General features: G+C 44.1%; 6 protein-coding genes across 9 annotated transcripts in view; 3 read left to right on the plus strand and 3 right to left on the minus strand.

Annotated features, from left to right (window-relative positions):
• The window catches only part of LOC141003983 (Fc receptor-like protein 5), a 5,426-nt gene extending 3,679 nt beyond the window's left edge, over positions 1 to 1,747 (plus strand). Inside the window, exons 4-6 of the mRNA XM_073475486.1 lie at positions 783 to 1,022; positions 1,284 to 1,442; positions 1,638 to 1,747. Of these exons, the coding sequence (XP_073331587.1) occupies positions 783 to 1,022; positions 1,284 to 1,442; positions 1,638 to 1,747 (509 nt within the window). The remainder of the gene's footprint in view (positions 1 to 782; positions 1,023 to 1,283; positions 1,443 to 1,637) is intronic.
• Positions 1,748 to 4,976: 3,229 nt separating this feature from the next.
• On the minus strand, positions 4,977 to 8,040 carry LOC141003516 (uncharacterized). Its single transcript, XM_073474880.1, has 6 exons — positions 6,894 to 8,040; positions 6,654 to 6,689; positions 6,219 to 6,482; positions 5,902 to 6,141; positions 5,632 to 5,826; positions 4,977 to 5,543 (listed from the first exon to the last, which is right to left on the minus strand). The coding sequence occupies exons 1-6, from the start codon at positions 6,922 to 6,924 to the stop codon at positions 5,431 to 5,433; spliced, it is 879 nt and encodes a 292-aa protein (XP_073330981.1). The 5' UTR covers positions 6,925 to 8,040; the 3' UTR covers positions 4,977 to 5,430.
• Positions 8,041 to 21,591: 13,551 nt separating this feature from the next.
• Positions 21,592 to 30,593, minus strand: LOC141003503 (uncharacterized). Of its 3 annotated transcripts, XM_073474862.1 has the most exons (11): positions 30,205 to 30,593; positions 29,568 to 30,024; positions 28,845 to 28,880; positions 28,129 to 28,392; positions 27,812 to 28,051; positions 27,267 to 27,440; positions 26,569 to 26,670; positions 24,431 to 24,529; positions 23,326 to 23,421; positions 22,708 to 22,806; positions 21,592 to 22,061 (listed from the first exon to the last, which is right to left on the minus strand). In XM_073474862.1, exons 2-11 carry the CDS (start codon positions 29,596 to 29,598, stop codon positions 22,018 to 22,020), a joined length of 1,185 nt encoding a protein of 394 aa, XP_073330963.1. In that variant the 5' UTR covers positions 29,599 to 30,024; positions 30,205 to 30,593; the 3' UTR covers positions 21,592 to 22,017. The 3 variants fall into 3 exon arrangements, with proteins under 3 accessions (XP_073330963.1, XP_073330964.1, XP_073330965.1); XM_073474863.1 differs by lacking the exon at positions 30,205 to 30,593 and having other exon boundaries at positions 29,568 to 30,063; XM_073474864.1 differs by lacking the exons at positions 29,568 to 30,024; positions 30,205 to 30,593 and adding an exon at positions 28,978 to 29,005.
• A 443-nt stretch (positions 30,594 to 31,036) lies between these two features.
• Positions 31,037 to 34,652, plus strand: LOC141003523 (programmed cell death 1 ligand 1-like). The gene is made up of 3 exons (XM_073474887.1): positions 31,037 to 31,408; positions 32,103 to 32,459; positions 32,595 to 34,652. The coding sequence occupies exons 1-3, from the start codon at positions 31,360 to 31,362 to the stop codon at positions 32,831 to 32,833; spliced, it is 645 nt and encodes a 214-aa protein (XP_073330988.1). The 5' UTR covers positions 31,037 to 31,359; the 3' UTR covers positions 32,834 to 34,652.
• A 7,379-nt stretch (positions 34,653 to 42,031) lies between these two features.
• Positions 42,032 to 47,719, minus strand: LOC141003510 (low affinity immunoglobulin gamma Fc region receptor II-like). Its single transcript, XM_073474874.1, has 8 exons — positions 47,272 to 47,719; positions 46,783 to 46,818; positions 46,230 to 46,490; positions 45,913 to 46,152; positions 45,082 to 45,267; positions 43,547 to 43,621; positions 43,272 to 43,361; positions 42,032 to 43,107 (listed from the first exon to the last, which is right to left on the minus strand). The coding sequence occupies exons 1-8, from the start codon at positions 47,282 to 47,284 to the stop codon at positions 43,031 to 43,033; spliced, it is 978 nt and encodes a 325-aa protein (XP_073330975.1). The 5' UTR covers positions 47,285 to 47,719; the 3' UTR covers positions 42,032 to 43,030.
• A 3,107-nt stretch (positions 47,720 to 50,826) lies between these two features.
• LOC141003525 (coxsackievirus and adenovirus receptor homolog) lies at positions 50,827 to 53,956 on the plus strand. Of its 2 annotated transcripts, XR_012179722.1 has the most exons (4): positions 50,827 to 50,926; positions 51,621 to 51,971; positions 52,053 to 53,596; positions 53,637 to 53,956. XR_012179722.1 is itself a non-coding variant. In XM_073474891.1 (3 exons), exons 1-3 carry the CDS (start codon positions 50,869 to 50,871, stop codon positions 52,151 to 52,153), a joined length of 510 nt encoding a protein of 169 aa, XP_073330992.1. In that variant the 5' UTR covers positions 50,827 to 50,868; the 3' UTR covers positions 52,154 to 53,956. The 2 variants fall into 2 exon arrangements, 1 of the variants encoding a protein (XP_073330992.1); XM_073474891.1 differs by having other exon boundaries at positions 52,053 to 53,956.
• Positions 53,957 to 69,936: the final 15,980 nt, after the last annotated feature.

The following is a 69,936-nucleotide window of genomic DNA, read 5'->3' on the forward strand; positions in this document are numbered from 1 at the left end:
CATGTGAGGGCAGTCTTTCCCTGGGATGAAGAGGAGTTCAGTTTTACTGAGGTTGAGCTTGAGGTGATGCGCAGTTGTCCAAGTGGAGATGTCTGCCAGACATTCTGAGATTCACGTTGCAACGTGGGTATTGGAGGATGGGGAAAGGAGAGGAACAGTTGGGTGTCGTCAGCATAACAGTGGTAAGAGAATCCATGTGATGTGATTGCAGAGCCTAGTGATCTAGTGTATAGTGAGAACAGAAGCGGTCCTAGCACTGAGCCTTGAGGGACACCAGTTTCCAGGGAGCAGGGTTTGGACAAGGAGCCATTCCAGGTGACCTGAAAGGTGCGATTTGTCAGGTATGATGTGAACCAAGTTAGAGCAGAGTCAGCGATGCCAAGTTCTGCCAGAGTGGAGAGGAGGATTTGGTGGTTGACTGTGTCAAACACAGAGGATAAGATGAGGAGGATGAGGACTGATGAGTGGGCCGAGGCTCTGGTGGCCCGGAGCGACTCAGTCACAGTTGATGAGAAGTCAGACAGGAGGTGGTGGTAGTGAGCAAGGTCATCAGGATGATGTGATTTTTTTCCATTTTAAAATGGAAACTGCAGCCATTCGAGACAATACTCATATTTCCCCCGGCTGCACCATGGCGTGTTTCAGCAGAAGCAGCTCTCCGCTCTGCTCCATGGAGAAAACACTCAGAGCTGACTGAGCCAGACAAGTTAGCAGAAAGACGTAGTACAGCCAGTTACTTTTCAAAATAACATACAAAATGAATAAAATCTCTCTGTGTTGAGGTGGAGCAGTGATCCTGCAGAGTCCTGTCCTCCCTGTGATGGAGGGAGATGATGTCACTCTGACCTGTACAACAAAGACCTCCAACCTCTCAGCTGGTTTCTATAAAGATGGCTCCTTCATCAGGACTGAGCCTACAGGTCACATGACCATCCACCATGTTTCCAGGTCTGATGAAGGCCTCTACAAGTGTCACACCAGGGAACATGGAGAGTCTCCACCCAGCTGGATCACTGTCACAGGTCAGGAGGTTCCCTGTAGACCCGTTTCCACCCAGCAGTCCGATTCAGTGCAGTTTGGTTCAGTTCGTTACAAAACTGTTTCAAAAGAACCGTTCTGTTTTTCATCACTGAAGGTTCAAAAAGTTCTTTACCAACAGAACTTCAGTGGAAACACAGAGAAGGTGACAGAACCAAACTGAACTGAACTGAACCGGACTGCTTTTGATCTCAGGACTCATTTCATCCACATGTTCACCTGACCAGGTGGGATTCTCTCCACAGGTAAACCTACAACCACAGCCCCGCCCCCATCTGCAGCCCCGCCCCCTGACTCCACCCCCCTCCAGCTGATGTTCAGACTGGTCCTCCACCTGGTGGTGTTCTGTCCGTACTGCATCTCCACTGTCATCATGGTGTCTTTATATCGACCCAGGTCCACAGGTAACAATCAATCAATCAATCAATCAATCAATCAATCAATCAATCAATCAATCAATCAATCAATCAGTCATTGCACAACATCTCTATCACTTATAGTCATGCAGTGATGATTGTTAGTATTCAGTATGATACTCTGGCTTCTTCTTATATTGTTTATAAAATCAATCTGAATTTTATGATTAACTCCTCTGACAGGAAATGACATATCCGTCTCCATGGCAACAGCACCACCCAACCAAGCTGAGGAGGGTGTGGCTGAGGACGCTGATGACATCATGAGGGTCAGCACCGTGCATCATTTCTGAGCTGAACACATCTGTGACTAGCGTTGGGGGTAACTTGTCACAAAGTAATCCATTAGAGTACAGTTGGATTACTTTTTCATTGTAACGAGTAACATAAAGTGTTAGTTCTGCAATTTAACTACTCTGTTATTTAGTTGTTTTTTTAATAGAAGTAATCCATTACTGGAATAAATTGCTGTCTTTTCCTTTAGTCCTTTTTATGGTTTCTAAGCTCTGCTAGTTTACAGGCTCATCAGTTAAACATCATATACTGGGCTGTAAGAGCTGTGTTGTATTGTTGTCATTGAAACAGCTGTGTCTAACACCATCTGCCTCTGCCCGGTTCACTGATGCAACATATAAGCAATGCTTTTAATGTGAACATTTTGAATAAAGTTTGGTTTGTTTCAGTTGAAGTTCCTGGTGTCTGTGCAGTCGCTGCCTCCTCACATCTGTGTGTTTTCTACAGATGAGTCAGATGGAAAGTACTTGTACTTGTTGTGGTTTGGTTGTGGCCTGTAGAGAGAGTCGCCTGTCTTTGTGGTGTGTGTGTGTGTGTGTGATCAGTGTTTCTATAGAAACTGGGTCACCACAACTGAATTGTAACTGTGATCAAGTGTTGCAGTTCAATATTATGATTGATTGCAGTTTTTATTTTGTTTTTCTGACACCAGACGATGATAATATGTTGAATCATGAGTCACATTTTCAATAATGGTGCACATCACATGTCAGTCAGTCTTATTTCAGCGGCGTCATTATAAAAACTCTAACTCAAATACTCAAAATGAGTCAGAGATTTTGGGAGGTGGGTGCAGATATTTTGTCCAACAGTATATTTGTTGCTTCATGCAGAGTTGTGTGGATCAGAGTTATTAAATTGGTTGTGTTTGTTTGTGGAACAGCTTCAGCTCAGTTGTGAGGATATAAAACCTCAAATATCTCTCACTAATGTTTAGAAGTGTACTTGTTCCTGCTCATCCAGCCGTCCTGTGAGAAAACATAAAATAAAGAGAATATATGTGCTGCCCTCTCCTGCACAGTGTCTCCAACTAGTGGTGGCTGGGTTTTTAAGTCAGAAATGTGGTGATGAGCATTAGAGAGACGCACATGTCAGGAACAGTGTGCATCAACAACCACCAGGTGGCACACTGAGACGTCAACACAGAGCGGCAGCCATGGTGGGCAAGCAAGAGCTGGGAGGTCACAGAAGCTGAGCTCACACCCAAAACCTGAACCCATGGCAGGGATGTACTGTAATTCTTTATGTGACTGCTGAATGGAGGGAAATGTACTTTACTTCATGAACGTACATTTGAGAGAGATGGAAAAGAAGAGACATTGCAGAACAACAGACAGAAACTGAGTCTGTGGTTAGGGAGATGAAAGTCACTTTATTTGAGAACACTGATGACTTGGTAGCCTTCACTCAGGAGGTGATGTTACCATCTGATAAATGAGGCTCAACACACCTGATAGCAAAACACAAAATGTACACTGAACACAACATGGAAAAAAAACATTTCCAGTAAACATATCAGTTTATATTTTTATCCAACCAAATAACAGACTTTTAACACATTTCAGTTTAAGGTGAGTTCAGATTATCATCACCTTCCATCGCTGACCACTCAAAGTGTTTTACAACCCATTCACACACTGATGGCAGAGGTCAGCGAGGTGCCAACTGCTCATCAGGAGAAATTTGGGGTTCAGTATCTTCAAAATCAGAATCAGAATCCCTTTATTAGTCCCGCAAACAGGGACATTTCTGTGTCACAGCAGCCAAAGGACAGTTCAATATAACAATAAACAATAGTAATAGTAAAAAATAAACAATATAATAAAAAGGTAAGCAATAGAAATGGTATATACATAATATGTACAAATATAAACAGTGCAATTATAAACAATGTGGCAGTGTATTGTTGTTAATAAATAATGAATATGAGTATGAAAATTGCCCAGTTACTGCAAACCAAAATGAGAAATGAGTTATGTGTAGAGTTTTTATTGCACAGTGCACAGTGAGATCTACTGGAGCAGTGCTGGTTGTGGAGTGAGCAGCAGGAAGGACCTGCGATACCTCTCCTTCACACACTTGGACTGTGTCTCAATTCAGGGGCTGCAGCCCTCGAAGGGCGCATTTGAAGGCCAATTACGTCACAACGCCACGCGAAGGCCGTCCCAATTCGAAGGCTCCTTCAAATGCAGCCTTCTTTTCCCTCTTTTTGGAGGACGCACCACTACTATCCTTCGCAGCCTCCCATATCCCAAGATCCTTTGCATGCCCAAAAAAGAAGAAAGAAAGAAAGAAAGAAAATGGCGACATCAAGTGGTGTAGATCGTCACTTTCGCGGGCCTGGGCAGCAGAAATCGTGATGTAAGGGTAAGGGGCGGGAACATCTGGTGACGCAACCAGGAAATGCTCCGAAGGCGAGACCGTCCCATTTAACAACGGTGGACGAGGCTTTCGAAGGTACCTCCGCAAAGGCCGCGTCCTTTGAAGGATGCAGCCCCTGAATTGAGACACAACTTTGGACCTGTGATACCTCTCCTTCTTGATAAGTTTATCAAGTCTCTTCCTGTCTGCTGCTGAGATGCTGCTGCTCCAGGGTTCGGGTTAGGGTTAAATCCACCACCAGCTCTTTGGTCTTCCCGGTGTTGAGCTGGCAGCCCCCGTACTACAGACAACTGTGTCCGACACACAGTCCTCAGTCCTCACATACTGTGGCCGGTTGGTGAGGTAGTTGAGGACCACAAGCTCCACCCTAAACACCATCTTGTTCTCTCTGAAGACTGATCACAGACTCACTGACGCCATGTCGAGCTCTGAGGATTCGTTTTCATTTCTCGGAAACTGCAGTGACTGATAAGAAAAGCTCATCACTGACTGGGTTTGACAGCAGTCCTAAAAGCTGGACAGGGTTCAGAAGTCATAAAGTAACTGATCTGAGACGTGTTTCTGAGCCTGTTGACATTGGAGAGAAGTCAGACCGAACTCTGTCCTCTCTGTCTCTGAGGACAGGCGTTAGCTGTTACCTGGCAGGTAATCTGGACAGATGTGTCCTCCATGCTGCTGCTGAAATGAGAGCAACAGCAGTTTAACAGCCAGTAAAGGTCTCCTTCCTGTCTGTGAACCACCCAGTGCCTCTGTGGTTTCCTCCACAGCAGCTTGGAGGAAACAGGCTGTTTGAAAGAGAAGAGGAGGCAGAGATGAACCTGCAGACAGAACCACACCATCACACACTGAGAGAAGACAAGATCCTGGTTGGATTTTATTTGATCTGGTGAAACAAAAAAAACCTTCAATCACCAACAATCATCTGTCATAAAGACACAACTCACACCAGAATCAGAACAACTATCAGCTTTCATCTGAACCAACAACATGTTGACTTCTTCATACAATCCATTTCTCCATGTCGGAGTTACAGACTTCACTAAACCTGCCACAGTTCATCCTGAATCACTGCTGCTGACATGACAGAGAAGTTCACAGAGAGCGAGCAGCTCCACAGGAAGAGTTCTGGTGGGAAAGCCACAGAGACGAGCCGATCCGAGGCAGAGGAGGGCGGGTCTCACAAGAAGAAGCAGCAGGATCCACAATAACAGAACCCAGAAGCTGAGCAGCTCCACAGGAAGAGTTCTGGCTCCTACGAAGGAAACGTGACTGAAGAAGAAGGAGAACACGTCGGATCAACTCAGAGGTGATGCTCTGTGGTGACAGCAGCCATGACATCATCATACTCATCAGCCAATCCCTGCTCAGCCTGGGTGGGAGGAGCCATCTCCATGGAGACAGGCTGGTCATTTCCTGCAGGCGGAGAGAGTGAGATCATTTCATCAACTGATTGATTGATTGATTGATTGATTGATTGATTGATTGATTGATTGATTGTTACCTGTGGACCTGTGTCGATATAAAGACACCATGATGACAGTGGAGATGCAGTACGGACAGAACACCACCAGGAGGAGGACCAGTCTGAACACCAGCTGGAGGGAGGTGGAGTCAGGGGGCGGGGCTGCTGTGGTGGGCGGGGCTGCTGTGGTGGGCGGGGCTGCTGTGGTGGGCGGGGCTGCAGCTGTAGGTTTACCTGCAGAGAGAATCTCACCTGGTCAGGTGAACATGTGGATGAAATGAGTCCTGAGATCAAAGGGAACCTCCTGACCTGTGACAGTGATCCAACTGGGTGGAGACTCTCCATGTTCCCTGGTGTGACACTTGTAGAGGCCTTCATCAGACCTGGAAACATGGTGGATGGTCATGTGACCTGTAGGCTCAGTCCTGATGAAGGAGCCATCTTTATAGAAACCAGCTGAGAGGTTGGAGGTCTCTGTTGTACAGGTCAGAGTGACATCATCTCCCTCCATCACAGGGAGGACAGGACTCTGCAGGATCACTGCTCCACCTCAACACAGAGACAAACTACAGCACTTCATCCACCTACACAGCTTCATCAGCACTGACTGCACAGCCTCATCTTACCAGAGACAGTGATGTTGATGCTGGTACTGGCTGCTCCCTCTGTGGACTCACACCAGTAAACTCCACTGTCAGATGGGAAGATGTAGCTGATGGTACAGGAGGAACCAGCTGGTTCTCCCCAGTCAGCTCCACACTGAGTCCTGGTGTCTTCAGTCGTGTTCCTCCTCACCGTCCATCCATCAGAGCTGCCGTCCTCCTCACACCTCAGAGAGACAAACTTCCAGCTGAAAGACTGAGAGCTGTCAGGACTCATCTTCAGAGAGGCTGGAGGACGACAGGAAGAGGATGTGCTGGTTAAAAAGTTTATTATATGAGCCTGCAGGAGCAGGCGGATTAAAGACAGGTGAAATCTATCGTTGAACATGTTTGATAATCATTAATCTGCTTGTTCCTACAGAAGGTTCCTACACAAACACACACAAGAAGTTTCCTCACCTTGGTGTGTGGAGCCGCTCAGCAGTGACGTCACAACTAAAGACAAAAGACACTCAGGTTGGTTTGAGAGGACACACAGAGGAGGACAGACGTCTCAGAGAAACAACATCAGCTGATGTTGTTTTTAGAGCAACAGTGTGAAAAGTGACGTCCTGTCAGAGTAACATGGACACTAACGTCTGTTCATGCTCCAGAAAACAAAGTGTGTGTTTCTTCCAGCTGATGTTTGAGTGGACTTACAGAGCAGACGCAGCAGACATGTTTCCTCCATCCTGATGTGATGCCTTCACTGACAGTTGTGTCTCACAGCGACCGCTTTTCTCTCCACCAGATGTGAGTTTGAAGCTAATGAGCTGACTCGATGATGATCGTCAGTATAACAGCTGGATCTTCCTGTAGGTGACAGGAGGAAGCTGGTTTTGAACCTGCGTGTCTGAGTCTGTCTGACTCACTCACTCTGCTCCAACCACTGAACTGTGGTCAGGAAGAGGCTGAACTACAGCGAGTGGCTGCACGCCGTCAAACAGCACATCAGTCTGAGACGAGGTGATGCCTTCACTGCACCTGAACACATGAACTACTGGCTGACTCCGAGTTTCCCTCAAGAAGCATCTAAAGTTAGAAGTGTTGTGATTGGCATGTTGTCTTTGAGCCTGAGAGGAGTTGATCTGTTCTGTTCAGGCCTTCTTCTCCACGCTACCTCACACCAGTCCAGTCCACCACCTCGAGTCTGTTAGTCGCCTCCAGAACGGCCCACAAAGGTGTCTTCAGATATAAAGTCATCAGGATGACTTCATCTGTCTGTGACGACTCAGGTTTAGGTTGAAATCATCCACCTTCAACCAGAACGTGCAGGTCCACAGGGCGGTGTTTTGGGTCCTCTCATTTATTTGTTGGTGACTCGAACATTTGAAATGACTCTGAGATGAGAACACTTTGGATCAGTTCAGGAGGGATGTATCAGTCCCCATGAAACAGCTAATATTGAGCTAGTTGCTTTTGTTTCCTGTAAAAAGAGGCAACAGCCAACAGCACAGTCTGTACGTTGCACCCCAACCCGTAACCGCCGCTGACTCTCCGTGAACTGGCAGCTCCCACTGATGGACCCAGTCGGACCAGGGCAGAGAAACACCGCCTGCTACAGGACGAGGCTTGCTTGGTATTTTCTATTCCAGAAGGAGCCACAGTAACGAACACATCCCCCCTCAGGGACCAACAAAGTGTTACTGACTCTGATTCTGAAGTGAATTCAGCTCTGAGCTGGTTTGGAAAGTAGCAACCCGGGGCTAACGGCAGCTAACTACATTTAGCGGAGGTGTTTGTCCATCAGAAGTCAGACGACGTAGATGTGTTGGGTTTAATGTCTCCAGAATGTCCCACAGACTTTAATACCGCTGTCAGCAGTCCCACACCAAACATTCAGTAACATCGCCTGCCATCTTTCTTAGCTTTATGTTTGTTCTGTCTGTCTGAGATGCATGCTGGGTAAATCACACTTTGGACCAAGGCGTCATGTCAGTGCAGTCAGACAGCCAGCAGGTGGCAGCACAGCAGCGTCACAGTGTTTCACTGATGATGATCTTCAGTCTGAACTTTGACCCACAGAGAAACACAGACATGAAGATTTAACGGCTGAACAGAAGAGCTGCAGTCACATCAACACTGTTGCACTGTTCATGTGGAGACAGGAAGACCATGTTTCATTCCTCTCGTCTCTTTGTTTGGCAGGCTTCTGGTTGGCTGTCGTGGCCTTATGGTACAGGTTTATACTGGCTCCTCTAACCCATGTAGGTGTGGACGAGGCCTGAGAAACACGACATCATGCAGTAAGAAGTCCTGAGTTCATCATTTACATGTGAAAAGCTGCTTCGCTGCGTCTGTGAGCCTCTTTATCTGAAGCTAAAACCTGTCACGTCACATTCAGGTGCTGCTGGGAAAACACTCAGAGCTGACCTACACCTGAAAACACCTTTACAATGCAAACACAACATTCACACACACGACCACGTTTCTCCACACAGTAACGTCTTCAGTGTTCGCTCCACTAGTTCATGGAGACATTTAGTCTTTGAATGAAAGGAGACGGCAGCACAGGAAGCAGTTTATACTGTATTGTTGTAATGTTCAGAACAAAGAAGAGGACCGGTTGCTCTGTTTAACACGATGATGACGGACCAGGTGGAGCAAAGACAAGTCCCATGATGCTCCTCTTTACTCTTCAGTCTCCACTGTGGACTCATAAAGGAGCATTTTGTCTCGTATTCATTCAAAACTCTGACAGTTTGATCACATCAGCAGGTGAACATGTGACATGTAAACCAGAGTGTTTCACCTGAATCAACAGTTTGTTATTATAAAAGTATCAGAACCTTGAGACTGACAGAAACAAAGACATGTTGTTAATATAAGATCAACTTTATTCATTATGCATCAGTGATATTCACTTATTTACAGCAGTTCAACAGAGACGTGACACAATAAATATACACAAGAACACACATTTCAAGAAATTGGTAAAAGTACAATAAATAAAGGAGCAAGCAGATCATATACCATTTGACGAGCAAAGAAAAAAGGACGCGACATCAGATTGACACTGAACCTCGACAGGTTCTGGGGATGATAACTGATGTTTGTCATCAGCAGCACGCTGCTCTGACTTCTTCTTCATTGGTCTTTTATAAACCACGAGGACAATGACGATGACACACAAAACAAAAATCACTGCTGCTATCAGAGCCATTCGCAAACGTCTACGCAGGTTCCCCCCCTCCTTGCTTCCTCTGTCCTCGTTTCCTCTGTCCTTGCTTCCTCCGTCCTCGGTGTGTCCAGCTTTTAGACCTGCAGAGCAGAAAGAGGTGTCAGCAGGTAGCACATCAGACATCATCTCCTGCACTCTGATCACATGACTCAGACCAGCTGTCAACATCTGTATGAACCACAAACATCAGATATAAAAACCATGTGTACGTTTGTTTCCACACATCAACTATTTATTAAGGAGGACTGTGTGCAGCTCACGCAGACTCCAGAACAGCATACGCAGGTTATTTAGCGATAGCTGCAGCGTTATTATGGATCCCACCGGACTTGGTGGAAGACCCGCCCTACTCTACTCTGCCTGTGATTGGCTGGCTAGTTTTTCCTTGCCGTTCTGATACGGTGGTTTAGCTGCAGCTTCCTGGTAAACACACCGACCTCTTCAGCCTCTCTCCCGGGCGTCTGCGTCTTTTCTCGCGATCACTCGTCCTCTGGAGTCGAACGTTGCTGTCACAGTGTCTCTGGGCTCGGCTGTCCTGCCGCTGCTCCTCCACCCGGCCTGTCTGCTCTACTTAACGAGCCCAGAGACGATGCAGCTGCGACGGTCAGAGGTCGGTTTGTTTACCAGGGAAACTACTGCTCACAGTCCACAGCATGGTCTCAACATACACTTCTACAGATTTATATCAAGCAGAGTCGGGCGTTTCCTCCCTCCTCCAGAGTCGGGCGTGCACACAGCTTTATAGATCTGAAGACGGCTTCAGTTTAGAGAGACACACTGAACTCTACAACTCACCTGAGTCTGTAACTGTCAGGCTGATGTTCCTGATGGAGACAGGAGCTCTCGCTCTGTTCTTCAGTCCTATTACGCACTCGTATGTTCCAGAGTCGTTGACGGTGACGTTCTTCAGATTCACATTAAAGACTCCATCTTTATACGTGTAGTTCACTCGACCACGAAAAGATGGATGCTGGTTGGATTTGGATGAGTGGTTATTTCTGAGGACGATGACATCACCCACTGACTGATGTTTCCACGCCATCACTGCGATGTTACTGTGAACCGGACACTGAAGAGTGACGCCATCTCCAGGCTTCTTCTGTGTGTCTGAACAAAAACAGCAGATAACAGACGGCGTTAAAACAGTTCAGACATCATCTGAAACATACCAACACAGAAGAACCCACTTTCTGCTCAGACTGAGAAATGATTTAAACATCACCAGATGAACTAAACATGTGACAGACAGTTTACACTGTTACGTAGCGATTACACTGAACGTGTTGGTCGTCACTCAGACGTCTCTGTTAGACGGCCTCAGTTCAGTCGACTGTCTGTGAACCACTTTAATCTAAAGGAAATGGTTCAGATGTTGTTTCTGCTTCTGCAGGATGTCGATCATGAAGACAACAGTGATGACAACGAGACATCGAGGCAAATCATGGACGTCACTACAACCTCTGATTTAGACCGACAGCAGCTGGAATGAGGTTACAACATCACACATGTGTCGTGGGTTTTATTATGAGTTCATTTGTAGGTTGAAAGAGACGATATTGATCAGTTTGATTTATGTTTCATGTGAAATGTCTTAAATGTGGAACAAGAAGCTTGAGGACCTGGTGATGGACCTTCTGTGTGTTAATGTCCAATAAGAACAGCTAGGCCACACTAAATGTTCTTGTTTGACTTGTGGCACAAAGCGAACAAACTAAAGGAATCAACACGATGCTCTGCAGTCACAGTGTTACTGGGTGTGCTGGTGTAACTGGGACAGCAGCAGGTTCCCAGTTGGAGAGTTGCTGGTTTGAACCCTGTTCTCCTTCATCTGACAAATGATCATGGCTTTGTGTTTAATGTTTATTTGCTATATAGACGCCTTTTACTCACTACAACGTCCTCCTGATGAAGCCCCGACCATGTACAAATAAGAGGCGCGTAGACGCCGGCTTCACGTACACTGAACCGTCAGACGTTAACTTCTTGCCGGGGCCTCTCCCTCACATCTCATTCACCTTCCTTTAGTTGTGTTCTCATTATTATATGTCAACTATGAGACACTGCATAAAGACCTGATGTCCATAACAGAAGATGTTAACAAGCCCACTAAAACACTGAGATATAAAACAGTCGTACTAAATCTTAAAGACGACTTGTTCCCCATTCGTCTGCCATTTATTTTAATTCATCGTTTCACTTCTACGCTCGGTTCAAACTGATCAAAGTCATGAAGAACGAGCTTTAACCTGAGCTGCAGGTTGACTCATTCCTCTCTCTCTCTCTCTCACATTCCTGATGGCCGCTCCCTTCTTTCAGTTCGACCAACTACATTTCACCACGATCTCTGTGAGTTGATCTGAGCCAATCGTTTCTGTCCACCTGTCCTCGTCTCTGCTGCCGTCAGCTGCCACGTCAGTGACCCTCCTCCATCTCTTGTTCACCTGAAGCCGCTCCCCACGTCTAATCGCCCAGGTGTTCACATTTCTACACTTTCCTGTCACACTACCTTCATCTGCTCTAACTCAAGTCTCTCCTCATTGAAACATTCATGTAAGTGAAACATAGTGACTTTAATGTGACCGTGGATCTGTCAGGTACTCACTGATGGAACAAATACATGTGTTGTTACCTCATTAATAATCTTTGACAGAGCGACACAGAGCTCCTTTAAGAAGACAAACCTTCACATGAAATCACTTCTGTCTGATTTTAACCTGCACATGAACACACTTTGTTAAGATGATCACACGATCCTGTGTTTTGTGACACGTTAACGTTGTAACCACAGTTTAGACGTTCAGAGTGAAAATCATGTTTCAACTAAAAATCCAGGAAAAAGATCAAAATAATCACGAGAGTGAAAAATGTGTTATTAAAATGATCCACATGGTGACCAGTGTTGATCTGTGTGGAGACACAACCCTGCTGCTGACACATGATGCTAACCATTACAAATAAAAAATAGAAAATTAAATAAATAAGACATCTCACCTTCAGACGCAGAGAGGACGGCGGCACTAAGCACCAGGAAGGACAAACCCAACATTGTTCCCATCGTTGGGTCGCTCACACTGAAGCTTTTGGCTCAGATTGGTCTCCATCTTGTACTCTTGTTCTTCGGTTTAGAAGGTGAAAAGTCCGAATAACAACTCGAGTCCGCGCGGTACCGACTGACGAGAGTATCCGAAAGATTCACCGACATCCCCCTCAGGCTACAGCTACACTCTCGACACAGACAGGTGAGGGGGGTCTTCTGAAGACTCTCCGTCAGCCTCACCTCACCTGTCGGTACAGAGGGGGCGAGGCTACAGCTACACTCTCGACACAGACAGGTAAAGGGGGGTCTTCTGAAGACTCTCCGTCAGCCTCACCTCACCTGTCGGTACAGAGGGGGCGAGGCTACAGCTACACTCTCGACACAGACAGGTAAAGGGGGGTCTTCTGAAGACTCTCCGTCAGCCTCACCTCACCTGTCGGTACAGAGGGGGCGAGGCTACAGCTACACTCTCGACACAGACAGGTGAGGTGAAACTTGGGGGGACTCTCCGTCAGCCTCACCTGTCAGTTCAGAGGGGGCGAGGCTACAGCTACACTCTCGACACAGACAGGTGAGGTGAGTCTTCCGGAAGACTCTCCGTCAGCCTCACCTCACCTGTCGGTACAGAGGGGGCGAGGCTACAGCTACACTCTCGACACAGACAGGTAAAGGGGGGTCTTCTGAAGACTCTCCGTCAGCCTCACCTCACCTGTCGGTACAGAGGGGGCGAGGCTACAGCTACACTCTCGACACAGACAGGTAAAGGGGGGTCTTCTGAAGACTCTCCGTCAGCCTCACCTCACCTGTCGGTACAGAGGGGGCGAGGCTACAGCTACACTCTCGACACAGACAGGTAAAGGGGGGTCTTCTGAAGACTCTCTCCGTCAGCCTCACCTCACCTGTCGGTACAGAGGGGGCGAGGCTACAGCTACACTCTCGACACAGACAGGTAAAGGGGGGTCTTCTGAAGACTCTCCGTCAGCCTCACCTCACCTGTCGGTACAGAGGGGGCGAGGCTACAGCTACACTCTCGCCACAGACAGGTGAGGTGAAACTTGGGGGGACTCTCCGTCAGCCTCACCTGTCAGTTCAGAGGGGGCGAGGCTACAGCTACACTCTCGACACAGACAGGTGAGGTGAGTCTTCTGGAAGACTCTCCGTCAGCCTCACCTCACCTGTCGGTACAGAGGGGGCGAGGCTACAGCTACACTCTCGACACAGACAGGTAAAGGGGGGTCTTCTGAAGACTCTCCGTCAGCCTCACCTCACCTGTCGGTACAGAGGGGGCGAGGCTACAGCTACACTCTCGACACAGACAGGTAAAGGGGGGTCTTCTGAAGACTCTCCGTCAGCCTCACCTCACCTGTCGGTACAGAGGGGGCGAGGCTACAGCTACACTCTCGTCACAGACAGGTAAAGGGGGGTCTTCTGAAGACTCTCTCCGTCAGCCTCACCTCACCTGTCGGTACAGAGGGGGCGAGGCTACAGCTACACTCTCGACACAGACAGGTAAAGGGGGGTCTTCTGAAGACTCTCCGTCAGCCTCACCTCACCTGTCGGTACAGAGGGGGCGAGGCTACAGCTACACTCTCGACACAGACAGGTAAAGGGGGGTCTTCTGAAGACTCTCTCCGTCAGCCTCACCTCACCTGTCGGTACAGAGGGGGCGAGGCTACAGCTACACTCTCGACACAGACAGGTAAAGGGGGGTCTTCTGAAGACTCTCCGTCAGCCTCACCTCACCTGTCGGTACAGAGGGGGCGAGGCTACAGCTACACTCTCGCCACAGACAGGTGAGGTGAAACTTGGGGGGACTCTCCGTCAGCCTCACCTGTCAGTTCAGAGGGGGCGAGGCTACAGCTACACTCTCGACACAGACAGGTGAGGTGAGTCTTCCGGAAGACTCTCCGTCAGCCTCACCTCACCTGTCGGTACAGAGGGGGCGAGGCTACAGCTACACTCTCGACACAGACAGGTAAAGGGGGGTCTTCTGAAGACTCTCCGTCAGCCTCACCTCACCTGTCGGTACAGAGGGGGCGAGGCTACAGCTACACTCTCGACACAGACAGGTAAAGGGGGGTCTTCTGAAGACTCTCCGTCAGCCTCACCTCACCTGTCGGTACAGAGGGGGCGAGGCTACAGCTACACTCTCGACACAGACAGGTAAAGGGGGGTCTTCTGAAGACTCTCCGTCAGCCTCACCTCACCTGTCGGTACAGAGGGGGCGAGGCTACAGCTACACTCTCGTCACAGACAGGTAAAGGGGGGTCTTCTGAAGACTCTCTCCGTCAGCCTCACCTCACCTGTCGGTACAGAGGGGGCGAGGCTACAGCTACACTCTCGACACAGACAGGTAAAGGGGGGTCTTCTGAAGACTCTCTCCGTCAGCCTCACCTCACCTGTCGGTACAGAGGGGGCGAGGCTACAGCTACACTCTCGACACAGACAGGTAAAGGGGGGTCTTCTGGAGACTCTCCGTCAGCCTCACCTCACCTGTCGGTACAGAGGGGGATGTTGGTACAGAGGGGGATGTTGGTACAGAGGGGGATGTCGGTACAGAGGGGGCGAGGCTACAGCTACACTCTCGACACAGACAGGAGGCTACAGCTACACTCTCGACACAGACAGGTGAGGGGGGTCTTCTGAAGACTCTCCGTCAGCCTCACCTCACCTGTCGGTACAGAGGGGGATGTCGGTACAGAGGGGGATGTCGGTACAGAGGGGGCGAGGCTACAGCTACACTCTCGCCACAGAGGGGTGAGGTGAATCTTTCGGATACTCTCGTCAGTCGGTACAGCGCGCGGACTCGAGTTGTTATTCGGACTTTTCACCTTCTAAACCGAAGAACAAGAGTACAAGATGGAGACCAATCTGAGCCAAAAGCTTCAGTGTGAGCGACCCAACGATGGGAACAATGTTGGGTTTGTCCTTCCTGGTGCTTAGTGCCGCCGTCCTCTCTGCGTCTGAAGGTGAGATGTCTTATTTATTTAATTTTCCATTTTTTATTTGTAATGGTTAGCATCATGTGTCAGCAGCAGGGTTGTGTCTCCACACAGATCAACACTGGTCACCATGTGGATCATTTTAATTACACATTTTTCACTCGCATGATTATTTTGATCTTTTTCCTGGATTTTTAGTTGAAACATGATTTTCACTCTGAACGTCTAAACTGTGGTTACAACGTTAACGTGTCACAAAACACAGGATCGTGTGATCATCTTAACAAAGTGTGTTCATGTGTAGATTAAAATCAGACAGAAGTGATTTCATGTGAAGGTTTGTCTTCTTAAAGGAGCTCTGTGTCGCTCTGTCAAAGATTATTAATGAGGTAACAACACATGTATTTGTTCCATCAGTGAGTACCTGACAGATCCACGGTCACATTAAAGTCACTATGTTTCACTAACATGAATGTTTCAATGAGGAGAGACTTGAGTTAGAGCAGATGAAGGTAGTGTGACAGGAAAGTGTAGGAATGTGAACACCTGGGTGATTAGACGTGGGGAGCGGCTTCAGGTGAACAAGAGATGGAGGAGGGTCACTGACGTGGCAGCTGACGGCAGCAGAGACGAGGACAGGTGGACAGAAACGATTGGCTCAGATCAACTCACAGAGATCGTGGTGAAATGTAGTTGGTCGAACTGAAAGAAGGGAGCGGCCATCAGGAATGTGAGAGAGAGAGAGAGAGGAATGAGTCAACCTGCAGCTCAGGTTAAAGCTCGTTCTTCATGACTTTGATCAGTTTGAACCGAGCGTAGAAGTGAAACGATGAATTAAAAGAAATGGCAGACGAATGGGGAACAAGTCGTCTTTAAGATTTAGTACGACTGTTTTATATCTCAGTGTTTTAGTGGGCTTGTTAACATCTTCTGTTATGGACATCAGGTCTTGCAGTGTCTCATAGTTGACATATAATAATGAGAAAACAACTAAAGGAAAGTGAATGAGATGTGAGGGAGAGGCCCCAGCAAGAAGTTAACGTCTGACGGTTCAGTGTACGTGAAGCCGGCGTCTACGCGCCTCTTATTTGTACATGGTCGTGGCTTCATCAGGTGGACGTTGTAGTGAGTAAAAGGCGTCTATATAGCAAATAAACATTAAACACAAAGCCATGATCATTTGTCAGATGAAGGAGAACAGGGTTCAACTCTCCAACTGGGAACCTGCTGCTGTCCCAGTTACACCAGCACACCCAGTAACACTGTGACTGCAGAGCATCGTGTTGATTCCTTTAGTTTGTTCGCTTTGTGCCACAAGTCAAACAAGAACATTTAGTGTGGTCTAGCTGTTCTTATTGGACATTAACACACAGAAGGTCCATCACCAGGTCCTCAAGCTTCTTGTTCCACATTTAAGACATTTCACATGAAACATAAATCAAACTGATCAATATCGTCTCTTTCAACCTACAAATGAACTCATAATAAAACCCACGACACATGTGTGATGTTGTAACCTCATTCCAGCTGCTGTCGGTCTAAATCAGAGGTTGTAGTGACGTCCATGATTTGCCTCGATGTCTCGTTGTCATCACTGTTGTCTTCATGATCGACATCCTGCAGAAGCAGAAACAACATCTGAACCATTTCCTTTAGATTAAAGTGGTTCACAGACAGTCGACTGAACTGAGGCCGTCTAACAGAGACGTCTGAGTGACGACCAACACGTTCAGTGTAATCGCTACGTAACAGTGTAATCTGTCTGTCACATGTTTAGTTCATCTGGTGATGTTTAAATCATTTCTCAGTCTGAGCAGAAAGTGGGTTCTTCTGTGTTGGTATGTTTCAGATGATGTCTGAACTGTTTTAACGCCGTCTGTTATCTGCTGTTTTTGTTCAGACACACAGAAGAAGCCTGGAGATGGCGTCACTCTTCAGTGTCCGGTTCACAGTAACATCGCAGTGATGGCGTGGAAACATCAGTCAGTGGGTGATGTCATCGTCCTCAGAAATAACCACTCATCCAAATCCAACCAGCATCCATCTTTTCGTGGTCGAGTGAACTACACGTATAAAGATGGAGTCTTTAATGTGAATCTGAAGAACGTCACCGTCAACGACTCTGGAACATACGAGTGCGTAATAGGACTGAAGAACAGAGCGAGAGCTCCTGTCTCCATCAGGAACATCAGCCTGACAGTTACAGACTCAGGTGAGTTGTAGAGTTCAGTGTGTCTCTCTAAACTGAAGCCGGTCTTCAGATCTATAAAGCTGTGTGCACGCCCGACTCTGGAGGAGGGAGGAAGCGCCCGACTCTGCTTGATATAAATCTGTAGAAGTGTATGTTGAGACCATGCTGTGGACTGTGAGCAGTAGTTTCCCTGGTAAACAAACCGACCTCTGACCGTCACGGCTGCATTGTCTCTGGGCTCGTTAAGTAGAGCAGACAGGCCGGGTGGAGGAGCAGCGGCAGGACACCCGAGCCCAGAGACACTGTGACAGCAACGTTCGACTCCAGAGGACGAGTGATCCCGAGAAAAGACGCAGACGCCCGGGAGAGAGGCTGAAGAGGTCAGTGTGTTTACCAGGAAGCTGCAGCTAAACCACCGTATCAGAACGGCAAGGAAAAACTAGCCAAGCCAATCACAGGCAGAGTAGAGTAGGGCGGGTCTTCCACCAAGTCCGGTGGGATCCATAATAACGCTGCAGCTATCGCTAAATAACCTGCGTATGCTGTTCTGGAGTCTGCCTGAGCTGCACACAGTCCTCCTTAATAAATAGTTGATGTGTGGAAACAAACGTACACATGGTTTTTATATCTGATGTTTGTGGTTCATACAGATGTTGACAGCTGGTCTGAGTCATGTGATCAGAGTGCAGGAGATGATGTCTGATGTGCTACCTGCTGACACCTCTTTCTGCTCTGCAGGTCTCAAAGCTGGACACACCGAGGAGGGAGGAAGCAAGGACGGAGGAAACGAGGACAGAGGAAGCACGAAGGGAGGAAGCACGGAGGGAGGAAACCTGCGTAGACGTTCGCGAATGGCTCTGATAGCAGCAGTGATTTTTGTTTTGTGTGTCATCGTCATTGTCCTCGTGGTTTATAAAAGACCAATGAAGAAGAAGTCAGAGCAGCGTGCTGCTGATGAAAAACATCAGTTATCATCCCCAGAACCTGTCGAGGTTCAGTGTCAATCTGATGTCGCGTCCTTTTTTCTTTGCTCGTCAAATGGTATATGATCTGCTTGCTCCTTTATTTATTGTACTTTTACCAATTTCTTGAAATGTGTGTTCTCGTGTATATTTATTGTGTCACGTCTCTGTTGAACTGCTGTAAATAAGTGAATCTCACTGATGCATAATGAATAAAGTTGATCTTATATTAACAACATGTCTTTGTTTCTGTCAGTCTCAAGGTTCTGATACTTTTATAATAACAAACTGTTGATTCAGGTGAAACACTCTGGTTTACATGTCACATGTTCACCTGCCGATGTGATCAAACTGTCAGAGTTTTGAATGAATATGAGACAAAATGCTCCTTTATGAGTCCACAGTGGAGACTGAAGAGTAAAGAGGAGCATCATGGGACTTGTCTTTGCTCCACCTGGTCCGTCATCATCGTGTTAAACAGAGCAACCAGTCCTCTTCTTTGTTCTGAACATTACAACAATACAGTATAAACTGCTTCCTGTGCTGCCGTCTCATTTCATTCAAAGACTAAATGTCTCCATGAACTAGTGGAGTGAACACTGAAGACGTCACTGTGTGGAGAAACGTGGTCGTGTGTGTTAATGTTGTGTTTGCATTGTAAAGGTGTTTTCAGGTGTAGGTCAGCTCTGAGTGTTTTCCCAGCAGCACCTGAATGTGACCTGACAGGTTTTAGCTTCAGATAAAGAGGCTCACGGACGCAGTGAAGCAGCTTTTCACATGTAAATGATGAACTCAGGACTTCTTACTGCATGATGTCGTGTTTCCCAGGCCTCGTCCACACCTACATGGGTTAGAGGAGCCAGTATAAACCTGTACCATAAGGCCACGACAGCCAATCAGAAGCCTGCCAAACAAAGAGACGAGAGGAATGAAACATGGTCTTCCTGTCTCCACATGAACAGTGCAACAGTGTTGATGTGACTGCAGCTCTTCTGTTCAGCCGTTAAATCTTCATGTCTGTGTTTCTCTGTGGGTCAAAGTTCAGACTGAAGATCATCATCAGTGAAACACTGTGACGCTGCTGTGCTGCCACCTGCTGGCTGTCTGACTGCACTGACATGACGCCTTAGTCCAAAGTGTGATTTACCCAGCATGCATCTCAGACAGACAGAACAAACATAAAGCTAAGAAAGATGGCAGGCGATGTTACTGAATGTTTGGTGTGGGACTGCTGACAGTGGTATTAAAGTCTGTGGCACATTCTGGAGACATTAAACCCAACACATCTGCGTCGTCTGACTTCTGATGGACAAACACCTCCAGAAGATGAAAGAACACATCAGAGAGGAGCTTCATGACCGACTGCTTCCCCCCAATGATCCACAGGTTGATGACATCTTGATCAGGAGGCAGGTCTGACTGATTCCCACTGATGAGACTGCAGTCAGACTGCACAGGGTTGATAAACCCGGTCATGAACTCCTCTCTGAAGGTTCTGTGTTCTGGAGGTGTTTCTTCATCAGCAGTCAGACGATGTTAATATGTTGGGTAGATGGGGTTAAGCTAACCCTGACCCTCCGAGAGCCACGACAAGGACAGTTACAGTGTTGAGGAGACTTATTGAACATCGTGGTTGACAAATACTGTTAGCTTTGATGCTAAAGTAAGTGCTAACTGCTGCTAAATGTAGTTCAGCTCAGAGCTGAATTCACTTCAGAATCAGAGTCAGTAACACTTTGAGTCAGTAACACTAAAAGGTGACGTGATGAGGACTGAAACAAACTGGTTTACAGAGATAGTTCTGGTCTGTTGATGTGGGCTTGTATGAGGCTTTTATCTCAGTCAGTGTATTTAGAGTATTTCCTAAAAAAGGTGTTGAAATAATAAAGATCATAATTCCTTCATAACGTGCTCTGAAACATCAACTTCAGAAAGTTAAAACCTGCTCATCCAGAAGAAACCAGAACCACAGGTCTCTCTGAGGCTGGGACTCGGTGTGACCTGTGGACCTGAGTCCATAAAGACACTGTGAGGACAGTGGAGATGCAGTACAGACAGAACACCAGCAGGTGGAGCACAGTCAGATCACAGGCTGGAGAATGGAGACAAAGATCACAGATATGAAGGTTTATTTCTGCAGCTTTAATCATGAAGTGACTCCTGAAGCTACAGACACTTGGCTGTCGGTCTGTGTAGTAATGAAACTAAGAGAAACACTCAGCGTCCTCGTCAGGTGTCTGAATATCTCACATCTACTCAGTGTTCAGCAGCTTCATCTACCTGCTGTGTCCCTTTCAACAGTAAAGCCTCTTTTAATACATGTGCTGTGATCTGGTGTTGATCTGGTGTTGATCTGTCTTTAGCTCAGCTGCAGTCATCAGATGGCAGTTTGGATGAAAGGACGTCTCATTTCTCTAAAAGATGGTTTCCTTCTTTCCGTCTCTTCACATCTTCAGGTGAAATAATGAAAGTCTGAGAGGTGGAGCACTCGATATGTTTGGTCTCATAGAACAACATTCTGTATATCTGCTCATATTCTCTACTGTAGTTATGAGCAACTGACTGAAAGACTTTTGTTCTCTGAGTCAGACGACTCAAATAAATCATAGCACTGAAGCTTCATCTTAACCTCAGATCCACTTCTAAATGTGTTTTCACAGAAGCTGTGGATTTAATTTCTTCAGTTTGATCTTTTCCAGTCTGAGTGTGTTTCTGTGACCATATGGTCACCAGACTGTTGAAACAATGTGAAGCTGCTGTTTGAATGAAGCCAGCTGACCCAGTTATTTACTACATCATGATGCAGAAACTTTACAGCATGAATCTTCTCAGTGGTTCACCGACTGAACAATCAAAACTCTTCAAACTCAGACTGTGTGTCGACTGTGAATGATGCTCGGGCTGTTTATAGTCTGCGGTCGCGGTTTAGTTTGTTCTTTATCTGCACTGAAGGCAGGTGTGTGTCGGTTAGCCACAACCAAACCAGAACAAGCCCAGTTTTCCATCTGACAGCTGAGTTGAACCGACAGAAGCACACGAGGAAAATAAGAAGTGAGACCAAAGTTTATTGATCCTGCAGAGAAATAACAAGAACACAGTCCAATAGACATAAATATAGTTTAAATAACAGTGAAGTTAGATATGACACTAAACAGGTGGAGGCTCTGTTCAACAGAAACATGAATGAAACAAGTGTTGTGAACTGCACTGAAACACTTTGAGTCACTTAAAAAACAAACGTTTAAACATTTAATCTTTACTTTAATATTTTTTATTTCACTTAAAAACACATTAAAAACTCTAAAAACTTCCTCCTAATCTGACCTGTTCGTCTCTCTGTAGCTGCAAAAGTCTCATTTAGCTTCAACATATCAAATAAGAAGTGAAGCAGATGACAGTGCTGAGGTGTGAGGGTCTCTGGGGACCAATCACAGGCCGGCTGGACACCACTGGTTGGTCTGGTGTGAAGGTCTACCTCAGTGACGAGTAGAGGACCTCCGGCTCCGACTTCAACCCTGAACAAACAAACAAACAAATAAACAACAACTTCTGAACTGGATACTCAAACTACTGATTCACTGCATCAGGTTGCTCGTGTAGCCTCACACGGGGCACCATATGTAGCGTGTCTAGGAAACATCTGTAGCACTGTCCAATCAGGAGCTATCAGCTGTGTACACAGGAAGTCACTGTAGCATCACAAGCTGTAATTTATAAAGCTGCAATGATTAATCAATTAATCAATTAGTTTTCAACTATCAAATTGATCCCCAGCTATTTTAAAAATGGATAAACTGGTTTAAGATGCTTCAGGTCATCAGGTCCTCTGATGTCAGCTTGTTAAATGTGATCACTTCCTGGTGTCTCTCCTCCTCTGTGACAGTAAACTGAAGACTCTGTTTTGTTTCACCATGTTAGAGACCAAACAGCTGATCAATCAATCAAACCAGAAAACCGTAATAATTATGTTAAGACTTCACAGGTAACTTTAATTTGTTTGGATCTGCAGTCATGTAGAAATCTGTGTGTGTTAATATAAAGTGTTGCTGATATCAGTCTCCTGTCTGTGTGAGCTGAGATGTCATCAGGATGTGTTTAGCTTTGCATTAAGACTGGAGCTGGATTGTCCAAAGCTGGTTCATAAATACAGAGCAGCTGTACCTCTGGTCCTGTTTGACTTCTTGTCTTTGAAGACGACTTGTCCATAACTGATGTCTTCTGCTCGTCTCACTGCAGAGTAAACCACAGCTGGATCGCTCTCTGCAAAACAGAAAAACATCCTAATTACATGACTGCATGTACAACAACTGATACAGAGCTGCTGGTGGAGCTACTGCTGCTGTCCAGCTACAGTAGTCATTATTCAGTCTTCAGGTATTATTTATTAGAATAGGTGACATGTTTTTAGTTCAGCTGAGAAAAAGTTATCGTCAGAGAGGATGCATGAACATGTTGACTTATTAACATGTCAAAAAACACAAACTAGCTTTTCTATCTGTTATACTTTTGGAAATATTCAGCTTTTTTCTGCAACATTGTTTCCATTCAGTCCAGAGAAACTGTTCAGCTATCACAGTGTTGGGCTGGCTGGGAGGATGGAGTCTCGTTGCCTTGTGGTTTTCTGTTTTATACACATGTTGAAGAAAAACGAAGTATGATGTCATCTGATTTTGTGTATATCTATCTACTCTTGTATATTTATGTATGCTCATGTCATGTGTTTATATTACATCATCATGCTTAAATAAAAATATCTTGATAAATAGAGAGCAGCTGTACCTCTGGTCCTGTTTGACTTCTTGTCTTTGAAGTTGACTTGTCCATAACTGACGTCCTCTCGTCTCATTGCAGAGTAAACCACAGCTGGATCGCTCTCTGCAACACAACAAACATCCTCATTACATGACTGCATGTACAACAACTTATACAGAGCTGCTGGTGTATTTACTGCTAGTGTTAGCACTGCAACACTCAATCTATCTGCTGTAGAAATAATCATTTTTCATGTAGGATTATATATTTTATTAATATTTAATTATTTGATAAATGGCAGCAGGTTGTTTTCTCTTCTCAGAGGGTCTCTATGTGTAACAGGAAGTTAACTGTGATGACCACGAAGCTGCTCGCTTCTACTAAAATAAATGACACATTAACCACAAGGCACAAAACATCACTTTCTGCCATGACAAACATCACCAGCTTCACTGGAACCAGCAGGAGGAAGTTGATCGTGTGCTTTGATATGACGAGTGGAAAAAACCTACAATGTTACCAGAGTTCAGAAACAACATATTCCTCGTCTGCTGAGTCCGTCTCCTCTTCATATCCACCGCTCTCCTCATGAAAGTATCGTTAAAGTAAAAAGCTTTAATTTTTGGATTGATTTCAGTCAGTGACGCCTGAAGTGTTTGAGATTTGTCACATGAACTATGCTGCCGTGTGGTTTAATACTCTCTGGTGTCTTCATGTTGTGACTTAGTTTGACATGCGGTGAAATGTAAAACATGAGTGTGTGAAACATCAGTGGACTGAACTAATGGGAAATCCAACTCCAGAACTGGAAGTGGGGAGGAAGCTCTGCCTGTCAGCCTGAGTCCAGGGTTTAAAGACCCCTGAGGATGGACACAGGTGTTTCAGCGCTCAACTTCCCTCATACAACTGATTTTATGAGATATGATGCTCCAGCAGCAGTCCCTCATTAGTCGTGTTTAAACTGGTGGGAAGCCAGAGAGGGATCGCATCCTTGTAAGCACTTTTAATTGTAACGTCTGTCTGTGAAAGTGCTGTTTCATTACATTTTGATCCTAAAATGTGTCCACTAATCATTCTCTGACACATTATACTGGTGTTTGTTCATGACGGGGACAAAGCAGAGCAGCTGTACCTCTGGTCCTGTTTGACTTCTTGTCTTTGAAGACGACTTGTCCATAACTGACGTCTTCTGCTGGTCTCACTGCAGAGTAAACCACAGCTGGATCACTCTCTGCAACAGAAGGAGAATATAAACACTTCTGCAGGAGGAATCGTTACATTATTTGTCATGCAGAGATATAATACGATTGATTATGGAGTTAATAAATGTCTGCAACAGTTGTTTTCTTCTTAACACCCCTGCTGTGAAAAGCAACAGATCAAATTTAAACTGGACGACCACAAACACGTTGTACTGACAGGTCACTCCACCCATCACTATAATGAGAAACATCAGCAGCTTCAGTTCACAGTTCACTGGAAACAGCAGGAGGAAGTTGGTGTTGTGGTTTGATTTGCAAGATTAAAAGAATAAAACACAAAAACATAAAGTGTGTTTAAGGTCAGTTTGATGCAGAAAACTCTGAGTCAAGTTCATTTAGTTTGTTGAGATTGTTCTCTTTCATATCTTACCTCAGCGTGAGGAAGGAAACACGTCCTATTGTTTGTTGTTTCTGTGTTTAACCTCTTATTTTGTTTTAATGTATAATTCTGCTGATATTCTATATTTTGTCAACAAATCAATAAGTCTACACTCAGATTAACACTGAATCAAGTGTTAGTGACAGTGGTGAGGTGAAGTGTCTGCACAGAGTCTGAAGGTACTGAAAGACAACAACCAGCCGTCTGTTATTGTACCTGAAGTCATTATACAAACTGTCGTTTTTCTCTTATTTCAATCAATAATTAAAACTTCACAAACCTTTTTGTTTATTTGGTTATTTTATGTAATTATTTATTTGATTTGATTAATTTAATATGAAGTCACAGAGTGTAAATGTGAACAGTAACAACATGTGACTGCATGGAAGAGATAAAGAGTATTTAAAATTTACTGTCTACGTTAAATAAACAGTTTATGATTCATGTATATTGTTTCTTCTTGTTAACAGTCCTGCAGTGAGACATGAGCAGGACCTCGTTCAGCTGAGGTGTTTTCATCAGAAACAGGAAGCAGGACGACCACAGAGCAGTTAGCTTCTGTTAGCAGATTCACCACAGGACACAAACGGACAGGAGGGCACGTTAACACAACACACAAGCATTAGTGACAGTGATGAGGTGAAGTGTCTGCACAGAGTCTGAAAGGTACTGAAAGACAACACCCAGCCCGGCCCAAGTCTGGGCCCGTTCTGGTTTATTGGTTTACTCTTGGCTGACATGTGGCCACGGAGCGGACCATCATTCCACACAGTATCTGGGCCACAACAATGTTTCTTTCTGGGCCGGTAGCAGCCACTTTGCTTCGGTTATGTATTCAGACAAATGTCATTAAGCTGTGTTGGTGCTGGTGGGAAGCCAGTGAGGGATCACATCCATGAAGGCACTTTGTAACATTTGTCTGTATAAGTTCTGTTTTAGTTAATTGTTAATTGTGAAGAACTATAATTGATAATAGTTCTGTTATTGTAGCTGAAGTCATTATACAAACTGTCGTTTTTCTCTTATTTCAATCAATAATTAAAACTTCACAAAACTTTTTGTTTATTTGATTATTTTATGCAATTATTTATCTGATCTGATTAATTTAATATGAAGTCACAGAGTGTAAATGTGAACAGTAACAACAAGTGACTGCATGGAGGAGATAAAGAGTATTTAGTATTTACTGTCTACGTTAAATAAACAGTTTATGATTCATGTGTATTATTTCTTCTTGTTAACAGTCCTGCAGTGAGACATGAGCAGCACCACCTTCAGCTGAGGTGTTTTCATCAGAAACAGGAAGCAGGACGACCACACAGCAGTTAGCTTCTGTTAGCAGATTCACCACAGGAAACAAACGGACAGGAGGGCACGTTAACACAACACAGTATCATCACCTGAGACAGACCGAGCTACAGTCTGAACCTTTGTGGACTTTGTGGAAACATTGATTTTAGTTTTATTTTACATGAACACGCTTTCTTAAATATTCTCAGTTTATATAAATGTGCTGACATCACGTTACAAAATGTCCTCATGGTGTCGAGCTGAGAGCGGTCCTCACAAAGACACAAGAACAAGCACACACACACACACACACAGTTGAATCAGTTAAAGCATCTTTACCTCTGCTCCGTCTGATTGGCTGTTCTGGGGGACGTGATATTCTAACACCACTGTATGTGATGTCATCTCTGATGTCATCACCTCCTCCTTCTTCTTCTGCTGCTGAAATGAACCAAAATAACAGAAATTTCAATTTTAAAGTCTAAAGACGATCAAAAGCTCCAGAGCTGAACTGATGAACGAGGATCTGAACGAATGTTTGACTTCAGGAAACAGTTGTTACAGTTTAAACCTGTAATGATTTGTGTCTGACATGTTCATATAAATGTGAATATCAGCAGCTTTAAAGGTGTAGTTGGTGAGAAATGGCCAGAATTTGAAGGAAGTTTAAAAAACTATAGGAGGCAGCATGACCGCTAACTGCTGCTCACTATTCTCACTGGCTATTGCTCACTGCCACAAACAAACATCGTCAAAGCTGCTGTGAGTTAACAGCTTGAGTCAAGCAGAGAGAACGCAACCAATCAGAGGAGGAGTAGGGCGGGTCTTGTGAGAAGACGCCGGGGCTAGCTGGTTAGCATGCTAACTCCAGCAGACATGTCTGTGACACAGAACAGAGACGTCTCTGACAGAACGTCAGCGCTGTTGTTTCTTCACTCTGGTCAAATCTGTGAACTGCAGCACACGGCTGAGAAACATAATACACAATTCATGCTTTCGTCTTTTTTTGTGTCTGAATGTGTCTGAATGTGTCGAACCTTTAGGTTTCCTGTTGATGCACCATCTCACCAGTAGAACCAGTGGAACCAGTAGAACCACAACCAGCAGAATGGACAGAATGGACAGAATAACAATCGACCACACAGAGTCAGGAGGATGAGAGGAGGCTGAAAGAGAGGAGGGTGAAGGAGAAGTTGTCGTAGCAGGTTTCTCTAAAATGAACAAAAGATTGTCATCAGCAACAGAAATCAGATGAATTCATTCAGTCGTTTCACTGTAGAGAGTAACGAGGTTAAACTCAGACAGTGAACTTGCTCCTGTCTGGTCTGTTCCTCTTGTTCTGTGTCAGCCTGAGCCCCACTTACTTTATATACAGGCCAATAAATCAGGTGATGGGCTGAATGTTATACTTTTAACAAGATGTCAGGTTGTCCAGCTGTGGTATTATGAGACAAAACATGAACTTAAAACATAAAGACGTGTAAAGTTTTAACATATCTGCTACGTATGAAACAGAAATGTTCAACATACGATGATGACACTGACTCTGGAGACAGGGCTGTCTGATGTTGAACCTCCTGACCTGTGACAGTGATCCAGCTGGGTGGAGACTCTCCATGTTCGCTGGTGTTACACTTGTAGAGGCCTTCATCAGATCTGGAAACATGGCGGATGGTCATGTGACCTGTAGGCTCAGTCCTGATGAGGGAGCCATCTTTATAGAAATCAGCTGAGAGGATGGAGGTCTCTGTTGTACAGGTCAGAGTGACATCATCTCCCTCCATCACAGGGAGGACAGGACTCTGCAGGATCACTGCTCCACCTCAACACAGAGACAAACTACAGCACTTCATCCACCTACACAGCTTCATCAGCACTGACTGCACAGCCTCATCTTACCAGAGACAGTGATGTTGATGCTGGTACTGGCTGCTCCCTCTGTGGACTCACACCAGTAGACTCCACTGAACCATGTCCTGACACCGTCGACGTTACAGGAAGAACCAGCTTTTTCCCCCCAGCCAGCTTCACACTGAGTCCTGGTGTCATAACTCGTGTTCCTCGTCACCGTCCATCCATCAGAGCTGCCGTCCTCCTCACACCTCAGAGAGACAGACTTTCCTTCAAACAGCTGAGAGCTGTCAGGACTCATCTTCAGAGAGGCTGGAGGACGAGACAGAGAGATGTGGTTAAAGATGATAATGTGCAGTTTGACAGAAGTGTATCTTGGTCCTCTTCCAGTCTCTGTAGACCTTGTTGAAGTGCACTGATCTCCTCTGTGCTTCAGGCTCTGAGTCTCCTCATGTTTTAAATGTAACTCTCAGAGTTGGTGTCAAACACACAGCAGATCTGACTTCATGTGTCTCACATGTCAGTATTGTTTCTCCACTTTCTCTGCCAGCTGCTGCATCATGCTGCGTGTGCAGTCCTGCTTTCACAATGACATTTTTATAGCAGCACATTTATCTTCAGCGTCCAGTCTGTGGACATCCAGACAGTTTTCACTGTTTTATTGTGTTTGCAAACTGTTTCCCTCCATAAACAGCGTCCTGAACACTGACTGTGCTGTCAGGGACTAAACAACTCTTCATCAGTCGCACAAGAAGTTTCCTCACCTTGGTGTGTGGAGCCGCTCAGCAGTGACGTCACAACTAAAGACAGAAGACACTCAGGTTGGTTTGAGAGGACACACAGAGGAGGACAGACGTCTCAGAGAAACAACATCAGCTGATGTTTGAGTGGACTTACAGAGGAGGACAGACGAATGTCAGAAAACGTTTCCAAACCGTTTCTGTACAATTACAGTCAAATATGATTCACAAGTCAACAACAAATTAAATTAGTGGAAATGTGTTGTTGTGTAATAAAACATTTAAAATATACAAGTTGAAGGTTGCTGTATTTAAATAACAGTAAAATTATGTTATTTTAACTGTTCAGTCAGTCTACAACATGCAGGTTCTTCAGACTAAATGAAAACTATTGAAAACTGATTTTCATGTATTTCATATTTATTAATGATATGAAAAGACAGGAAAAGAAATGATATCCTGTAATTATCAGTGAAATATAACTACAGTGTGTTTGTAGTGCTCAGAAAACAGATTATTATCTGATTATTAATATTAGTTTGTTTGTTTGAGAGCAGGTTGGTGAACATTAGTATGAAACGTGTCTGAAATAAAGATGAACACTGATGATGAAGTGAATCCTTATGGTCTCAGCTGTCTGCGATCTGTTGGTCTGTAACTCACTGCCGCTCTCACAAACACCACAAATGAACATTTAGAAACGTGCAGACGAACACGAACACACACATGAAGTGTGTTTTCACTCACCGAGCAGCCGCAGCACACACGAGTCCTCCATGTTGAGTCTTGGTCATCTGAGTTCAGCAGCATGTAGCAGTCAGACCAAGCCGACCCTCCTCCTTCCTCTTTGGTCTCTGACACTGTTGTGGGTTTCTGTCACACACTTAGCAGGAAATCACTTGTCTGTTGTTGTGCAGTGAGTTTGTACTTGGAGAGAGAGAACAGGGTCAGACAGCACTGATGGGCTGTTAAATACATATTATATATTACATATAAAGTATAAATACACATAAACACTTCACTGTGACGACATGAGCTCATAATCATCATGTCTCTGTGTGAGATGTGAGTCATGTTATTCACAGCATCACAGTCTGATGGAGTCAGCACCGGGCTGGGCGGGTCCGTGGCTCTGCCTACGTCACGTGACGTCCAGCTCGCCTCGCTCAGCAGCCAATAGGAGTCCACGGCTCCAGGCCGCCTCCTGTCGGTCCACAGAGGGAGAAGTTTGAGTCAGACGGCACCAGAAGTGATCACTGAGCCCAGGAGCTTCTCTGCTGGACTTTTATCTGACTTCTGTGAATCAGTTAGTTTTCTGTGTGTTGATATGAATAATAATATAATTATTAATGTCATGCTGTTGTTCTGGTGAGCACCGTCCTACATGTTGTTCTGTTCAGGTCCAGTGTTCTGGTCCAGTGTTCAGGTCCAGTGTTCTGGTCCAGTGTTCAGGTCCAGTGTTCAGGTCCAGTGTTCTGGTCCAGTGTTCAGGTCCAGTGTTCACCAGGACCCTCTCCTGCTGCCATGTGATATTACATCATTTATTAGAAGGCGGGTCTCAGCGCTCAGATGTGACTGTTTGTTGCCTGTTTGTTGCCTGTTTGTTGTTGATGTCTGCACATGTGCAGTGTGTCGTTAGCTCCAGACAGCTGATGGAGGTAAACAGAGACCAGAACCAGAGTCACAGTGAGTCCAGCAGGGGGCGCTGTTCACTGTGACTGACTCATATGATGACACAGTGTGACACTGCACCTCTACTAGTCCTGGTTAACCTCCACTAGTCCTGGTTAACCTCCACTAGTCCTGGTTAACCTCCACTAGTCCTGGTTAACCTCCACTAGTCCTGGTTAACCTCAGCTAGTCCTGGTTAACCTCAGCTAGTCCTGGTTAACTGTGTGCTCTGAAGCTCAGCTGCACAGTGTCAGTACTCTGATTACTTTGGACCCGTGTCACTGGGGTTTGAGTCTGTTCACTCGTTGGTTCAGTGTAGCTTCATGTCAGAGGATGTAACTGTGCTGTTGTGTAACTGTGCTGTTGTGTAACTGTGCTGTGTTTTCTGTGAGGAAATCTTTCAGACTTGTTTTCTCTGTGTTCACTCTGACTGCTGCTCCCTGAATCCTTGACTCCTCCCTGTTAGTCTGAACTGTGAGACCTGCCCTCTAGTGTTCATACGTCATCTACATGTACAGTCTGTTCGTCCTGACGAGCTTCAGAGCAGCAGCAGCAGCAACAGCAACAACAACAGCAGCAGCAGCAGCAGCAGCAGCAACAGCAGCAGCAGCAGCAGCAGCAACAGCAGCAGCAGCAGGAGCAACAGTAACAGCGGCAGGAGATCAGCTCTCTCTCAGCTCTCTGTCTCTCTCTCAGTCTCTCTGTCTCTCTCTCAGTCTCTCTGTCTCTCTCTCAGTCTCTCTGTCTCTCTCTCAGTCTCTCAGTCTCTCTCTCAGTCTCTCAGTCTCTCTCTCAGTCTCTCTCTCAGTCTCTCTCTCAGTCTCTCTCTCAGCTCTCAGTCAGTTCTCTCTCAGCTCTCTCAGCCTTCATGGCTTCACTCGTCTTCCTCTTGTTCCTTCTGTATGAAGCAGCCTCAGGTAAAGACGAGCTTTTATTTTGAAGAGATTCATCTTGTTCTAGAAAATGTACATTTACTGTGATAATGTTTTTTTAAGTTGATTTCAGGTTTTTGAAGGTGTTTAAACAATGTGGGAAATGTTTGTCATGTTCAAATTTTACAAATTAACTTATTTATGTACAAATGATATTTAAATGCTTTCCTGATGTAAAAATGACAAATAAATAATGATAATAACTTAATTACGCTTTCAGAGCAACTGCGTAGCTCAGAAATGAGGAGGGACGAATGAGAGAGGGAGGGACGAACGAGGGACGACGGGGGAGGGAGGGAGGAGGAGGGATGACAGGGGAGGGAGGTGTGTCCTGCAGTGAGCTCCGGTGCAGGACACACCTCAGAGGGCAGCAGATGAACTCTCTGACATCTTGTTTCGGGTTCTTTCATGTATAAATGATGTCACTTCTCTGATGACATCAGTGGGTTTTGGTTCAGAGCTGCTCCTCTTGATGATGATCTCTGCAGGGCTGTGATTGGCTGAGTGAATGTTGCCTGTTAATCACATGAGGAAGTTGAAGCAGCTTCATGTTTCAGTCTCAACAGATGTTCTGAGTGATGAGTGGATTCTCCAGGTGATATCAGGGTTCCTGTCTGTTCTCTGCTGTCCTTTACCAACCTAACAGCTGTTCCTCCACATCTGTGTTATTGCTTTATAGAGACTGAGGTGAAAGTGGGACCAGAGGAACTTGGGAAGAATGTAACTCTGCAGTGTAATGCTAGTAACATCAACATCAAAGCTGTAGAGTGGACCAGATCTGACCTGGTGGATCCAGAGTACGTCCTCTACTACAGCAATGGACACTATGATAAGACCTTCCAGCACTCTTCCTTTAAAGGTCGAGTGCAGCTGGTGGACGGTGACCTGAAGAATGGAAACGTGTCTCTAATCCTGAAGAACGTGAGCAGAGAGGATGTCGGTACTTATGAGTGTCGAGTTGTAACAGCTGGTTCAAGACGTAAGAAGAGAGCCCTCAGGACTGAGCCAATCAGCACCGTCCAGCTGCAGGTGACAGGTGAGTTTGTGTAGATCAGTGTGTCTGTGCTGCAGCTGCAGTTGATTCCTGACAGTCAAACATGAGACAGAAGAGTAAATGAAGGCTGATCCACTGTTCACTCATGTCCTGACTGATGTTTCCTTTCACCTGCAGAGGACCAGAATGGAGACACCAACGGACCCAACACCAACGGACCCAACAACAACGGAGCCAACAACAACGGAGCCAACAACAACATCTCCACTCCTCTGCGTGTTGGACTGGGAGCAGCAGCAGGTGTTCTGTTTTGTTTGGCTGTTGGACTTTTTCTTTTCAGCAAATCTAAAAGACAAAGAGACAAGAAACCAGAACCGTCTGCTGGTGAAGAAACAGGAGGTGAAAATCTCCTCTGATATGATCCGATCAGCTGACATGTCACAGACCTCTCTACACAGTGTGTTATTTACCTGTTTGATTTTCACTCTCTCTGTGGGTGTGAGGTCAGGTATAGATCAGGTGTTTCTCCATCAGGATGATCTGCTTCATCAGTACAAATCAGTAATGTTCCCCCTCCATGAGTCGCTACCTTACCGAGGTGAGGGGGTTTGTGCACCCGTTGACTCTGTGAGCTGTGTTGTCTGGAGCTCTCAGCTCCTGGTAGGGTTTCCCATGACAAAGTGGTCCCAGGGGAGGGTCAGACTAGATGTGACTCCAGTGTTATTATTATTATTATTATTATTATTGATATTATGTCTAAGATTCGGCCTACATGAGGCTAAAACTTACGTGTTTGAGTTTGGGACACTCGATATGACCCTTTTATTCAAGTCTCCCTCAAAGATGTCCAAGTCAGTGAATGACAGGGATCCTGTGAGTTGTGTGATGGTGTCTCACCATCGTGGAGCGTAGGAGGATTGTGGCGCTGAAGTTCATCTTCTAATGTGTTGATAATGAAGTTAAAAAGTGGGTTAATACTGACAGAACAGAGTCAGTCAGTACAACAGAACTCTTCACACTGGAGCTTGGACAGCACAGCCGTTAGCTTAGCTTCCAGGCATCTTGTGTGCAGTGTTTCAGAGATAACTGATGGTAGTAACGTCATGTCGTGTCCCACATCACTAATCCCAGAGAAAACTTCAGACTGAAGTCTTTTATTTCTCAGCTGCTCCATCAGACAACTGATGAAGCATTTTACTGACCTGAGCACGGTTCATTTAGCGTTAGCATCCTGGCTAACAGCTGCACTAGTGTTAGCACCAGGGGGATATAAAAACTGGATCAGGACATGGATTGGTGATATTAGTTGAGTCACACACATCCAGATCAGAACCTGATACTGATATTGGGTCGGTCCCGTCTTTAGTCTTGGTGGTGTGTTCAGGTGCAGCTTCCGGCATCTCAACAGTCTTTAGTGTCAGGAAGGAAGGAAGGAAGGAAGGAAGGAAGAAAACTTTATTTATCCCAAAAGGGCAATTCAGTTTCTACAGGGTTAAAGTTCAGTGTGTCGGCCTCTGACCGGGTTGGAAGAAGTACTGATGAATCATCGTCATCACGGCAGCTTTGTCCCTCAGAGTCTGTAACAGAATGTGATGCTCTGTGATGTTTGAAGTGTCGGCAGATGGATCGCCCACAAAAAGTCTGAAAATCAGGTGTAAAGAGGTCTGAAACATGAAGATCAGGCTTAATGATACATTTCATTTTCTCTATGCATAATGCACTGGGTCATATAACAGCTTGTGGTGTCTGCAGTGACTTAAACTTTTTATGCTTCTGATGTAAACAAGACATAATGTTGTTCTTTTCATACCAAGGACATGATTTAAAACACAATCTCTCCTGCTGTGATGATTATAAAGCTTCTTTATATTTTATATGAAATCATCAAATGTTTTTTATTCTTTGTTACATCGTGTTCTCATCTGTCAGGTCGTTACATCACATCACGTTATTATATATCAGATATATAATAATTACACAATATAAGAACATTAAAGAAGAAGAAAGAAGATTTGTTTTCTGAAAACTAATTATTAAACTTAATTAAACTTATTTCCATCATCTTCATCGCACCTTAAAATGTTAAACAGAACCAGGTTGAACTTTGTGTTGTAGCTCCTGTTGTGATCATATGTGAACATGTTTAATGAATCTGTTTCTGCTTTTGAAATGTATCGAACATTTATTTTGCAGCAAAGATGAATAAAAAGCAAAAGATAAAGTATCAAACAAAAAGTCAGAACTCTTTTTCTTTTTTACAGTGGCCTAAATCCTAATATAATATAAGCTAATATAATATAATATAATATAATATAATATAATATAATATAATATAATATAATATAACTATTAAATATTCCAACATGTGTTGAACAGGGACGTCCTGGATGAGACATTTAAACACCAGTGCTCCAGAAGCTTTTTATATATAAAATAAGAGCTGAATATATTTTGATCCTTTAAAGTAGATTCATATAAAGTGAACAGGACTGAGCTGCACAGTAAGTTTGGTTTCTGGAGAAGTGAATGTTAAAGTGTGTTTATCTGCTGGCTGCTGTCCAACACCGACACCACAGCAGAGCTTCACACAACGGCCGAGCCTGTAGTCGCACAAAGAGCTTCAACACAATCATCCCTGCGTCGCCTGACAACAGGTTTGTGTGGTTCATCCAGTCAACTGAACTCATCAACTACACTGACAAACATCTCATCGCTCTGACTTCATCACGGCTCATTTAAAATAACATGTTTTATGACCCAGTCCTGTAGGAGAGGAGAGGCAGGCTGCAGTCTGTCTCATCTCTGCAGTGTAACTCAGTGTGTTTCACTGTGAAATGAGTTTTCACTCACTTCTCTGGTTTCATGTGTATTCAGCACTCTGCTCCTGCTTCGTGTCACCGATGGTACTTTAACAAGACGTTTGTGTTTCTGGATGATCTGAGCTGTTGGACTTGTCCCTGCAGGTCTTTGTTGAAACACAACACACCTGAGCCTCCAGGTAACCTGCCAGGTAACAGCTAACACTGCTGTCCTCAGAGACAGAGAGGACACAGAGGACAGAGTTCAGTCGTTAACAGGCTCAGAAAACGTCTCAGATCAGTTACTTTATGACTTCTGAACCGCGTCCAGCTTTTATTACTGCTGTCAAACCCAGTCAGTGATAAGCTTTTCTGATCAGTCGCTGCAGTTTCCGAGAAATGAAAACGAATCCTCAGAGCTCAACATGGCGCCAGTGAGTCTGTGATCAGTCATCAGAGAACAAGATGGTGTTTGGGTGGAGCTTGTGGTCTGAAAGCGCTCTGAGCTCTGTTTACTGTGCACCTCCCCCACCATCTGTCTGCAACAGGGTGAGGTTTCAACATGAGGGCGCGACCACACACTGCTGCTCTCTTACTGCTTTTAGTGTGCGGAGAAACAGCCTACGGTTTAACATGAATCTACTTACTGTCTCTGTCAGACTGAACTGAGATCTGTTACGAGACATATGATTCATCTGCTGTGGGAAGAATGTTGAATGTCTCCATTGTCAGAATAACTCATGACCACAGAGACTAAAGTCGTCCACTGTGATCTGAGCGTCAACTCTTCCACTGTGAATTATTAATAGGACTGAAAACTGAAGGCGATGAGAATGTGTCACTTCTGCTTTACTGAGGCTGTTCACACCAGATCTCACTTCCCCAATTTAAACATCACTGAGACAAACAGACTCCATGTTTCTACTCAAAGACAGAAAGAAGTTCATGTAGAACATTTCCTGAATTCACAAGAAGGAACAAATAAGTCAGAATCAGTCAGAGACAGAGTTTCACACAGTTTATAAAGTGTCTCCAACTCAACAACTCACTAAACTGACACATTTGTTAAGGGAGTCTGGTGCTGTGATCAGCTCAGTCAGGACGCACGTTGAAACCAGGTCCAACTTCCTCTTTTTTAACTTTATCATCGATTGTGTTGCTTTGGTCAAAGATTGTCTCCTAAAGAGAGTCTCCACTCTGTTTCTCTCAGATGAACTTCTCTCCCGGATCAATAACTCCTGTATCAGGACTCTCTGATCAAACTGTTGTCTTCTGGTTGTCTTTCTGTCTCTGGGTGTGGACACTTGGTCCCCTCATGTATTCACAATAATAGCGCCTTGTTTTAACTGTCACTGTTTGTGTTTCGGTCACGTTGTGTTGAATGTGTCAATATGAGTGACGCATGAAAACTTTGTTGGCCGACAGTTTTCTTAGTTCTGTGACCTCTGCTGATGTTTGTGGGAATTAACTTATGAGGTCCAGGAAAAGGAAGATATTTTACAAACTATCAGCACATTGTTATCTCTTCCTGTAGGTTTGGTCCAAGTTCTGTGTTGTTGTGTCCTCAGGCCTTCACATGCTGATAAAATAACTCCACCAACTATACAAGGAAATGGACCAACGGCCAATCAGCTACAGTCATTTAGTTTAGACTCCAAATAAGGAGCGTGAATGTTAATGTGAACACTGTAACTGCTTCGTACTCTTTTCTTCTTGCTGGTGTTTCTTTTCAAACTTCTGTTGATGTTCAGATTCGTCCAAATTCAACCCTGATCCCAGAAAAGTTGTGCTTCTGTGGATTCACTGTTGTATTTGTAGCGTTTACATCAACACAACTACAGTCATCATAAGTGTGTACTTCCTGTGGCTGAGATCACATCGGACTGGGACACTTCCTGCTGTGTGAGAGATAAACTCTGGACCATGTCTGCAGAGTCTCTTGACATTATCCGAGTTTATACATGAAAAGACGACTGAATCATACATGAATCATGTAAATGCAGCAGCTGCAGGATGAACCTCCTCCTCCCTCACAGACGCTGCTCTGTTGTAACTAAACACTTCCTGCTTTGTTTACTTTCTTGAAATTCATCTCGAATTATGAACTTTTAGTCTGAAAGCCCCTGATTCCCAACAGTCAGTTTCATTAGAAGTTGATTATTCCAGTATTCATTATAATCTTTCAGTTTCTTTTGACGGAAAGTCCCAAAGCAGAATGTCAGACCACAAACACTGCATATATCTCATGTGACTCAGTGATGAGAGCGATTTGAGTCCCAAATGTGGACGCAAATTATTGAACTCTGAACTGGTCAGGAGTGTCAGACTCTGCCTGACTGTCTCTGTTCTATATGTTGTCGACTTGTGTTAGTTCAAACAAGAAAAATCCACAAGTTTCCTCACGGTATGTGTTTCAGAGATAGTCAGAAAGTGAGGAAGGAAGTCAATTTTCAGCAGCAGTGGAGGTTGTTTGATTGTGTTCACCAGTTTGACTGCTATAAAAAAGATTTTAAAAAGTAAATAATAATAACATGATGAGATAATTTCTCTGCGGTAAACTTTTACCACACTTTTGTTGAAACATTTGTTTCTCTCCTGAGTTTAGGACAAAAGAGAGTATTGAAGATACTTTCAGATATTCATGGTTGATATAAATTGATATATCAACATTTCTGACAACACTAGCTTGAGTTGAGGTGAAGCTCTGAGTGAAGTCAGCACTCAGCAGAGACTCTGGTTCTGGTTCTGGTTCTGGTTCTCTGTCTCCTCTCTGTAATGTTACGTTCATGAAGTAAAGTCCATTTCCCCTCCAGCTGCAGTCAGCAGTCAACATTACAGAACATGGAGGTCACCTCCGGATCACTGCTGCAGTCAGGTTGATAAACAGGAGTGAAGATAAATCCACATTTTAATCCCACAAGTTACAAAGTAACTCTGAGGTCTCCTCCCGTCGGTACAAAAAAGTCAGCAATTCAGTTTAATGTCATATTTTCTACAACCAGCAATCTCACTGGAAGTTCTTAGGAAATGTCCTTTTTAGTTAATATACAGTTTGTTCTTAAGTATTTATTTCTTTTTAAATGAATGAATATGAATCAAGTTCATATTGTAAATACTATGTATATACGAGTTAACTCTATTTCTTATCTCTTATTATATTGTTTATTTTTTACTTTTTATTTTTGTTTAAGTGTGATACTGTATTTTGGCTGCTGTGACTAAGGAATTTCCCCATTTGCGGGACAAATAAAGGATTTCTGATTCTGATTCTGAAGCACTGATAAAGATCCGCATCCCTTCATACTTATGGGACCTGCTGCTGAGAAGCATCCTCACAGCCTGACCACCACCATGCTGCACGGTGGGGCTGGTGTGTTTGTGGCGACGTGCAGTGTTTGGTGTCCTACAAACACGGCATCTCGTCTGACAACCAAAAAGCTCCATTTTGGTCTCATCAGACTAAAGACCCTTCTTCCTGTTGAGCTTGGAGTCTCCCACATGCCTTTGGGTGACCTCTTGTGGAGATTTAATGAGCTTTCTTCTCTCCCATCGCAGCTGCTGAAGCTTTTAACTCCTTCAGAGGAGTCACAGGTGTCTTGGTGGCCTCACTCACTAGTCTCCTACTTGTACGGTGACTCAGTTTGTGAGGACGGCCTTGTCTAGGCAGATTTACACATGTGCCATATTCCTTCTTCTTCTTCTTCATGATGGATTTAACTGAACTCTGGGGGATGGTCAGTGACTTGGAAAAGTTTTTGGATCCAGCCCCTGATTTATACTTTTCAGTAACCTTCTCACAGAGTTGCTTGGACTGTTCTTTTGTCTTCATGGTGTAATTGTAGCCATGAATACTGATGGACAGTGACTGGACCTTCAGACACAGGTGTATTTATACTACAATCACCTGAGACACATTCACTGCACTCAGGTGAGCTCAAGCTCAGTAGCTGTGAGACTACTGGCACCATTTGGACCTCTGTTGAACGAGGTCGGTCACTTTAAAGGGGGTGAATACTTTTGCAATTACTTATTTTATATTATATATTTTTAATTAATTGACATTACTTTGTAGAAATCTGTTTTCACTTTGAAATATTTTTTTGTTTTGTATATTTTTGAATATTGATCATGATTCCATTTATAAAAGCAATAAAAGGGGAAAACATTTAAGCGGTGGATACTTTTTTATAGGCACTTTATTTATTTGTCTGAAAACACAGAGCTGAGCTGTGTGACTTGAATATACAGATAATATATAACAGGGCGGCTCCTAATAACTCTGTTATATCACATTACAGTCATGAAGTATTGTTGTCTTCAAAACATGTGCTGGTGAGTCTCATGGTGACAGTGAATCACAGCACTCATCATGTTCTGACCTGTTGAAAATGTGACCTGACGGGTTTTCAGGCGGTGCTTCAGTTTGAAAGTCAACAACACATTGTTTCCCTTCCCGTCAGTTTGTGTTTCCCCAGAAGGGCGGGAATGTTTCTGTTGCCAAGATGAGACGATAAAGCTGCTGCTCATAAAATAACTGAAGCACAAGATCTGAACCAGTCTGGTTTAGTTTAGACTTTAAAACTAGAGTTTAAATGTAAACCAGATCTGAGTCAGTGTGTCCGCTGTGTCTCTGTGGATCACCATGTACAGCCTGCAGCACATGAACTCCTTCTCCCTCCTCATACAGACACATTTTCCTCATGACTGTCGCTGATGAAGCTGTTTGAATCCCAGACTGACGCTGAGTGTTTGAGCTGCAGCTGAACTCAGAGCTGATGAGCAGTTTCACACACTGACAGTCTGAGTTGATGGATTGAATTCAGGTTTGGTTTCCTGCTTCAGGACTTCACGCTGGCTGTGTGCCAGTTCACTCACAACGAAACACAAAGATGTTTCATGACTAATCTCTCTGGAATGATTCTCAGAGACCAAACTGAAACAGAGAGACGGTTTGGGTATTCTGGTCTTTCCCTCCAAGTCTTTCTGTGGTTTGAAGGCGATTTTAAAAAAGTCCGTTTGAATTTCTAAAAGCAGGAAGTGTTTTGTCAGAGCAGCAGGGGAGCGGCAGCCACGTCTCCTCCAGCCGCCATCTTTACTGACACGACCACACAAACAGTGTGAGTCTGAAATCATGTCAGTGTTCAGTGTTCATCCAGCACTATGTACCTCCTCACACTGTTGTGTCTTTAACAGTGTACACAAACATCTGAGCTGTACACACTTTGTTGTAGCTGATGAGTATTCGTACACTCACAGTTTGTCCCTCCCTGTCTGTTCAGTGTGAAGCAGCTCTGTTTACTGGGACGTCTCTGTCCACAGCTTTGTGTCCTGCTCTGTTTCTGTCTGTGTTTCGACTGGGACACTTTCAAAACAGCCTCCATCACGTCCATGTGTTCACACAGATACTTCTTACTCAGCACCTCACTCTGCTGCCTTCAAATTAAAAGCATGCACCTGTCTGACTGTGACCATTGTGACTGAACACAGTCTGACCTGCAGCAGCCAGCCGGTCACCAGAATAAAACTGGCTGTGTGCGTTTCTGCAAACCACTGATGTGTTCACATTGTTCCTGTCGTCTGACCTTCACGTCACATGTTTAGGACCTGACGTGAGTTGTGCTTCAACATTTCTAAGTGTGCAGCCCCTGGATGTTTCTGAGGAGGGACCACCATGTTTCAACATTTGTAAGAGGGACACTGTCGAGACAGTCTCCAGCCGCGTCTGTGGAGACAGAAGCAGGTATTTAAACCCAAACATGATGTTTCCTGACGCTGACCGAGAGCTTTTAGTGTCCAAACCTGAACCCACAGAAATGTAAAGTTTCAACATTTCTCCTGGTGATTGTGTCGAAGCTGCAGCTGCACGACTCAGCTCTAAAGTCTAGTTAATGATACTGGAGACTTTATTATGTGGACATCATGTGAGTGTTTGCACCGTCAACATTTGACTTTGACTTTGCATGTCTTATCTGGAACACACCAGCTGCAGGCTGAAGGTCACCAGACAGGTTTTAGCTTCAGATAAAATAACATGTTGGTGCTGATAGGAGGCTAACATGTTTTGAACTGATCTTATATCTCATCATCCTCGTCACTCTGCAGCTCTTCTCTCCAGCTGACTGCTTGTTTTGCTGATTTTTAAACTTCATGTCTATGTTTTTCTTCTCCTGTGGGTCAAAGTTCAGACTTCAGACTGTTGATCATCATCTGATGAACACAGTGAAGCTGTTGTGCTGCCACCTGCTGACTGACTGACAGCACTGACTGGCTCTCAGACTGAGAACAAACAGGAAGTTCCTGCAGTCTTTCCCTCCTATAGATCAGGATGTGCATTTGAGCCTCTGGTGCAGGATGTCCTACAGTGGACAGATGTTTGGGAAATTTTAACCATCTAAACTGGTGAATGATTCCAGTTTGATGATTATTATCTTTGTATGGTTTTGTCTTTGGAGATACGACATTGTTGGAGCTATTTGTTTGTTTTGCTAAAAGTGTATTTTTGTTTGATTCTTCTAGATGTTTGCTTTATTTAGATTTGAGTTTGATAGCGTTTTCTTTTGCTAGTGTCGTGGCAACTAAAAATCAGTCGCTTGTCTGGTGCAGATGAGTCGGTCAAACACTGAGTTAGACACAATATTTCTTCTCTAGAAGTTCTTTTATTGCTGCAAGCAAGAGTCAAACATCAGCAGCACATAGATGATGAGTGAAGAGAGGCCGTCTCTCCTCATCTTTTATAATAGTAGAAACCAATACACACAATTGCAGCAGTCACAAGGTTACATGTGAACTCCATATATATAAATAACACTCCACCATCTCCACATCCACCTCAGGTTAAGGTTACATGTACATCCCGTAGTTTATGTGTCATCCATCAACCATTGTCAGAACACACATCCCCAGGAGAGGTGACACGAACACCCTTCAGGATGAACTCCTAAACTGAGTTCCTATTTAGGTTAGTTTTCACAGCCTCATACAATCAATCATTAGTTTAGTTTTAGTTTAGTTAAAGTTTGATTTAGATTATCTGACAAATGGCCACTACAGACGTCATACATTCAAAATGGCAGAAGAGGAGATGCACTTGTTAAATCCTTTTATTCTCAGAGATCCGGAGGGAAACTTTCAGTTTAGATCTTAGAAATACTTTCATCTGCATTTTAATATATTTCTCTTGCACATTATTCTTGTGACTGAAAACACATCAGTCCACTCCAGTCGACATCATGCACCAAAACCCATGTCCTGCCTATTTAGGGCGTATTATTTCATGCCTTATTTTGTATGTTTTGTTCAAAATATTAAACAATTTACATGAACAGTTTTATTAAACAGCACTGTGAAATAAACCTTCATATTTCATCTAAAAAAAGACTCCTTTTCCACTACAGTGGACAGGTGTGTTTACAATATGATTCATATCTGGTTTATGTGTTTCTAACATCTGATTTGGTGGAAAAATCTTGTTTTTATGTGTCTGGTTTTCTGAGGTTAAAAGGATTCAACAGTTATACTTGACTCACTTTTTATAGTTGACATTAATGTAACTCCTTCAAAACAACATAGATAGAAAGAAGAAGTTCTGATCGTGTTATTTCACTTGTTTAAAGGTGAATGATTTAATTATTCATGCATGAAAGGGTTACACAAATAACAATGAACAATAAAAACAATAAATAATAATGTGTGTGTGTGTGTGTGTGTGTGTGTGTGTGTGTGTGTGTGTGTGTAGCTGCAGGACTGTATAAACACACAACATATGATTGAACAAATGTTGTATATGGAGTTGAGCAGTACAGCAGCAGCTGGACGTCACTGGTCGGACTGGTGTGGAGGTGTGACGGTGGAGTTGAGTGAAGAGTAGACGACATCTGCCTCTGCTGGAAACTCTGAACACACAAACAAATAAGAAATAAACATTTAAACACGTTAAAAGTCAGAATTGTGAAAATAACAGTAAATGCAGATTTGTCACACCAAGTGAGTTTTGAACTGAAGCTGAGTAAACTGGTCGACCCTGCAGGTTGATGAGGGCGAAGAGGAGCAGCTGTACCTCTCCTGCTGATCGTTCTGACGGATATTTGTCCATAACTGACGTCTTTAGTTCTTCTCACTGCTGAATAAACTGCAACAGCGTCACTCTCTGCAAACGAAGATAGTATCGATACAACAGTCAGTGTAAGAGAAGAAATGATGATAATAAATAATGTTGGTGATTCATTTCACTGCACTCACACAGTGATCAGCCAAAGTCAACACTGTGTTCAAGTTAGATTTAAGGGAAGAGAGGACAGGTGTGACAGGTGTGACATGTTAACAGACATGTACCTCTCGTCCCGTCGGCTTCACGACTGACGTCTACTTTTCTTTTCACTGCTGAGTAGACGGGAGCTGGATCGTTCTCTGCAAAGTCAGAAAGTAAAATACTGAATATTATTATTACTACTGCTGATAGTTCATGTGTAATATTAACTTCCATGGTCGTAATGATGTTTCTCTAAAGACAAAATGTAACAACAGATGGTGTCAGTTAAAACTAGAATGGAGGTGATGAGTGTATCCTGGAGGCCAAACACTGAAGAGCATTTCTCATTTCATTTTTGATGTTTTAATATTTTAAATACTCATTTATTTACTAAAATCTTTTGCAAGCGCTCAGTCATCTTCTTCCTCAACTTTGCTGGGACACGTTTCTGTTTCGCAACCAACTGTTAAATAGTGGAAAAGTATGAAACCTTCAGCAGAAATGTGACCTGGTATCATCCATCATTATCACCAGACTCCCTTAACAAATGTGGTGATTTTAAGAGTTGTTGAGTTGAAACAAACTTTCTAACGTAGTGAAACTGTGTCTCTGACAGATTCTGAATCATTGTCTCCTTCTTGTAAATTCAGCATTAAATGAAAACAGTAAGTTGTGTGTTTCCTTGTAGAAAGTGTCAGTTTGTGGCAGCATGGCTGCACCAGCCTGTCTGCTTCTGTGTCTAAAGTGCTAAAGTCTGACCTGCCAACATTTAGCAGCTGTTTGAATACACTGTTTACACTGATTTCACCATTTACACTCAATTTATGAAAGAAGAAACATTTTATTGATCTAAACATGTCACATTTTACAGATACACTGAACAGTAACCAGTATAGGCGACTTCTTTGTCACCAGACTCCCTTAACAAATGTGTCAGTTTAGTGAGTTGTTGAGTTGGAGACACTTTATAAACTGTGTGAAACTCTGTCTCTGACTGATTCTGACTTATTTGTTCCTTCTTGTAAATTCAGCAAATGTTCTACATGAACTTCTTTCTGTCTTTGAGTAGAAACATGGAGTCTGTTCGTCTCAGTGATGTTTTCTTGCATACAGAGCAGGGAGGTGAGATCTGATCACTCTGATGCATGTTACTGCCAGGTGTGATCAGTCTCTGTGCAAGGCGTCACCTTGTGCACAATGGTCCCACTTGTGAAAACATTTTCTTACAGTGTCAAGAAACACGTATAAGAGTTATAATAACTGAGGTGTCTTTATCAGCAAACAGGAAACTGGATGACAGCAGAGCCTCACTTTGACCACAAGGCCCACGACCTGCCAACACGGTGTCAAACTGACTTCACACAGGACAAACAGTCTGATCAGACCAAACACACCAGACTCCAAAACCAAATGTACTAAAGAACATTTCATTTGACGGAGTTGTTGTGGTTATAAATAAAAGTTACACATGTATGTTGTTATTGTTGTCGTCAAATTGTAAATGAAACCAACACAAGTGAAATGTGAAGTAAAAAACACAATTTGCGGCACAAACACAGAAACGTTGGACTGTTATCAGTACTCCTCTGAAAGATAGAGGAAAATGAACATGTCTCACCTTCAGGTTTCCTCCGGACACGTCGTCTCACCAGTACCACCAGTAGCACCAGTAGCACCAGTAGCACCAGGCCACAGACAGACAGAGCCGACCACAACACTAAGGGAGCAGGGGGGGAGGATGGAGGAGGAGAGGAAGAGGAGAAACCAGCCGTGGAGGATGGAGGAGGTGTCGTGGTGAGTTTCCCTGAAGTAAATGAAAAATAACAAATACAAATCATCCAAAGAACTTTGTCCGTGTCCGTGTGGTCAGTTAGAGGTTGATCTCAGCTGTTTTGTTTGTCTCTGTAGTTGTTTGTGTGTCTCTGTAGTTGTTTTGTTTGTCTCTGTAGTTGTTTTGTTTGTCTCTGTAGCTGTTTGTTTGTCTCTGTAGTTGTTTTGTTTGTCTCTGTAGCTGTTTGTTTGTCTCTGTAGTTGTTTTGTTTGTCTCTGTAGTTGTTTGTTTGTCTCTGTAGTTGTTTGTTTGTCTCTGTAGTTGTTTTGTTTGTCTCTGCAGTTGTTTGTTTGTCTCTGTAGTTGTTTTGTTTGTCTCTGTAGTTGTTTGTTTGTCTCTGTAGTTGTTTGTTTGTCTCTGTAGTTGTTTTGTTTGTCTCTGTAGTTGTTTGTTTGTCTCTGTAGTTGTTTGTTTGTCTCTGTAGTTGTTTGTTTGTCTCTGTAGTTGTTTGTTTGTCTCTGTAGTTGTTTTGTTTGTCTCTGTAGTTGCTCTGTGCCTCTTTTCTTTCAGTATCTCTGTATTCATTTTGCATCTTGTTGTGATTGTTGGGCTCTTTAAATTGTCCTTGAGGTCAATATAGCAAACATTTATCTGTAGACTTCAGTTGAACCTCCTGACCTGTGACAGTGATCCAGCTGGGTGGAGACTCTCCATGTTCCCTGGTGTGACACTTGTAGAGGCCTTCATCAGACCTGGAAACATGGTGGATGGTCATGTGACCTGTAGGCTCAGTCCTGATGAAGGAGCCATCTTTATAGAAACCAGCTGAGAGGTTGGAGGTCTCTGTTGTACAGGTCAGAGTGACATCATCTCCCTCCATCACAGGGAGGACAGGACTCTGCAGGATCACTGCTCCACCTCAACACAGAGACAAACTACAGCACTTCATCCACCTACACAGCTTCATCAGCACTGACTGCACAGCCTCATCTTACCAGAGACAGTGATGTTGATGCTGGTACTGGCTGCTCCCTCTGTGGACTCACACCAGTAAACTCCACTGTCCAACAGGACGATGTAGCTGATGTTACAGGAGGAACCAGCTGGTTCTCCCCAGTATTTACACTGAGCCCTGGTGTCTTTACTCGTGTTCCTCGTCACCGTCCATCCATCAGAGCTGCCGTCCTCCTCACACCTCAGAGAGACAAACTGTCCTTCAAACAGCTGAGAGCTGTCAGGACTCATCTTCAGAGAGGCTGGAGGGAGGGAGTCATTTATTTTATTATTTTTCTGTTCTGTGTTGTTGGTGTCACGCAGAAATAACTTCAGTGAGCTTTAGAGGTGCTTTATAAACAGGCTAGCTGTTTCCCTCTGTTTCCAGTCTTTATGCTAAGCTAAGCTAACCGACTCCTGGCTGTAGCTTCATATTGAACTGACAGACATGAGCGTGAAATCATTTTCAGTTATAATGTCAAAACTCTTACATGTGTGAAGAAGCACTTTTATTCAGAAACTGAACATTTTTAACGTTTCATATAAAACACTGACCTTGGTGTGTTGTGTGGCACAGCAGCGAGGTCAGCACTGAAGAGAAATGACATTTACTGTACCATCGACAAAATCACAAGACTTAAACTAGGACTTCGGTCGAGTTATGACCATAAACTGGCTAAAACAAAGAGCTTTCGGGGACAGGATGTGTTTTGTGGCAGGAGGTGAGAGAGTCGCTGTAGATGTTTGAAAAATGTTGCACTTAACTTCCTGTTAAAAGAACATGTATATGAGACAAAAACATGTATATGAGACAAAAACATGATTTCTACACTCGTCTTTTCTTGCTGCGATTTAACAAAGTGATAAAATGTTTGAAACTGAAGGAAGAATTCCTGTTCGGTCGTGTGACAGAGAATATCTGTTGTATTTTACGCCTCTGTAGATTCATCCGTCGCCTCTTCTCCACATGGAGATCAGTAACATCTGCTGTCTCACTGCTGTACATGTAATCATTAACATTTAAACACTGTAGATTGTACTCACAGAGCAGCCGCATGGTGTCGGACCCATCGAACACTTCTCTCCCTCGCAGCGTTCAAACCCTCCTCCTGCTGAAAAGGTGAGTTTAGTGACTCTGTGGTTTGTCGCTCTGCAGCAAACAGGAAAATAAGGTGACTTCATTATAGTTTAGTATCACACGTGAGCCACAAGTGGTGACATAACACCACCAAACACAGACAGAAGCACTTAACGTAACTTTAAGCTGCATTATTTGAGAATTTTAGTTGAAATCATTCAAAAATCAACTCAAATTACAGACAGAATGGGAATAAATAGCAGTTACTGAGCTAACTAGCTAAGGGCAGCTGCAGTTGCCACACCAAAACACAATAATCATTTTAATCTGGAGGCACTAATGGACTCCAGTCATTGACAATTATTACGATCAGTGATGTAATGTAACTAAGTACAATTTGAGGTATTTGTACTTGTGTATTCCCATTTTCTGCTACTTTTTACTTTCACTCCACTGCATTTATTTGATACCTTTAGTTACTAGTTACTTTGCAGATTACATGCTGCATCAGAGCCAAAGAGGTGCATTTTTAAATCGGATAAAAAGAATAACTGTCCAATAATCAGTTGACCCACAGTATACATTTTATTCATGCATGTAAATAAATGTAATTTACTTGTACTGTTGATACTTAAATACATTTAATATCAGATACAGTGGGTCACAGTTGGGGGTACTGAGGGGTCAGTCTATATAATGACAGGATGTCCAGGATAACATGTATCTGATCGTTATTATTGATCATTTACACAACAGCAGGTAAACTTATCACAGCCACATCAACACCTGTCGACAAGACAGAGAGTTACCAGACTCCCTTTAAAAATTGCTCATTTTTATGAGTTGTTGAGTTGGAAAAACTTTATAAACTCTGTGAAACGCTGTCTCTGACTAGTTCTTCATTATTTGGGCCTTCTTGTAAATTCGGCATATGTTACAGCCTTGTTTCAGGGGGCGCTGCAGCCCCCTCAGCACAGTTATAACATACAGTATAACACCATCACTGTGTATGATGTGATGAGGTCATGACTCTTAATGTGCCTGTATTCAGATAAGAATATGAGGACATGTTAACAACATATAATATGTGGCAGTGCAGAAATGTAACATGGAATATTAAATATAGTAACAGCATTTTAATCTAATATGTTGACTTATAATGGACTCTGGCTCTAACAGTCTACTCGTTATTTTTATACCTGGCTGTTGTTCAGGAACTGTTGTTAATAAAGTTGTCTAAAAAAAAGAGGAGCTCGCTGATTGGCTGAGGGGGCGGAGTGAGCCGGCGTCATTCACAGCCGCGCGGACACGAGCTGAGGCGGGTAGTAGTGGACCAGAAGCGGGCTAACGGTGGACCAGAAGCGGGCTAACAGAAGCGGGCTAACAGTGGACCAGAAGCGGGCTAACGGTGGACCAGAAGCGGGCTAACGGTGGACCAGAAGCGGGCTAACAGAAGCGGGCTAACAGTGGACCAGAAGCGGGCTAACGGTGGACCAGAAGCGGGCTAACGGTGGACCAGAAGCGGGCTAACAGAAGCGGGCTAACAGTGGACCAGAAGCGGGCTAACAGTGGACCAGAAGCGGGCTAACGGTGGACCAGAAGCGGGCTAACAGAAGCGGGCTAACAGTGGACCAGAAGCGGGCTAACGGTGGACCAGAAGCGGGCTAAGGGTGGACCAGAAGTGGGCTAACGGTGGACCAGAAGCCGGCTAACGGTGGACCAGAAGCCGGCTAACGGTGGACCAGAAGCGGGCTAATAGTGGACCAGAAGCCGGCTAATAGTGGACCAGAAGCGGGCTAATAGTGGACCAGAAGCTGGCTAACGGTGGACCTGAAGCGGGCTAACAGTGGGCAAGGAGCAGGCTAACAGTGGACCAGAAGCCGGCTAACGGTGGACCAGAAGCCGGCTAATAGTGGACCAGAAGCTGGCTAACGGTGGACCTGAAGCGGGCTAACAGTGGGCAAGGAGCAGGCTAACAGTGGACCAGAAGCGGGCTAACGGTGGACCAGAGGCGGAATAACGGTGGACCAGAACCGGGCTAACGGTGGACCAGAAGCGGGCTAACAGTGGGCAAGGAGCAGGCTAACAGTGGACCAGAAGCGGGCTAACGGTGGACCAGAAGCGGGCTAACAGAAGCGGGCTAACGGTGGACCAGAAGCGGGCTAACAGTGGGCAAGGAGCAGGCTAACAGTGGACCAGAAGCGGGCTAACGGTGGACCAGAGGCGGAATAACGGTGGACCAGAAGCGGGCTAACGGTGGACCAGAAGCGGGCTAACAGTGGACCAGAGGCGGAATAACGGTGGACCAGAAGCGGGCTAACGGTGGACCAGAAGCGGGCTAACAGAAGCGGGCTAACGGTGGACCAGAAGCGGGCTAACAGTGGGCAAGGAGCAGGCTAACAGTGGACCAGAAGCGGGCTAACGGTGGACCAGAGGCGGAATAACGGTGGACCAGAAGCGGGCTAACGGTGGACCTGAAGCGGGCTAACGGTGGACCTGAAGCGGGCTAACGGTGGACCAGAAGCGGGCTAACGGTGGACCAGAAGCGGGCTAACGGTGGACCAGAAGCGGGCCAACGGTGGACCTGAAGCGGGCTAACGGTGGACCAGAGGCGGGCTAACGGTGGACCAGAAGCGGGCTAACAGAAGCGGGCTAACGGTGGACCAGAAGCGGGCTAACAGTGGACCAGAAGCGGGCTAACAGTGGACCAGAGGCGGAATAACGGTGGACCAGAAGCGGGCCGGTGTTCGCTCCAGACGGACTGATTTCCCGCCCTTTCTTGGATCTCTTCTGTCCGGAGTTTTAAGTTGTAAAATGGCGGCGGACACTCGGTTCAGACGGGTTCGGGTGTCGCGCTCCAGAACTCTGCCAAGAAGCAGTTTGTCCCCCAGAAAACAGCAGCTTTCAGCCGGAGGCAGAGCCCGTGTGAGGCCGGTTACTGAGCCGCCATGAGGGACGAGCAGCGGCGGGACTGAGCCTCCACACAGCCGGTGAGTGGTGACCAGGTCCCCGCTGCTCTGTGTGGAGATATGAAGCCTTCAGCGGGGAAACCAACCCTGACCCATAGTTACACATGTAGTCAGATTACTGTGTGGACGGGCCTGTAACGGTGGGAGTAATCAGAGTACATTAGTCTGCTCCTCTCTCGATGTAAACACCGGGACAGGTGACAGTCTGAGAGCATGGACGCCATCAGGGCAGTGACAGGCTAGTCTTTGTTATTGTTATTGTTATTGTCTTTGTTATTGTCTTTGTTATTGTTATTGTTATTGTTAGCTGCATTAGCCTCTTTAGCAAACCAGCTTGAAAACACTTTACATTGTACTACACGCACAGTAAGACCGAGCAGTGCATAAAGTGGTGACCGGATTAAAGCAGCAATGTGATCAAGTGTGTAAGAGCATTTAAAATCGACATTAAAACGACCAACGTGGTACAAACACAAAGGAAATACATCGATTACGGGCGCAGCCATCTTTGTTCCCGTGTCCCGGTGAAATGTCGCGAGGTTTTCCCACGTTCCAACTCGGGCGAGTGGTGTCCCGTGTCAGGAATGCTTCAACATGTCTTACACGAGCCTCTTCTGTGTCCTGGTCTTCTCTGTGGTCTCTGCAACTGGAGGTGAGCTGTGTGTGAGTCTTTGTGTGTGTGTTGTGTTCACATGTTCGTGCATGACTCCGACTGGGTCCGTGTCGTGATGTGAAAACATGGAGGTGTAATGTTGTTTGTGTTTCAGACGACAGCTGTTTGATTCTTCCTGATTACTGATGAGACCGTCTGTTTCACAACAAGATTCACGGTGAACTGTTGCAGGAGTTTACAGATTAATGTTGATGTTTTTATAGAAAATCATGTTTGCGTCAAATGTTGGAAATAAAAAAGACCTGAAAAACGAATCTGTGGAGAGAAAGATGAAAACAGAAATCTGATCCTGCAGAGTGACTCAGAGTGAAACTGATCAGTTCAGCTTTTGTCCAAAGCGATTTACAGTGATTCATACGTTCATACGCTGGTGTCAGTAGCTGCCGACCAGCACATCAGGAGCAGTTTGGGCTTCAGTATGTTGCCCAAGGACACTCCCACATGCAGACCAGGGGAATCGAACCAGCGACCTTGCGATAACAAGACGCGGGCTCTACCCCTTGATGCACAATATTTCTGAAATGTAGTTTTATATTTGCATTATTAACATAATAACACAAGAATGTAAACAGCCGCTTGTATACATTTTATTTAAGTGGTTTTGAACAGCGGTTTGTAAAAGCGGTGTTTGTTTTCCAGCTCATTCTGTTGTTTCATGTGTTTTGTGTTTCAGAGCTGCAGGAGGTGAACGTGCAGCGCGGACAGGAAGTCGTTCTTCAGTGTCGCGGCCCCACAGACGCCTCCGTCACCCTGCTGGAGTGGACCAGACTGGACCTGAAGTCAGACGGTTACATGTTCTTCTATAGAAACAAGCAGTTTTATGAAGCCTACCAGCTTCAGTCTTTCCGTGGTCGGGTGGAGCTGGTTGATCCTCAGGTGAAGGACGGAGACTTCTCAGTTGTCCTGAAGAACGTCGACATCAGCGACAGCGGATCGTACGAGTGTCGCGTTGTAATCGGCACACCCGGTAAGACGACGCACTCTGAGGTCAAACGTGTCATCGAGCTGAAGGTCACTGACTCAGGTGAGCGTTTACAGCCCCGGCTCAGGTGGGTTTGTTCTGTTCGGACCTGCTGATGCCTCACACCTGTTTTCTGCTCTGCAGAGGCCACAGTCGGACGCATCAGAGGTGGAGGGAACCAGAGCGGATGTGTTGGAGTTGTTGCTGCTCTCTCACTTATTTGTTTGCTTCTTGTTGTTGATTGAAATAGCTCAGCTTTCAGTTCACACCTGGTATCACCACCTGTCCTGAGACATCCAATCACAGGTCTGTCAGCTCACAGCGGGCAGGTCACATGATCAATGACACAAGGAAACAACTTCATGTTTTCATTTAATGCTGAATTCACAAAAAGCTCCAATGATTTAGAATCTGTCGTTTCAGTTTCTCCTCATGACACAACTCTTAAATCACTACATTTGTTAAGGGAGTCTGGTGATGTGGGATCAGTTGAAACAAACGGCTGCTGCTGACACTGGCAGCTTAACAGAGACCAAACATGTCATTTACGTTTCCAGACAGTGTGTAAGCCATTCCTTCTTCTTCTTCTTCGTCTCCTTCTTCGTCTCCTTCTTCTGCTCTGACTGTGGTCTGAGCGATGGGCTCCTCAGTGCCTCTTGTGGTCATCACACCTGTACTCAGCTGTCCACCTGTGATCTGACCCCTCAGGATGGATGTTGATATCAGGTGTGAACAGTCTCAGTTCTCTTCTCCTGACTGCTGGTGTCCTGCTGCTGCAGTCACATTACAAACAGTCGACAAGAATAACTAACTAACATCTACAGCAGCTTCGTCCTGCTGAGCTGATTGAATTCCATCCACTTAGTCAATAAGTGATAAGTAAAATAAATCTGAAGCACTTTAGATCACATATACTTTATTGTAGTGCTGCAGTACTCTAAACTCTGAGTTACCTCAAACCTGCACTTTGAGCTGTTTATATACGAGCGCTGAGCTTTTTCTGACGGCTGCTGCTCACAGACTCATCAGGACCGACCCGATGATGTCAAACACGCTCGTTCATACGGACTGGACGTGTGAGTGATTCATTATTAATCAGCATTAAGGATTTACCTGATTTAAAAGTGTGTTCATCAACAATCAGAGACACATCAAAGAGTATTTTACTTTAACAGTAAACACATGTTTACAATTAAAACACTAGTAAGTAATGATAGTAATTATTTTGTGTTATTAAATCCAATTAACTTTGTTTACTACATGTGTTTATTTTACATCAAACACAGATCATGTCAGTGGTTAAAACACGTTGAACATGTTTCATATGTTAATGATTAATGACAGATTGTAAAGTCAGCCGACTATCAGACTATCAACTATTCAGTAACTTTGCACCCCTGGACTTCGGTTCATCATCAGACAGAGACGTGTTCCTAATGTCTAAAAGAGAGAGAGGAGAAGAGGAGAGACGCATGTCTGGAGCCTGGAAAGACTCAGTAGAGCGCATACCTCCGCCCAACAGTCCCCTTTTGTACCCACTCATAGATACCAGCCATCTTAATACACCTGATTTTTATTTTCATCAACATCCGTCTTCATCCTCTGACAAATGAATGGAAATGAAGAAAAAAGTCTTTCAAGCCACGTTTAGTGCAAATCAAACAAACAATCAAAACAGCAAACAGGAGGCCAAACAAAAATAAACAAACAATCAGAAAAAAACAGGAGGCCAAACAAAAATAAACAAACGACCAAAAAACCAAAACAACCTCGTTGGTCATAAACAGCAGGTAAACAAACAAAAAGGTCATTTTTGTTTGTAGAAATGAGGCTGAGCAGGACACAGTCACATGTTGGTAATGTTTGTAATGATCTGCTGTATAAACTGCTCATTAATGATGTCTGTTAAATGTGACGGTATGATTGTTGATCTTTGTAACACTAATGACTGGCTGAGCTGCCGTCCTCTGTGCCTTCTCTTTCTTTCTGTTGCACTTTATTACAAATGTTTGAGCTTCATGATGGTAATAAAACTGTTTCTCAACGTGCTTCTGTGTTTTAATTCACGAGTTCATGAGCTCCACGAGACTTCACCTGACTTTATGTCATCAGGAGGAGATGATGACTGGAGTTAAGTTTTATGGTGAACTGTTCCTTTAAAGCTAATGCGACATGTCCGACACACATTAAAAGACGCTGTCATGAGACGCTGTCAGGTGAGATGACAAATCAGGTTTATTTATTCAGCCCAAAAAACTTTGAACAGGGCAGAAAGATGTTAGTAACCTTAGGAAGAGCCGCAGAGGAGGATCCAGGACTCGAGTGTGTCTGGTGATTTAGAGGAAGTGTTGTTATTTCCTCTCTGATTGAGGAAGTAATCTTGTCCCAACAAGCACTTCTGTACTTTCGTGGCTCCAGAGTGTCTCAATTAAACTGTAAACAGTCTGACCTTTATGAAGTCTTTAAAACGAGCTCGACCTGAAACATCTACACAGTGAAATACACACAAATGCAGCGGGAACATGAACCCACAACCATCAGATACAAACTTTGAAGAACATTTCCTGAGGATTCTACTCGAGGAGACACTGAAGAAGAAGACAATAACAGTTTTAACTCAGATATCACCGTGAAACTTCCCCAGGTGATTCCTGACACTCAGGATGAGTTGGGGATGTTGTAGGTTTTAACAATCAAAAAACAAACTCAACAAAACATTTTAATGACTCAGATCACACGAGTGACACAGCTGAAGCAACAAACATGTCCCAGCACCCTGAACTCATTTTGAGCGGTGCACATTAAGCAGTTTCTGTCAGAATGAGCTGAACTCTTCACTTCCTGCTGATGAACACGACACAGCTGATCTGATGTGGTCTGAATTTCAGATAACTCAGCAGCTGTCGGTGCAGCGCGTGAACACGGCGTGAACGCCAACAGAAGAATGTGACCTTTAGTCGACTTTCCTCCGACCCACATGAGTCTCTGGGCCGTGTTGAGTTGATCAGTAGAATCAGAACCACAGCGGAGGGAAGCCTGCAGCCCAGACTCTGAACAGTCGGGTCATTGTGAAGGATTTGAACATAGCTGGGTGTGACTGCAGGATGTTTGTCTTGTCGTTTGTCTTTCACTTTCATTTACTGAAAAAAGAGACACATAAAGTATGGAGTCATAAAAGATATCAACATTCCCTCTGTACAAACCTTTGACTCTAATCAACATGAAACAACAAGTTTTATCCAGCGTTCACATTTCTCTTCTGGATTTGTATGAAAACTGGTGGATTTTTACTCGATTTGTATATTTAAATATAAAATGTCCTCATGTAAGAAATCATCCTATGAAGTGATATCTGTTGGTTAAAGGTCGCCTGTAGTGTGAAACAGATCTGAAGTCCAGACGTGCACACAGACTGTTTCTCTGTGCAGTTTGATTTCATACAACACAGCTGGAGCTGAGCTGTTCCTGGAGTTTCTCTGGTTCCCAGACAAACAGGATGTTGGTTCAGAGACTTCAGACGGTCTCTGTGGCTCAGTCGGGCCACCTGCTGGCTGCTTCCCGTCACTGCTGGTTCTTCTGTCAGTTGTTGAGATCCGTCCGGTCTGCAAAAGGTTTCAGACAAGAAATCAAGTTTCTACAGGAAGAAAATCAAATATCATCAGAGTGACATTTAATAATATCTGTTTAAATTCAAATGAACTCCCCGACATTAGAGTGTTATGTTGTTACAGTGATGTTGACCTGCAGCAGATCATCTGGATCCTCAACACAAAGACAAACTGTGGCGTTCAACTCGTGTGACGTCAGGCGGTTTGATTCAAGTTGGAAATGAAACAAAGAATCACAAATCAGTAACGACTTGATAATTAATGAATCGTTAACGAGTAATTCCTGAATGAAAACAAACACGTGAACATATGTGATTTCTTACATGTGAAGAACATTTGAAGAACATGTGATCTCGTGCTCCATGTTCTGTTTCCATACGTAGAAACTCTTTATGTGACGACACAAGCTGCGAACAAACACGTGAAAATGTGAAATTCACGAGTTAAGAAACGAGTTTCATGTGAATCTTTGTGCCGGATCAGTTCTGTGGATGTTCTGATGTAAACATGAAAAAAGGCACCAACAGTATAAAGTTTATACGAACGTGTAAATATACGGATCAGGTTTTTTTTACATACATTATTTAGAGAGTCCGTGACATGAACATGGAGGACTGAGGTGAGCTTTATTACACATTATCCCACATGTAGTGACTTTGTGTCACCAACTGTCAGTGACGAATATTCAATATACATTTGCATTGAAAATGTTCGAAGATGTTTACAGCGAAAAAAATATATTTTTAAATTTTTTTGTTGCTGCATCTATTTTTTGTGTAACATTAAACATTAAAGAGAGTGAAAACTAATAGAGCTATTAATATTTTAAAGTAAAATATTATTAATATGATGACTCTTTACAGTCTGCAGCAACTCATGAAATTCAAAGGCAACATCAGCGCTAAAACCAGACATCTGTTGTCACTTCAGCATCAGATGCAACACTGACAGTGAGCCGCTGTCCGTGTTGAAAAAAACATTTTTTTAGATGAAATCATGTTCTTAAGGATGAAGTCTGGAGTCTCTGTCTTCATCCATGTTCAATTATAAATTTCAACCCAATCACGTGAAACATAAGTTATATCAGCTTGTACAGGCGTTTTCATTGTGTGTCCTACATTGAAGACACACATGTTGTTAAAAATATAATGGTCCATGTGCCTTCTGCTGCAGAGACCTGAGCTCAGTATCTGGCAGCAGAGCCTCACAAAACAACACATTCTCACCAACAGCACTGTTGTCAGGTTGGAAGCCAGTGAGGGATGATGTCCTGACTCATGATGTTTTTTGGCTAAACTTACAGCAGAAAACTGTTTTATTATTGAAACCAGAGATGGTGATGACATGATACCACTGAGCCTCACTAATCTCTCTCTCTCTCTCTCTCTCTGTATATTTGTCGCTATAGAAACAAAGAAGCACAGGAAACTCCAGATCTCACCGCTGTCGACATCGTGAGGAAGCGTTTCCTACATCAAGACGTTTACATTCTCATCAGAACATTCACTCTGCAGAGACCATTCAGCTGCGACCAGTGTGAAGTCTACAAGAGAGTCGACACTGGAGAGAGACCGCACCAGTGTCATGAGTGTGGTCATAGTTTTGTATCAAGAGGACAACTACGCATCCATCGTCATACATACCACACTGACGAGAAACCTCACCGCTGTCAGCTGTGTGACAAAGAGTTTGTGTCGGCGGGAGATCTAAAGACTCATCAGAGTTCACTCTGGAGAGAAACCATACAGCTGTGATCAGTGTGGAAAAGCTTTCAGTCATCTCACAAGCCTAACAGGTTATCAACGTATTCATAGATAAACGTATTCAGTACACACTGGACTGAAACCATAGTTCTTACCAAAATGCTCATATTCATGGGAAACATCCACACCAAAGGAAAAATCTACCCATGTGCGCGACGTGGGAAATGTCTTAATTCCTACTGTGCACTTCAGTATCATGAACGTATTCACACTGTACAGCTGTGAGCTCTGTGGGAAGAGTTTCAGGAGTTCAGCTTCATATCCACACCAGTGTCAACACAAACGTTTCTATTCATCATGGAAACCATCAGAGCTTCAGCGAATCCACACAGGACACAAACTGTACTGGTGTGTCAAACTTTGCCTGCACAGCTCAGCTGAAGACACAAGTGTGTGGAAACTAGATTACCAACATACTGAACCTCATGTTTCATTCGTGACTTTGTCAATGAAATGAATTGCAGAGAGGTTTTTAAACACCGTAATCACACTCCTGTTCACACTGTGTTGTGGTATCAAAGGACAGTGAAAGATAAAAACACCCAGACATGCAGAGATGTGAAGTTCAAAGACTTTCATGTTTCACCTTGATCCTGTGAAGAAGTCAGAATTTTGGTGCATAGAAATAGATTCAGAGATTAAAGTTTGAAACTTTGGGGAAAAGTTGATTCTGAGAAAAAAAATTAGAATTCTGAAAAAAAATAAAATTCTGAGATTTAAATCAGAATTATGAGGAAAAAAGTTTAATCTGTGAAACGAAAATCAATTCAGATGTTAAAGTTGGACACAGACGGTATGCCACTGCTTGCCAGCAAATGCCGCTTCTGACTGGCATATGCCGCTTCTGACTGGCATATGCTACTTCTTGCCACTTGTTCAGGATTGATATGCTGTTGGTAAATAGGAAACCATTCATGATATCATGATGTGTTGGTAAGCTGCAGCAGACAACTTAGCCTACACATTTGTGCTACATTATCTCTCTCAGAACTCTGTTGGATTCAATTTTAAGTTGATGAAAAAAACAACAGCAAAAAGACCAGTGGACCTGGTGGTTAAGTGGCTGACTAGCAACTTCACAGTCATGAGGTCAAGACCAGGTGGCCGACAGGTGTCTCTTTAAACTCAAATTACTACTTTTTTTATTATATGCAGAATTTAGCAGATGTCTAGTATCAGTTGTTGCCAGTGTCTCTATAGTTATATGATGGTGTAGTTGTCTAAACACAGAACTTGTAAACATAATATCACTGGTTCACATCTAGACTGGCACAAAGATATTTATTTTTTATTATACCGCAACACCCCTTTTAAAGCTCTGGTCTGCGATTTGAAAGGTTTGAAAAAAGCATTCCCCCCCCCCCACACACACACACACACCCCTCCCATCTGTGCTCCTTAATCTCCTCCCCTCCGGCGTCGTATCGCTCTCCACTCGGAGCCTCCCACGACACACACACCCCCTCCAGGAATAACAAACAGGGTAACGAGTAACGATGTCGGATTCACAGGTAAAGTTATTAAAATGCACGTTGAAACTAACGTAAATCTTGTAAGTCATTACAATGTCCACAGCTAAGCTCCACAGCCAAGTTAGCATAACGTCATTAGCATGTTACAGCTACGTTACAGCTACATAATAAGTTACTATTTATCAACAGCTAAGTTAGCTCTGGTACTGGGATAACAAGGAAGAAGCTAACAAGAGACCCAGAGACTAACAGATGCTGCCGTCAGCTTTAATCATAACAATCGCTTCCACATTGTGGCTGAAAACTAAACCTGCATGAGCCTCGGACCAGCTGTGTCCCAGCTGTTGTCTGAGTGGCACCGCGACACAAACGTGCCCGTAAACCGTAATCTCTTGTTTATGACAGATAAAACACACAAATACACACATCATAACGCGTACATGATAATCCATCATATTGATTTAGTAAAGGCTTCGTTGAAAACAAATGGACAAGACCAGGAGGAGGGTTACTAAAACAGTTGAGTAGTGACCGGGTGAGAGGTTGTTATGGAGAAATAAATCTGGACAGGATGAATGAAACCCCGACTTTTCACTTACTTTTCACTTGCTGCTTCATTTAGCTGCCACGAACAAATAAATAGGCTGATTTGGTGTAAACATGAGAGCAATGTTAGCTTGTTTTTAGCTTACAATGCTAACATAGCGGCTAACCTCTCCGTCGAACAAATAAACAAGTGTTGACAATACTGCAGAGACAGAAATTGTCTCAACACTGTCTTATAACACAGAAAAAAACTAACGGCAGCTTTCACAGTCATAAGCCAGCATCGGCATGAAAGTTATCTGTGTCAGAACATCCACAATAAAGACGAAAGATTACCTGTTCAACAGAAACTCCGCTCTATCAGCATCGGGTCCATATCTTCACGGACCTTTCGCCACCGTTCAAATGATGACCCAATGTTTATTCGGGTTTGAGCCCTCTTTGTTTACATCTCCACTTTGTGTCTTTTCAGTGACAGACTTTCGCCTTTTTTGACTCTTTGCTGGTGGGGCAAGCAGAGGCAGCTGAACTACTCAGGGCAAAACAAACCTCTTGTCCGCTTGTAGTTTCAAATGCGGAAGTGGGTCGGGACCAGACGTGAGCAGGAGCAGGAGAGTGAGTGAGGGGATTGGATGGGAAAATTGACCAATAGGAGCCATCCGGACCGGATGGCAATATCTTTGCAGTTTTGCAGGTGCTAGAGAGAATGGATTTATGGATTTATTTGGATCCTTTTACTTATTTGGATCCTTTTACTCTTCACATTGTGTAGGTCGTACTATTGGGCCATAACCACCATCTAAATGATGTTATTAATAATGACCAATCTTTCAAATCGTAGACCATAGCTTTAAATGTCATGGCACTCCATCACTGCTCACCAACACATTCTGCTCCATCAGGAGTGGTTTACTCTTTACCAACGGCATACCAATCCTGATCATGCGGCAAGAAGCGGCATGTGCCAGTCAGAAGCGGCATATGCCAGTTGCATACCATTTACTAGAAGTGTGGCATAATAAAGAACTTGGTGCCAGGCTGGATTTGAACAGGTGATCTTATGGTTACAAATTCTTTGTTTAGAACACACACTGACAGCAACTGACAGGCAATATCAAGTTCATAAAATTACATCTGATGTCAACTTCAAAAGAAACCTGATGATAATTTAAGCAAGGCTTACAAACAGTTTGCCACTGGACCTCCTTCTCCTCTTTCTCCTCCCCCTCCTCCTCTTCAATTCAGGCTCCCTTCTGATGGACCACGGGCCCTGGGACCATCTACCTCTCCTGGCTCCTGCTGCCTCACATAAAGGCGGATCCGGATCGTCACACCCTGGGCTCCGCTGGATCCTTGCTCTCCTTTGTTTCACTAACTCCTTATATCTGTATTTCTGTAAAGTTTGATGCCTCTTCACTCTGATCTCTCTGTCTATTACTAATTATCCTGTGTGTCCTGTCCTCTTCCAGGTCATCACGTGGAGAGGAGGTCGTGTGGCTCGGGCACCACTTGGCGATGCCTCGTCCTGCTCAGTCGTCTCCTGGATCCACACACTTTACATATCTTATAATTTGTATCAGATATTCTGTCAATGCGACTTGTAAACTGTGATTTGCTATTCTTTTCTGTACATGCGACATCTATTGCATGTCTGTCCATCCTGGGAGAGGGATCCCTCCTCTGTGGATCAAGATGGGGTTGGTAAGCTGCAGCAGACAACTGAGCCTACAAATTTGCACTACATTATCTCTCTCAGAACTCTGTTGGATTCAATCTTAAGGTGATGAAAAAAAACACTAGTGGACCTGGTAGGGTATTGGTTAAGTGGCTGATTGGCAACCTCACAGGCATTAATTCAAGACCAGATGGCAGACCGGTGTCTTTATGCAGCAAGAAGTGGCACACCATTTACTAGAGGTGTCTGTCCGTCCTGGGAGAGGGACCCCTTCCTCTGTGGCTGTTCCTGAGGTTTCTTCCATCTTATTCTTTTTTCCCCTCTGTTAAAGGTTTTTTTTCCATCAACATGGCAAGTTTCTGAAGATTCTGAGTAAAAGTGAGAATTCTGGGAAACAAATTTGAATTCTGAAAAAGAAAGTCTGAGATATATGACAGCATTATGGGGAAAACAGCTGATTTTGTGAAAAAGTCGGAATTTGGGGGAAAAAAATCGATTCTCATAATAACAAGGCGGAATTTTGGGAATGAAAGTCGATTCAGATGTTAAAGTTGGACACAGACGGTATGCCACTGCTTGCCAGCAAATGCCGCCTCTTCTTCTACTTCTTGCCACTTGTTCAGGATTGATATGCTGTTGGTAGGAAACCACTCCTGATATCAAGATGTGTTGGTAAGCTGCAGCATACAACTTAGCCTACAAATTTGCCCTACATTATCTCTCTCAGAACTCTGCTGGATTCAATCTTAAGGTGAAAACAAAGAAAACAACAGCAATGATAACCGTGGACCTGGTAGGGTAGTGGTTAAGAGGCTGCACTAGCAACATCACAGTCATGAGTTTAAGACCAGGTGGCAGACAGCTTTGTCTTCAGACAGCAAGAAACAGCAATTTCTAGTTGCACATTATTTATTAGAGGTATCTGTCTGTCCTGGCAGAGGGACCCCTTCCTCTGTGACTCTTCCTGAGGTTTCTTCCATCTTATTCTTTTGTTCCCCTCTGTTAAAAGGTTTTCCCCATCAACATGGCAAGTTTCTGAAGATTCTGAGGAAAAAGTTAGAATTCTGGGGAAAAGTCTGAATTTGGGGGGAAAAAAATGATTCTGATTTTTAAAAAGGCAGAATTTGGGGAATGAAAGTCGATTCAGATGTTAAAGTTTGACACAGAAGGTATGCCACTGCTTGCCAGCAAATGCCACCTCTGACTGGCATATGCCACTTCTTGCCACTTGTTCAGGATTGATATGCTGTTGGTATATAGGAAACCACTCCTGATATCATGATGTGTTGGTAAGCTGCAGCATACAACTTAGCCTACAAATGTGCACTACATTATCTCTCTCAGAACTCTGTTGGATTCAATCTTGAGGTGAAAACAAAGAAAACAACAGCAAAGACACCAGTGGACCTGGTAGGGTAGTGGTTAAGAGGCTGCACTAGCAACATCACAGTCATGAGTTCAAGACCAGGAGGTCTGTATCTTTAGGCAGCACGGAGCAGCAATTTCTAGTTGCACACCATTTATTAGAGGTGTCTGTCTGTCCTGGGAGAGGGACCCCTTCCTCTGTGACTCTTCCTGAGGTTTCTTCCATCTTATTCTTTTTTTCCCCTCTGTTAAAAGGTTTTCCCCATCAACATGGCAAGTTTCTGAAGATTCTGAGGAAAAAGTTAGAATTCTGGGGAAAAGTCTGAATTTGGGGGGAAAAAATTGATTCTGATTTTAAAAAAGGCAGAATTTGGGGAATGAAAGTTGATTCAGATGTTAAAGTTGGACACAGAAGGTATGCCACTGCTTGCCAGCAAATGCGCCTCTGACTGGCATATGCCGCTTCTGACTGGCATATGCCACTTCTTGCCACTTGTTCAGGATTGATATGCTGTAGGGTAGTGGTTAAGAGGCTGCACTAGCAACATCACAGTCATGAGTTCAAGACCAGGAGGTCTGTATCTTTAGGCAGCACAGAGCAGCAATTTCTAGTTGCACACCATTTATTAGAGATGTCTGTCTGTCCTGGGAGAGGGACCCCTTCCTCTGTGACTCTTCCTGAGGTTTCTTCCATCTTATTCTTTTTTTCCCCTCTGTTAAAAGGTTTTCCCCATCAACATGGCAAGTTTCTGAAGATTCTGAGGAAAAAGTTAGAATTCTGGGGAAAAGTCTGAATTTGGGGGGAAAAAATTGATTCTGATTTTAAAAAAGGCAGAATTTGGGGAATGAAAGTCGATTCAGATGTTAAAGTTTGACACAGAAGGTATGCCACTGCTTGCCAGCAAATGCGCCTCTGACTGGCATATGCCGCTTCTGACTGGCATATGCCACTTCTTGCCACTTGTTCAGGATTGATATGCTGTTGGTATATAGGAAACCACTCCTGATATCACGATGTGTTGGTAAGCTGCAGCATACAACTTAGCCTACAAATGTGCACTACATTATCTCTCTCAGAAGTCTGTTGGATTCAATCTTGAGGTGAAAACAAAGAAAACAACAGCAAAGATACCAGTGGACCTGGTAGGGTAGTGGTTAAGAGGCTGCACTAGCAACATCACAGTCATGAGTTCAAGACCAGGAGGTCTGTATCTTTAGGCAGCACGGAGCAGCAATTTCTAGTTGCACACCATTTATTAGAGGTGTCTGTCTGTCCTGGGAGAGGGACCTCTTCCTGAGGTTTCTTCCATCTTATTCTTTTTTTCCCCTCTGTTAAAAGGTTTTCCCCATCAACATGGCAAGTTGCTGAAGATTCTGAGGAAAAAGTTTGAATTCTGGGGAAAAGTCTGAATTTGGGGGGAAAAAATTGATTCTGATTTTAAAAAAGGCAGAATTTGGGGAATGAAAGTCGATTCAGATGTTAAAGTTTGACACAGAAGGTATGCCACTGCTTGCCAGCAAATGCGCCTCTGACTGGCATATGCCGCTTCTGACTGGCATATGCCACTTCTTGCCACTTGTTCAGGATTGATATGCTGTTGGTATATAGGAAACCACTCCTGATAACACGATGTGTTGGTAAGCTGCAGCATACAACTTAGCCTACAAATTTGCACTACATTTTCTCACTCAGAACTCTGTTGGATTCAATCTTAAGGTGAAAACAAAGAAAACAACAGCAATGATAACCGAGGACCTGGTAGGGTAGTGGTTAAGAGGCTGCACTAGCAATATCACAGTCATGAGTTCGAGACCAGGTGGCAGACAGCACGAAACAGCAATTTCTAGTTGCACATTATTTATTAGAGGTATCTGTCTGTCCTGGCAGAGGGACCCATTCCTCTGTGACTCTTCCTGAGGTTTCTTCCATCTTATTCTTTTTTCCCCTCTCTTAAAAGGTTTTCCCCATCACCATGGCAAGTTTCTGAAGATTCTGAGGAAAAAGTTAGAATTCTGGGGAAAAGTCTGAATTTGGGGGGAAAAAATTGATTCTGATTTTAAAAAAGGCAGAATTTGGGGAATGAAAGTCGATTCAGATGTTAAAGTTTGACACAGAAGGTATGCCACTGCTTGCCAGCAAATGCGTCTCTGACTGGCATATGCCGCTTCTGACTGGCATATGCCACTTCTTGCCACTTGTTCAGGATTGATATGCTGTAGGGTAGTGGTTAAGAGGCTGCACTAGCAACATCACAGTCATGAGTTCAAGACCAGGAGGTCTGTATCTTTAGGCAGCAATTTCTAGTTGCACACCATTTATTAGAGATGTCTGTCTGTCCTGGGAGAGGGACCCCTTCCTCTGTGACTCTTCCTGAGGTTTCTTCCATCTTATTCTTTTTTTCCCCTCTGTTAAAAGGTTTTCCCCATCAACATGGCAAGTTTCTGAAGATTCTGAGGAAAAAGTTAGAATTCCGGGGAAAAGTCTGAATTTGGGGGGAAAAAATTGATTCTGATTTTTAAAAAGGCAGAATTTGGGGAATGAAAGTCGATTCAGATGTTAAAGTTTGACACAGAAGGTATGCCACTGCTTGCCAGCAAATGCGCCTCTGACTGGCATATGCCGCTTCTGACTGGCATATGCCACTTCTTGCCACTTGTTCAGGATTGATATGCTGTTGGTATATAGGAAACCACTCCTGATATCATGATGTGTTGGTAAGCTGCAGCATACAACTTAGCCTACAAATGTGCACTACATTATCTCTCTCAGAAGTCTGTTGGATTCAATCTTGAGGTGAAAACAAAGAAAACAACAGCAAAGATACCAGTGGACCTGGTAGGGTAGTGGTTAAGTGGCTGCACTAGCAACATCACAGTCAGGAGGTCTGTATCTTTAGGCAGCACAGAGCAGCAATTTCTAGTTGCACACCATTTATTAGAGGTGTCTGTCTGTCCTGGGAGAGGTACCCCTTCCTCTGTGACTCTTCCTGAGGTTTCTTCCATCTTATTCTTTTGTTCCCCTCTGTTAAAAGGTTTTCCCCATCAACATGGCAAGTTTCTGAAGATTCTGAGGAAAAAGTTAGAATTCTGGGGAAAAGTCTGAATTTGGGGGGAAAAAATTGATTCTGATTTTAAAAAAGGCAGAATTTGGGGAATGAAAGTCGATTCAGATGTTAAAGTTTGATACAGAAGGTATGCCACTGCTTGCCAGCAAATGCGCCTCTGACTGGCATATGCCGCTTCTGACTGGCATATGCCACTTCTTGCCACTTGTTCAGGATTGATATGCTGTTGGTATATAGGAAACCACTCCTGATAACACGATGTGTTGGTAAGCTGCAGCATACAACTTAGCCTACAAATTTGCACTACATTTTCTCACTCAGAACTCTGTTGGATTCAATCTTAAGGTGAAAACAAAGAAAACAACAGCAATGATAACCGAGGACCTGGTAGGGTAGTGGTTAAGAGGCTGCACTAGCAATATCACAGTCATGAGTTCGAGACCAGGTGGCAGACAGCACGAAACAGCAATTTCTAGTTGCACATTATTTATTAGAGGTATCTGTCTGTCCTGGCAGAGGGACCCATTCCTCTGTGACTCTTCCTGAGGTTTCTTCCATCTTATTCTTTTTTCCCCTCTCTTAAAAGGTTTTCCCCATCACCATGGCAAGTTTCTGAAGATTCTGAGGAAAAAGTTAGAATTCTGGGGAAAAGTCTGAATTTGGGGGGAAAAAATTGATTCTGATTTTAAAAAAGGCAGAATTTGGGGAATGAAAGTCGATTCAGATGTTAAAGTTTGATACAGAAGGTATGCCACTGCTTGCCAGCAAATGCGCCTCTGACTGGCATATGCCGCTTCTGACTGGCATATGCCACTTCTTGCCACTTGTTCAGGATTGATATGCTGTTGGTATATAGGAAACCACTCCTGATATCATGATGTGTTGGTGAGCTGCAGCATACAACTTAGCCTACAAATGTGCACTACATTATGTCTCTCAGAACTCTGTTGGATTCAATCTTGAGGTGAAAACAAAGAAAACAACAGCAAAGATAACCGTGGACCTGGTAGGGTAGTGGTTAAGAGGCTGCACTAGCAACATCACAGTCAGGAGGTCTGTATCTTTAGGCAGCACAGAGCAGCAATTTCTAGTTGCACACCATTTATTAGAGGTGTCTGTCTGTCCTGGGAGAGGTACCCCTTCCTCTGTGACTCTTCCTGAGGTTTCTTCCATCTTATTCTTTTGTTCCCCTCTGTTAAAAGGTTTTCCCCATCAACATGGCAAGTTTCTGAAGATTCTGAGGAAAAAGTTAGAATTCTGGGGAAAAGTCTGAATTTGGGGGGAAAAAATTGATTCTGATTTTAAAAAAGGCAGAATTTGGGGAATGAAAGTCGATTCAGATGTTAAAGTTTGATACAGAAGGTATGCCACTGCTTGCCAGCAAATGCGCCTCTGACTGGCATATGCCGCTTCTGACTGGCATATGCCACTTCTTGCCACTTGTTCAGGATTGATATGCTGTTGGTATATAGGAAACCACTCCTGATAACACGATGTGTTGGTAAGCTGCAGCATACAACTTAGCCTACAAATTTGCACTACATTTTCTCACTCAGAACTCTGTTGGATTCAATCTTAAGGTGAAAACAAAGAAAACAACAGCAATGATAACCGAGGACCTGGTAGGGTAGTGGTTAAGAGGCTGCACTAGCAATATCACAGTCATGAGTTCGAGACCAGGTGGCAGACAGCACGAAACAGCAATTTCTAGTTGCACATTATTTATTAGAGGTATCTGTCTGTCCTGGCAGAGGGACCCATTCCTCTGTGACTCTTCCTGAGGTTTCTTCCATCTTATTCTTTTTTCCCCTCTCTTAAAAGGTTTTCCCCATCACCATGGCAAGTTTCTGAAGATTCTGAGGAAAAAGTTAGAATTCTGGGGAAAAGTCTGAATTTGGGGGGAAAAAATTGATTCTGATTTTAAAAAAGGCAGAATTTGGGGAATGAAAGTCGATTCAGATGTTAAAGTTTGATACAGAAGGTATGCCACTGCTTGCCAGCAAATGCGTCTCTGACTGGCATATGCCGCTTCTGACTGGCATATGCCACTTCTTGCCACTTGTTCAGGATTGATATGCTGTTGGTATATAGGAAACCACTCCTGATAACACGATGTGTTGGTAAGCTGCAGCATACAACTTAGCCTACAAATTTGCACTACATTTTCTCACTCAGAACTCTGTTGGATTCAATCTTAAGGTGAAAACAAAGAAAAACAACAGCAAAGATACCAGTGGACCTGGTAGGGTAGTGGTTAAGTGGCTGCACTAGCAACATCACAGTCATGAGTTCAAGACCAGGAGGTCTGTATCTTTAGGCAGCACAGAGCAGCAATTTCTAGTTGCACACCATTTATTAGAGGTGTCTGTCTGTCCTGGCAGAGGGACCCATTCCTCTGTGATTCTTCCTGAGGTTTCTTCCATCGTATTCTTTTTTTCCCCTCTGTTAAAAGGTTTTCCCATCAACATGGCAAGTTTCTGAAGATTCTGAGGAAAAAGTTAGAATTCTGGGGAAAAGTCTGAATTTGGGGGGGAAAAATTGATTCTGATTTTAAAAAAGGCAGAAGTGGGGAATGAAAGTCGATTCAGATGTTAAAGTTTGACACAGAAGGTATGCCACTGCTTGCCAGCAAATGCGCCTCTGACTGGCATATGCCGCTTCTGACTGGCATATGCCACTTCTTGCCACTTGTTCAGGATTGATATGCTGTTGGTATATAGGAAACCACTCCTGATATCATGATGTGTTGGTGAGCTGCAGCATACAACTTAGCCTACAAATGTGCACTACATTATGTCTCTCAGAACTCTGTTGGATTCAATCTTGAGGTGAAAACAAAGAAAACAACAGCAAAGATAACCGTGGACCTGGTAGGGTAGTGGTTAAGAGGCTGCACTAGCAACATCACAGTCATGAGTTCAAGACCAGGAGGTCTGTATCTTTAGGCAGCACAGAGCAGCAATTTCTAGTTGCACACCATTTATTAGAGGTGTCTGTCTGTCCTGGCAGAGGGACCCATTCCTCTGTGATTCTTCCTGAGGTTTCTTCCATCGTATTCTTTTTTTCCCCTCTGTTAAAAGGTTTTCCCATCAACATGGCAAGTTTCTGAAGATTCTGAGGAAAAAGTTAGAATTCTGGGGAAAAGTCTGAATTTGGGGGGAAAAAATTGATTCTGATTTTAAAAAAGGCAGAAGTGGGGAATGAAAGTCGATTCAGATGTTAAAGTTTGACACAGAAGGTATGCCACTGCTTGCCAGCAAATGCGCCTCTGACTGGCATATGCCGCTTCTGACTGGCATATGCCACTTCTTGCCACTTGTTCAGGATTGATATGCTGTTGGTATATAGGAAACCACTCCTGATATCATGATGTGTTGGTGAGCTGCAGCATACAACTTAGCCTACAAATGTGCACTACATTATGTCTCTCAGAACTCTGTTGGATTCAATCTTGAGGTGAAAACAAAGAAAACAACAGCAAAGATAACCGTGGACCTGGTAGGGTAGTGGTTAAGAGGCTGCACTAGCAACATCACAGTCATGAGTTCAAGACCAGGAGGTCTGTATCTTTAGGCAGCACGGAGCAGCAATTTCTAGTTGCACACCATTTATTAGAGGTGTCTGTCTGTCCTGGGAGAGGGACCCCTTCCTCTGTGACTCTTCCTGAGGTTTCTTCCATCTTATTCTTTTTTTCCCCTCTGTTAAAAGGTTTTCCCCATCAACATGGCAAGTTTCTGAAGATTCTGAGGAAAAAGTTAGAATTCTGGGGAAAAGTCTGAATTTGGGGGGAAAAAATTGATTCTGATTTTAAAAAAGGCAGAATTTGGGGAATGAAAGTCGATTCAGATGTTAAAGTTGGACACAGAAGGTATGCCACTGCTTGCCAGCAAATGCGCCTCTGACTGGCATATGCCGCTTCTGACTGGCATATGCCACTTCTTGCCACTTGTTCAGGATTGATATGCTGTAGGGTAGTGGTTAAGAGGCTGCACTAGCAACATCACAGTCAATGGGTCTGTATCTTTAGGCAGCACGGAGCAGCAATTTCTAGTTGCACACCATTTATTAGAGGTGTCTGTCTGTCCTGGGAGAGGGACCCCTTCCTCTGTGACTCTTCCTGAGGTTTCTTCCATCTTATTCTTTTTTTCCCCTCTGTTAAAAGGTTTTCCCCATCAACATGGCAAGTTTCTGAAGATTCTGAGGAAAACGTTAGAATTCTGGGGAAAAGTCTGAATTTGGGGGGAAAAAATTGATTCTGATTTTAAAAAAGGCAGAATTTGGGGAATGAAAGTCGATTCAGATGTTAAAGTTTGATACAGAAGGTATGCCACTGCTTGCCAGCAAATGCGCCTCTGACTGGCATATGCCGCTTCTGACTGGCATATGCCACTTCTTGCCACTTGTTCAGGATTGATATGCTGTTGGTATATAGGAAACCACTCCTGATAACACGATGTGTTGGTGAGCTGCAGCATACAACTTAGCCTACAAATGTGCACTACATTATCTCTCTCAGAAGTCTGTTGGATTCAAT

Source organism: Pagrus major, chromosome 10 (genome assembly GCF_040436345.1).
Source record: "Pagrus major chromosome 10, Pma_NU_1.0".
In the NCBI taxonomy this organism is placed as follows: Eukaryota; Metazoa; Chordata; class Actinopteri; order Spariformes; family Sparidae; genus Pagrus; species Pagrus major.

Bases quoted from the DNA above. Each gene is read 5' to 3' on its own strand.
- LOC141003516 (XM_073474880.1), bottom strand. From the start codon at position 6,924: ATGGAGGAAACATGTCTGCTGCGTCTGCTCT. The intron at 6,142-6,218 runs GTAAGATGAGGC...CTCTGTGTTGAG, and splicing joins CATCAACATCACTGTCTCTG to GTGGAGCAGTGATCCTGCAG. The intron at 5,827-5,901 runs GTCAGGAGGTTC...TTCTCTCTGCAG, and splicing joins CAGTTGGATCACTGTCACAG to GTAAACCTACAGCTGCAGCC.
- LOC141003503 (XM_073474862.1), bottom strand. From the start codon at position 29,598: ATGGAGGACTCGTGTGTGCTGCGGCTGCTCG. The intron at 24,530-26,568 runs GTAAAGATGCTT...CTTCTGTTGCAG, and splicing joins GCCAATCAGACGGAGCAGAG to AGAGTGATCCAGCTGTGGTT. The intron at 22,807-23,325 runs GTACAGCTGCTC...TCTGTTTTGCAG, and splicing joins GAAGTCAAACAGGACCAGAG to AGAGCGATCCAGCTGTGGTT.
- LOC141003523 (XM_073474887.1), top strand. From the start codon at position 31,360: ATGGCTTCACTCGTCTTCCTCTTGTTCCTTCTGTATGAAGCAGCCTCA. The intron at 31,409-32,102 runs GTAAAGACGAGC...ATTGCTTTATAG, and splicing joins TCTGTATGAAGCAGCCTCAG to AGACTGAGGTGAAAGTGGGA. The intron at 32,460-32,594 runs GTGAGTTTGTGT...TTTCACCTGCAG, and splicing joins CGTCCAGCTGCAGGTGACAG to AGGACCAGAATGGAGACACC.
- LOC141003510 (XM_073474874.1), bottom strand. The intron at 46,491-46,782 runs GTCAGTGTTTTA...CCCTCCCTCCAG, and splicing joins GTGCCACACAACACACCAAG to CCTCTCTGAAGATGAGTCCT. The intron at 43,622-45,081 runs GTGAGACATGTT...CTGACTTTGCAG, and splicing joins TGTCCGGAGGAAACCTGAAG to AGAACGATCCAGCTCCCGTC.
- LOC141003525 (XM_073474891.1), top strand. From the start codon at position 50,869: ATGTCTTACACGAGCCTCTTCTGTGTCCTGGTCTTCTCTGTGGTCTCT. The intron at 50,927-51,620 runs GTGAGCTGTGTG...TTTGTGTTTCAG, and splicing joins TGTGGTCTCTGCAACTGGAG to AGCTGCAGGAGGTGAACGTG. The intron at 51,972-52,052 runs GTGAGCGTTTAC...TCTGCTCTGCAG, and splicing joins GCTGAAGGTCACTGACTCAG to AGGCCACAGTCGGACGCATC.